The sequence below is a fragment of the Phyllostomus hastatus genome, unplaced genomic scaffold (assembly GCF_019186645.2).
Source record: "Phyllostomus hastatus isolate PE091 unplaced genomic scaffold, TTU_PhHast_1.1 phas_contig_38, whole genome shotgun sequence".
Taxonomy (NCBI): Eukaryota; Metazoa; Chordata; class Mammalia; order Chiroptera; family Phyllostomidae; genus Phyllostomus; species Phyllostomus hastatus.
Window position 1 is genome coordinate 8,070,036 of NW_025333869.1, and position 72,089 is coordinate 8,142,124.

General features: G+C 40.8%; 1 protein-coding gene across 2 annotated transcripts; it reads left to right on the forward strand.

Annotated features, from left to right (window-relative positions):
- The first annotated feature begins 23,109 nt into the window (after positions 1–23,109).
- TMEM273 (transmembrane protein 273) lies at positions 23,110–57,904 on the forward strand. 2 transcript variants are annotated; one of them, XM_045842305.1, is made up of 5 exons: positions 23,110–23,198; positions 44,353–44,406; positions 45,251–45,376; positions 46,561–46,591; positions 56,752–57,904. In XM_045842305.1, the coding sequence occupies exons 1-5, from the start codon at positions 23,129–23,131 to the stop codon at positions 56,774–56,776; spliced, it is 306 nt and encodes a 101-aa protein (XP_045698261.1). In that variant the 5' UTR covers positions 23,110–23,128; the 3' UTR covers positions 56,777–57,904. The 2 variants fall into 2 exon arrangements, with proteins under 2 accessions (XP_045698261.1, XP_045698262.1); XM_045842306.1 differs by lacking the exon at positions 44,353–44,406.
- Positions 57,905–72,089: the final 14,185 nt, after the last annotated feature.

Here is a 72,089-nt window from a genome sequence, read left to right on the forward strand (position 1 = left end):
CAGAAAGCCTGAACAAACCAATAACAGCAAAATAAATTGAAGCAGTAATAAAAAAACTCCCAACACACAAAAGCCCTGGACCAGATGGTTTCACAGGAGAATTCTACAAAGCATTTAAGGAAGAGCTAACCCCTATCCTTCACAGACTATTCCAAAAAATCCAAAAAGATGGAAGACTCTCAATCTCTTTTTATGAGGCCAACATCATCCTAATTCTGAAACGAGATAAAGACACAACAAAGAAAGAAAACTTCAGGCCAACATCACTGATGAACATTAACGCTAAAATCCTCAACAAAATATTGGCAAACTACATCCAACAATATATTAAAAAGATGACACAACATGACCAAATGGAATTCATTCCAGGGATGCAAGGATGGTACAATATTCGCAAATCAGTACATGTAATACATCACATAAAGAAAAGCAAAGACAAAAATCACATGATCACATCAATACATGCAGAAAAAGCATTTGATAAGGTACAGCACCCATTTATGATAAAAATACTCAGCAAAGTTTGAATAGAGGGAGAATTCCTCAACATACTAAAGGCCATATATGAGAGCCCTACAGCCAACATCATACTCAATGGGGAAAAATTAAAATCTTTTCCACTAAGATCAGGAACAAGACAAGGCTGTCCACTTTCACCACTTCTATTCAATATAGTATTGGAAGTTTTAGCCACAGCGATCAGACAAGAAAAAGGAATAAAAGGCATCCAAGTCAGAAAGGAGGAAACAAAACTGTCACTGTTTGCAGATGACATGATAGTGCACACAGAAAATCCTATAGACTCCACCAAAAAACTGCTTGATCTAATAAATGAATTTGGCTAAACAGTGGGATACAAAGTCAATATCCAGAAATTAAAGGCATTTCTGTACACCACCAATGAAACAGCAGAAGCAGAAATCAAGGAAAAAATCCCATTTGAAATAGCAAAAAGAAAAATAAAATATCTAGGAATAAATCTAACCAAAGAGGTAAAAGACCTGTATCTAGAAAACTACATAACACTCAGGAAATAAATCAAGGAAGACACAAGCAAATGGAATCATATACTGTGTTTACGGATTGGAAGAATTAATATAATCAAAATGGCCATACTACCCAAAACAATTTACACATTCAATGCAATTCCTATTAAAGTACCAATGGCTTATTTCACAGACATAGAAAAAACACTTCAAAAATTTATATGGAATCATAAATGTCCCTGAATATCTGCTGTAATTTTGAGAAGAAAGAGTAATGTAGGAGGGATCACAATACCTGCCACTAAACTGTACTACAAGGCCACTGTATTCAAAGCAGCCTGGTACTGGCATCAAAACAGGCACATGGACCAATGGAACATAACAGAGAGCCCAGAAATAAACCCAAGTCTCTATGGTCAATTAATATTTGACAAAGAAGGAAGCAACATAAAATGGAGTAAAAATAGCCTCTTCAACAAATGGTGTTGGGAGAACTGGATAGCCACGTGCAAAAAAATGAAACTCGAGCACCAACTTACACCTTACACAAAAATAAATTCAAGGTGGATAAAAGACTTAAATAAAAACTGTGACACCATTAAAGTCCTAGAGGAGAATGTAGGTAGGAAAATCTCAGATATTTCATGCAGAAACTTTTTCACTGACATGTCTCCTAGAGCAAGGGACATAAAGGAATGAATAAACAAATGGGACTTCATCAAAATTAAAAGCTTCTGCACAGCTAAAGAACAGTATCAAAATTTAAAGAGAACCAACTGTATGGGAAAACATATTTGCCAATGATACCTCAGACAAGGGTTTAATCTCCAAAATATATAAAGAACTTACACGACTACACTCTAAGAAGACAAGGAATCCAATTAAAAAATGGGCAAAGGACTTGAACAGACACTTCTCCAAGGAGGACATACAGAAAATCCAAAGACACATGAAACGATGTTCAATATCGCTAGCTATCAGAGAGATGCAAATTAAAACCACAATGAGATACTACTTCACACCAGTCAGAATGGCCATCATAAACAAAGCAACAAACAACAAGTGCTGGAGAGGTTGTGGAGAAAAGGGGACTCTAGTGCACTGTTGGTGGTACTGCAGACTGGTACAACCACTATGGAAAGCAGTATGGAACTTCCTCAGAAAACTAGAAATGGATCTGCCTTTTGACCCAGCAATTCCACTGCTAGGACTTTATCCTAAGAACACTAAAACACCAATTCAAAAGAACCTATGCATCCTAATGTTCATAGCAGCACAATTTACAATAGCTAGATGCTGGAAGCAACCAAGATGCCCATCAGTAAATGAATGGATCAAAAGACTATGGTACATTTACACAATGGAATTCTATGCAGCAGAAAGAAAGAAGGAGCTTCTACCTTTTGCAACAGCTTGGATTGAGCTGGAAGGCATTATGCTAAGCGAAACAAGCCAGGCAGTGAAAGACAAACACCATAAGATCTCACCTTTAACAGGAACCTAAACAACAAAACAAATAAACAAGCAAAATATAACTGAAGACACTGAAATAGAGGACAGGCTGACGGTGACCGGAGTGGAGAGAAGAGGGAATTTCAGGGGACAATGGGAAGGGTTTACAGGAACAAATTTAAAGGATACAGGGACAAAAACTAGGGGGAGGGTGGTAATTGGAGGGAAGAGGGGAGGGTTGGGTGGGTGGGCTGGACTGGGAGTAAAAGGTAGAAAACTGTACTTGAACAATTATTAAAATAAAAGAAAAGCAAATAGATTAAAGTCTGTAAAAATAGAATGGGAATAGTGAGTCAAATTAAATTGAGTGGTAGAAAGTAAGTTTTATTTTTGCACACCTGTTCTATATATCTTTCTTTATTCCCCACCCCCAGTTACACTGTCCATCCCCTTCACTCCACTTCTTCCCAGGGAGGCTGATCTTTAAGGACCTGATTGATTATTTTCAGTTGTACTTGGCCAATGGGGAACTCTGGAAGATCAGAGGAATTAGAGGGAAGATAGAGAGGTTGGAGTGTTTATTTTTAGTTGCCCTCATCTTTGTGTGTTGATGAGGGTCACAGCTCCTCTCTGAAAGTGACCCTCTCTACATGGCTATTTCCTTCTAAATTCTTGTCACTACTTCTTTCTCCCCTCCCTTCAAAGTTAGGGTTGGTAACAGCTTTGAAATACTGGGAGCCATATTTTATATTAGCCAACTGGTCACTGTGAGATGTTTTTAAATCTCCCACTATGACTGTTGGTTTGCCTATTTCTATTTTAGTTCTGTCAATTATTATTGCATATATTTTGAGGCTATATTGTTAGATGTAAAATTTTAGGATTACCATATTTTCCTGGTGAAACTTTTTTTTATTATGAAATGTTTCTCTGCTTCTAATAATACTTCTTGTCCCCAAATCTGATATTAATACAGCTACCTCAGCTTTCTTTTGGTTTATGTTTGCATGACATATTTTCCATCCTTTTACTTTTAACTGTTTTGTGCCATACAAAGTATGTGTTTTGTAAGCAATGTAGTCTTTTTTCCAGTCTGATAATCTGTCATTTAATTGAAATAATTTTATATTTCCACTTATTGCATTAGCCAATATTTAGGCTTATAACTAGCCTTTTCCACTCTTTTCTACTTGTTCTGCTTGTGCATGCTTCTTGTTCCTCACCTTTATGTCTTCTTTTTTATTAACTATTTTTAATTTTTTTCTTTCTTTCCTCTTTACTAGAAAGTCTCTTAAATACTATTTTATTTATTTTGATGGTTACTCTGGAGACTCTAATATGCATCACTGACACCTTTATCACTTCCTGTACAATGTGAGGATGTTACTCTTTAATTTATATTTACTCCTCCTGCCTTATGTATTTTACTGCATGCATTTCAATTTTACACCTATTTAAATCCCACAAAGCATTATTATTATTGTTTTACACAGTCGAGTCATCTATATTTACTTATATTTTCTTTTTCTCTTCTCCTCCTCCCCCTCCTCCTCCTCCTCCCCCTCCTTCCCCTCTCCCTCCTTCTCCTCCTCCTCCTCCTTCTTCTTCTTCCTCCTCCCCTTCTTCCACTTCTTCTTCTTCTTCCCATCTTTCTGCTTCTATCTGGAATCATTTTCCTGTGAAAAGAAGACATTTCAGTATTTCTTTAAGTGTTCACTCTGCTGATGATCAATTCTCTGTTTTTGTTTGGCTGAAAATATCATTATTTTGCTTTTGTTTTTGAAAGATAGTTTTATTGGCTATGGAATTGTATGTCTGTATTTTATTTTCCTTAAGACTTTGAGGTTAGAATTCCATTGTCATCTGGCTTCCATCATTTCAATTGAGAAGTCAGTATTAGTCTTATTGTTGTTGTAGTTCTTAATGTAATGAGTCTTTATTTGCCCCTCTGGCTTCTTTATATGTTTTCTGTTTCTATTTCATTTACTATTGTTTTACTTTGATGTTGTTGGTGTAGGCTTATTGATATTTATCTTGTTCATATTAACCACTTCCTTTTGAGTCCATCTTTATTGTTCCACTTTAGAGATCAGAAAATAGAGCCAGAGTAAGGAAAAAGGATGGTTGATGACAACTTAGGCTTCTGGATCATTTGATTAGTACTCATCAACTGGCAACATTAAACCTTTCTCCACACCATCTACTGAGCTTTAATCTCACTATCTTTCCTATTACTCCAGAAGTTTTTAATACATAATGTAAGCAGTTTATCAGGAATACAATAGTTTGGGTTGAAAAATATTTTTCTAGACCATTGTGCTCAGGATGGTGTGATGATATTAGATATGGTATACCTAGCCTTTTTTAGAGATTGTCTAGAATAGTGGTTAAGATCTGGCTTCTAGATCAGATCACCTGGGTTTACATCCCAGTTCTGCTGCCTTTTCCCCCACTAACTGTGTGACCCTGGGGAGGTAAAAATCTCTATCCCCAAGATACTTTCCTGTAAATAGAGAGTTATAACAGTACCAGCTCACAGTGGCAGTACTTTATAGTGTTTTTTTCCCTTGAAGTAGAAAATCAGTTAATACCAAAATAATCATTTATATGTGCAACACCCTGTCCCTACCTTCAGGGTACACACTGTCACTGGAGCTGATGAATAAGTATAAGGATAGACAATGCAAGGAGTCTAAAGTGGTAAAGGCCAAAACTGGACTATTCCTAGGTCCTCTGTGACCTGAGTCCACAGGCATGGTCTACATCCTCCTGAACAAATATGCATGCAGTATATGTGGAAAACCAGGCCCCTGCAAGATCTTCATGTAGGTTGGTGACACACTTCCAAACAAAGAGAATTCTGTTGTTCAAAGGACATCATGGAACCAGAGGTGTGAGCTACTCACAGTTTCAGCAGTAATAGAGTCTCATTTCTACATTCACCAGACACTACAACTCTCATTTTTCCATCTAGCAATTACTAAAGAACATATCTAGAGCTATTTCCAGGAACATGCAGAGCCACTCAACGTGACCAAATTGTTCCAAGTTGCATTTGGAAATATAACTAGAAATAATGCTTTGTTCCAAGAGCTGCCTTTTATGAAACACCCAGGAAACAGATGTTATCCTCAATCTAACCCTTTTACTGATTTTTTTAAACAATGTTTTTTTTCTTTGAAGCATGATGCTATTGTGAAAGGCACACGTTTTGAAGACAGACATGCCCAGACATGGTTTTTGTTTCCTTTTTTTTGTTGTTGTTGATATGGACAAATCCCCCAGCCCTCTCTAGCCCACTCTTGAGATCTTCCATCTGTGCCTCCCAGAACTATTGGAAAGAATTAATCAAGGCTGTGTAGAGAAGAGGTGCTCACTGTCTCTCAGACTCTTGGCAGAGTGGCTCTTCCCCAATCCCACCTAATGGGAAAGCTTCACAAGGGTTCAGATTCCAATTTCTCAGGGCTTTGCATCTTCTTAACCACTGTGCCTGGAGTCCTGACCTCCTTGGGGTTGGCCTCTCCATAAATAACTCTGAAAGAAAGTTGACCTAGCTCTTGAGAACTCAGTCACACATATGCTGTTAAAATGGGGCTGGGAGGACTCTCAGAGAACACTGTACAAAGCAGTAAAATCTGACCCAAGCTGCAAGACCTTTAAATAGAGAAATGTGCATATGTATTTTTTATTCTGTATAATTTTATAAATTCTGAAAAATATGATTGAATACAATTATTTAAGCAGAAGCTTGTAGTAAGTCCATCCTGGAACTGTTACCAATTTCCTTCCCAATGGAGAACGTTGATTCTCAGGAAGGGTGAGTGGGGCTGAGCCCAACATCTGCTCTTGGTATTGAGAATTTAGCTCAGGTCTCTAGGTTTCTTGCTCAGACACCTTCCTGCCTAGTCTGAGATGACTGACTACAAACCTACCAGCCATTTCCTGCCTTTGAAATGGAAGCAGTTTCTGTATACCTGACTCCAAGTCCATTGCGTAAAATGATAGCTGAGACAATTGTACGGCAAATTCAGTTAGTATCCACCATCTTTCCTATTAGAAAATAGGTTCACAGCACTTGCTTCTTCACCACACCCTCTCTGTGGAGGAAGGCAAAGCAAGTGCACCCTGAAAACTACTGTCACAGACCCCATGCTACAGGTAAATGGCTTCCGGCCCTGTAGAGTGTACAAGGCATCAGAGGAATTGCTGTGGGAGTTATGTTGCCAAGCATTGCTGCTTCCAGTATCCTGCATTATTGATGACCTGGACTGTGTTCGGGCCTAGTTGATTGGAGTAGACCTCCCTCCACGAGAACTGTGTGGAGGATGGAGAAGGTACCCTGTGGGGGAGCTCCATCCCACAGAGCCCTCCTGGCTGCTGAGGATGAGAATAAATTTACCAAGACAAGATCTTCTTGGAGAGAAAGGCTGACCATCCTCTCAGAGGAGAAGGAACTCAAGTCTCTTTCTCATTGGGCTTTTATTGGGTTTAGTTTGCATAGGAATACAGGGTGTATATGGAAAGCTCATCAGTCATTGTCAGGCAGTAATGATCAAACAATAGCTAACATTCAAAGAACTATTCTGAGGGCTTATTCTGAGTCAGGGTAAGATAGCCAAAGGGCCATAAAACTTTGGGAAACAAACTCATTTTATGCTTGGACCCTTAACATTTAAATTGAAGGAATTCTTAACAAAGCAGGTTTCACAGGATTTTATGCATTCTTTCTTAGGTCTGATTGCCCCCAGGAACTGCCCATTCCAGCATAAGGCCACACCTGCTTCCGGCATTGTTTTAGGTTTAAATCAGGCAGGAGAAGTAAGGCAGCCAAGAGATTAGCAGACTTCTTATAGACAGAATGAGGATGCAGGCTATAACAAAGCTGAGGGGTGAAGGTCCATCACCCCTTTTCTATAATCCCCTAAGTCCTTCCCTGATGGTCCCTTCACAACTATGCCTGTCTTAGGTTGTTCCTCCCTGGAGGAATCTTACCCATCATTGTCTAACCAGTCATCTACTTGGGCCAAGCAGGTGATTATAAGAGAGGGGATAAGTCTTTGTCTCCTTAACAGCTTATGGTCCAAAGGTCTTTTTACTCAGCCTTAGCCATGGGGGGTTACAGCTTCTGAAACAAGGCAGGGTGGTTCCCAACAGTGCCCCCATCTGGCTCAGGACTTGCTTGTGCAGAACTGGGTGGGGTGCCTGAGTGTATACTGGGGTCCTGTGCTTTGCCTTGTGCTGACACCAGGAGCAAAGATGGATGAGATGGAGCCCTGACTTTGGCTCTCCTGAGGGAGAAGAGGAAAGGCCACTGAGGAACTTGGTTCCCATGAAGCCTGGGAGTGGGTTAAAGGTTGGGCATGGAGAGCCAGCTGCAAGCCTCCTGTGCTTCTGTGACTGCAGGTCTTGTGGGGGTCATGGTAAGAAAAGGTGTCAGGGAGGATATGGAGTAGCTGGGCTCAGGGTCTTTGTCACCAATATTTAGTTGTCTGTGTCTGGAGAGAAGGCTATTGGTCTCAAGGCTGAGCCAGCCCTGGTGCAGGGTGTCTGTGAATTCCCTTTTTTCTGGTCAATGACAGCCAGGCCAGATGGCTGCAGGTGGACCACCAGGAGCTAGCTTCCCAGCTTTAAAAGGTGAAAGCACAAGAATAGTCACACCAGGCACAGCTGGATTTGGGCCAGGAGGAACCAGGAGGACAGAAACATAGGTGTGCTCTTCTGAGGTAGCTGGGAAGTCAATGAGGACTGAGGTCAGGAAGTATCAGTGTGAGGCATTCCTGCCATGTGCCAGACACTGTACCAGGTCAAAGAATGAGCATCAGTGTGTGGCAAGTATAGTTCCAATCACCTTAGTGTGTCCGTTCACTCAATGCCAGGCGGATCTTACTGGGATCATCATCTTGCTCTCATAAATTAAAAAAACTGAGGCCTGGGTGGGTGATGTCACCTGCCTTAGGTGACACTGTATGAGTGAAGATGTGCAGACTGGGACCCAGGCAGCTGAGCTCCAAGGTAGAGCTTCTGAATATATACAATGCAGCTTCCCTTCTTGGGCTGACAGCCCTGTAGGACAACCTTTGTTCCTGCTATGTCACTGTGCACCCTACTCTCAGATACAGCCTGTAAGAACAGAGCTAGAACTCAGAGCCAGTACTTTCTGGATGAAAAGTCCTAGAACCCTCTTTGGGCCTCAAGAATGGCCTGGACCCTCCAGGTCTCAGCCCCAGAAACTTAGGACAGTGTTCAGCTTTCTCTATTTTTCCAGGGAGATGTTTCTCCAGTCCAACACCACTCACTTCTTTCTGCCTGTCTAGACTTTCTGACTGTGGGCTCTGCTTCCTTCCTTGGGTGCCCCAACCCCCAACTTTAATTAGAACTCATGACTGACTCACCATCTCATTCCCTCAGCAGGCTCCTCTGGCACTGACTGCTCTTGCCTTTTGGTTCCTCCCAGATAAAATGGCCTGAGGCAAGACTCATGGCTGACAACTCAGTGATTGGTCAGATGACCTCCATGGACAGCAAAGGGTAAGTTCATCCAGGAGCCATAGGAGGCACCTAGAAGCTGATGTTTGATGCTAGAGAAAACTCTTCCCAACTGCTCAGAAGCAGCCAAAGCTCAGAGTAGGATGTGATGAGAATGTTACATTCCACTGGAAAAGACAGAAGGATTCAGATAAGTGGTAAATAATTGTCCCAACTGGGACCTAAGGAAGAAGTCTGATGCAAATGAAGCCTCAGTGGTGTGCATGAAATAAAATGGGACAAAATCTTAAAAGAAAGGGGAAAATATATAAAGCTTCCTTCAGCTCCATGACTTAGAGTTGCTGTACATTCTTAAGAAGGGTTAGATTTAGGTTTTTGTGAGCAGAAGTTACCCATGGGTTGAACACAGGAAATGGTTCACCTATGAAAAACTCAGTAAAAGATTTCCTGGGAAATTTTTTCTTACAAAGCCTGCTTGCTAGGAGGTTGATTGGCAGGCATTTGGTAGCAACTGAGATAGGTTGGGCTGTGGGAAATTTTAGAAGTGGAACCACCGCTGTGGCATTAATAAAAGTTTGAACAACACAGAAATGTTGGGAGGAGTAGACATTGATTCTCCTATAGGCTTATAGCCCAAATACAGCTATTCTTGTCATTTTGGTATGTGTTTCATTACAGTCTTTTCTTCTATATTTTTTATGATCATTCTGTGTATGTTGTTTTCTCCTCAAATGAGCTCTCCATGTTATAACTTTGTAAAATTTATTGTTATTATGTAGCACTGTATCCCAGTAAGTGTGTGTGTCCTGATTTGGTATGTTCCTTGTTGAACATTTGTCTAATTTTTCACTATTATAATTATATTTGTGCATAGGACCATTTTCCATCTTTAAGGTTATTTTCTTAGAAAAAATCCTCAGCAGTACAGTTTGCATGTCAAAAAGCACACCCATTTTAGAAAATTTTGTTAAAAATTACCCACTGACTTTCTCAAGTAGGTCCAACTACAGGTCCCACTTTATAGCAGTGGCTTTGGCTTCTTTTACTTTGTTACATTCTGATCCTGTTTGTTCATTTGTTCATTCATTCATTTGTTCGTTCATTCATTCATTCATTCATTCATTCAACAGTCATTGAACCCTTGCTGTGTACCAGGAATTACTGTGTGCATAGTGGAAACAAAATGAATCTGATATATCCTGACTGCTGAGAGAGCTCACAATCCAAAAGAAGGTGGGTAATGAACCAGTATAGTTTGTGTGGTTGAAGGTGGAGCCAGGTATCATGTCCTTCTGTCTGCTACTGCCCAGAGTTTGTCACAGGTGAGCAGCCCTTGTGGAAACATCTGCAGCTCTGCTCTTAGCAGGCCCAGATTCCCACTCCCTGGTTCCACTGTCCACAGGAGCTCCTCCCATGCCTCTCCTTTCCCTAGAATCCCCCTCTTCCCCAGTGCCCCCTTGGACCCTCATATTCATACCATAGAACTCTCAGTTCTTCTGAGTCCATGAGTGTGCCTTCAGCATCCTACTCAAGCCATTCCACTTTATTCATACTGATTGAGGAATTGAGTTTTTAACCCACTCCATATTACAGTGTTTCTGACTTTCTTTGCAGCACAGGGACTTCCAGAGCCTTTGGGCTGTTTTCTCTATACACTTCAGTTCATTGAGTTTTTGAGCACCCAGACTGGGGTGCAAAGAGTATATTTGGGTAAAGGCACCAGCAGTGTGGCAGAGATATATGTACACCCTTTAGAGCATTTCTGCCATCACTGTGCCACATGGACAGTAGACTTGGGGAAAAGATGTAGGCAATGGCCTTTTAGAGAATTAAATACATGCAGATATTTCAGGGACCAGAAGATTGTTTCCTTGTAACCTTGTCAGGTGGAAGCTGCTGGCCTGAAGTTTTTAATTTTTAAATATTTTTTTCTGTCTTATACCCTGTTTTGAGTTAAAAATTGTTCATTCAGTTTGATTCCATTTTTTCCCAACTCTTGCACAGAGGCAAAGTTGATAAGAAGGAAGTAGTTTCTCCCCAGTCCCAGAAGACTGTAACAGTAACATTTTAGCTTGCCTCTAATTACAGCCACCATGACAGTTCATATGTGGTAGCAATAAAAATAACCATAAACCTTACATAATCATTAAAGTTAAGCAAACAGCTCCTCACTGCATCATAATATACAGGTAGTTGCTAATAATCCAGGAACAGCATTGGGGCATTCAAGGAACATCTTTCCTATCTTCATAGTTTCTTAAACAACTTTAGAGACATATTTTTATTAAGTATATGCAAGGCAGATGATCTTAAACCTCAAGAAGAGTGTGCATAATAATTGTGTACTCTTCTAATACTCTCGAAAGACCTATTCAGAGTCCATTCTGAAAGACAATAATATATCAAGAAGTTCTGCAAACTTCCTCCTAATGAAGACATGCCAATTTGAGACCAAGAATGTGGCCTCAAAGGACAAAATAACCACCGTTCTCAGTCTCTCGGTGTTTTGCTACTTTATTTCAGAGTGATTCAAAATCTAATTAAATTTCTAAACTCTAATGAAATTACAGAAGAAAAATCATTTAGGGTTATATTATGTACAATTACTCACAGCTGAAAATTACAGTTACCCTCTTTCACCATGATGGAGTCTCTTGGGAAAACCCTTGTTATTTACCCACCATATAAATCTGACATTTCTCCACTATTTACAGGTTGGAGGTAAAGCTGAACTAATTGAATGTATATATTCTGAATTGCAACAGATAGGTGGGGAGGGAGAAAACATGTGGGCTGATATCACCTGTGTGAGAAATTCTGGGATGGGGTGAGTCAAGACTGACACTGGATTTATTCTCATTGTAAGACACTCTCAGAGTATGGGATCTCTTGGGAGCAGAAGCATTGCACATGGGACAGGGAGGGCAAAACCTTAGATGATATGAGCTCAGGGTGTGGAATGTTCCTTCCAAATTCAATTTGGCTTTGAGAATCTAAATTTATTTTTCTGTAGGTAAGGTAAGACCTTGCCACCACAAGTTTGCTTAAGGATAGTGGTCTGAACTTCTATTTTTAAAGGATTCATTAACCTGATCAAGCAATGCTAATATAAATACTCAGAATCTTTTGAGTCTTTAGCATCTGTTTAACAGTTTCATGAAATCCATCTGCTTGAAACCTTTAATTGCTATAATTAGAGAGATTTGAGGGTGTCTCCATATTGGCAAGTATAGTCTTTCACTGCACCTACTTTGGCTATGAAAACTTGAACTTCCAGGAATATAGACTAAGTAATTTGGATCTTTCTCCTCAATAAAAATAAACAGGAAAGCTAGACAAAATATATTTTAAGATATCTGTTTAAAGTTATCAGAGAGCTAATAGGGCAATGAAGAAACAAGAGCAAGATCTGGGAGAAGAAATTCCAAACAAGCCTGGAATTTCAAAAGTTTATTTCATAGAGTTATCTTTCAGTCCTAGAAAAGGTGACTGGGAGGCTGAGAAATGAAGAAAGCCGTCAATACATTTGGGTAGATAGAACTCAGACCTCCTAATTCCTAGGAGAAATGCTGAACCAAAATTAAACCAGCCCTCAGAAGGACTGAAGTCAAGCTTTAATTCATCCTTATCTCTGACACTGTACTTAGGTGTTGCAGTTTTTGCTAGTGAGATGTAGAAGACTATGAAAAGCAATATAAATCGACCTGAAGAAATATAACATTATCCTAGGCATTGCATTATTTTGTTTCTCTAATTCTTTTCTTTATTTTAATCGTTCTTCAAGTGCAGTTTTCCGCCTTTTAGCCCCATCCCAGCCCACCTCGCTCCCAGCCTTCCACACCTCCCTCCTGTTTCCAACCCTCTGCTCTTGATTTTGTCCATGTGTCCATTATACTTGTTCCTGCAAACCCTTCACTCTTCTCCCCTGAAATTTCCTCCCCTCTGGTCACTGTCAGCCTAGTCTCTATTTCAGTGTCTTTAGTTATATTTTGCTTGTTTCTTTGTTTTGTTCTTTAGGTTCCTATTAAAGGTGAGATCATATGGTATTTGTCTTTCACTGCCTGGCTTATTTCACTTAGCATAATGTTTTCCAGTTCCATCCATGCTGTCACAAAGGGTAGGAGCTCCTTCTTTCTTTCCTTCTGCTGCATAGAATTCCATTGTGTAAAGGGACCATAGTTTTTGATCCATTCATTTACTGATGGGTACCTAGGCTGTTTCCAATACCTGGCTATTGTAAATTGTGCTGCTATGAACATTGGGGTGCATAGGTGCTTTTGGATTGGTGTTCCAGGGTTCTTAGGATGTAATCCCAGCAATGGAATTGCTGGGTCAAAAGGCAGATCCATTTTTAGTTTTCTGAGGAAATTCCATACTGTTTTCCATAGTGGATGCACCAGTCTGCATTCCCATCAACACTGCACTAGGGTTCCCTTTTCTCCACAACCCCTCCAATACTTGTTTGTTGCTTTGTTTATGATGGCCATTCTGACTGATGTGAAGTGGTATCTCATTGTGGTTTTAATTTGCATCTCTCTGATGGCTAGTGATGCTGAGCATCTTTTCATATGTTCTGAGACCTGTGTATGTCCTCCTTGAGGTGTCTGTTCAGGTCTTTTGCCCATTTTCTAATTGGGTTGCTTGTTTTCTTAGAGTGCAGTTATGTGAGTTCTTGATGTATTTTGGAGATTAAACCCTTGTCCGAGGTATCATTGGCAAACATGTTTTCCCATACAGTTGGTTCTCTTTTCATTTTAAAGCTGTTTTCTTTAGCCATGCATAAGCTTTTTCTTTTGATGAAGCCCCATTTGTTTATTCTCTACTTTATGTTCCTTCCTCTAGGGGACATATGGGTGGAAATATTGCTGCATGGAATATCTGAGATTTTCCTGCCTATGTTCTCCTTTAGGACTTTTATTGTGACTTATATTTAAACCTTTTATCCATGTTGAGTTTATTTTTGTGTGTTGTGTAAGTTGGTAGTCTAGTTTCATTTTTTTTGCATGTAGAGTTACACTCAATACATGAGCATAAATAAAAGAATTAAAAACATTTACGCAGATACAAAATTAGCACTACCCATGTATAATACACATCCTTATTTTTCCGTCAAGAATTTGGGCAAAAATTGCGCATTATACACAGCAAACTATGGTATATTTTCTCTCTTGAAGCTCTAACAATATTTCCCTTTTCCATGATATTATTAAATTTTAATAAAATGTACTTAAATAAAATATACTGCTCTCACCTGAACATATGCTTCTTAACAATCCAGAGCCATTCCAGTCTGAAATCATTAATCTTTATTTCTGAGAAATTTAATTTATTATTTTTTTAAATACTCCTTAATTTCTTCTTCCTCTAATACTCCAATTATATTGATGTTGACTCTTTAACTTCTAGCCTCCAAGCTTCTAAATGTTTATTTATTATTCTTTTACTCATTTATAATGTTTTCAGAGGGAGTTCCTACACTTTTCAAAGTGCACTAATTAATTTTTCTGATGTCTCTTTCTTTTATTCATTTTCTCTATAGTGTTTCATATTTACATACTTTTATACCCAGTGACTCTATTTTTATTCTTTTTCATTGCTGCTTGTTCCTGTTTTCCACTATCCTCTCTTAGTTCTCTGGATATATTTTTTATGCTTATGTTAAATTATTGTGTTATTTCCTCTTTCATCAACTCTAATTCCTCTGTCGTCATGTGTTTGGCTTTTCTATTTTTCATACTCAGCATTTGTGCCTTTCAGATATCTCTTATTTCCCCCATGAACTCATCTTATTTTAGGACAATCACCTGCCTTGGTCAGTAATGTGGGGTGGAGGAGTGGCAAAATCCTAGCTCCTTTTTGCCTTCCTAAGAGAGTTGGGAACTTCCTCTGGCTTTATGATCTGGATTCAAGCACTGCTTATTTGCATGCTTCCTCTACTCCTAAGCCATAAAGCATTGCCATCATGGGACTGCTCAGTAATTTGGCCCTCTTCTCAGTTCTAGGCATCAACTGGTTTCCATGCTGTAGGTATATATGTATGCAGAGTGGGGAAAGGGTAGAGGTAATGTTAGAATGTGCTCAGGGGCAGGACAATCAACTGTATTTTTGCTTCACCCAGGCAATTTACATGAGGGAAGATCAAGCAGAGACCTCCAGTGAGCCTAAACCTAGTGTGTGATGCCTGGGGTTTTTAGCTGTAGGCTGCCATTTCCACCTGAACATCTTGAGACTCAGCTACCTTCTGTTCCCACAAAGATTTCTCACAATTTTTAATGTAGAAGTTAGCGATTAACCAGTTTTCTCCTCACTTTTCTGTGAGAAGCCCTGTGCTGGTCTACAAGGGACCTTATGCCAGTCTATGAGGGAACATGTAGTTAGTCACCCACTGTAGTTCTCAGTACAGATTTGTAGTATTCATTTTATAGGTCACTCACAATTGAGTTCATTTATAAGTCAACATCACAAAAAATTACATCAACCACTTACATTTACAATGACCCCATCATTGTTTTAGGAGGAAGATATGTGTTAATTCACATACTCCTCATAAACACCTTAGGAGCACATTTTTATTTCTCTTTTACAAATAAAGAAACTAAGAAGCAGAGAGGTTAAGTTTAGAGTCAAGAGCATATGGTCCTCAAGTCTATGCTCTTTATCACTGCATTATAACTGACTAAATTTCTTTTTAAAAAGCTTGACTCAATCCCAACACTATTTTTCTTTCCAAGATTTTTGCCTTATTTTTGTCCTGTTTTAGTAAGCAATATCCTTATGGGAGTATTACCTAAGCAATTAAATTTTGGGGTTTGTTTAGGTAAGAAGATATTTTTCACATAAGTCCATTTTTAGAATCTTTATTTCAATGATAACATTTGTTAATACAAAGGAAATTAGTATTTGTACTAAATTCTTGTGATTCCTGAGCAGAATCCCATTTGCAAATTAAGAATTTGTAAATGACTCAAGCCTCACATCCTATGCAGAGAAACCAGGAAAAATTTTAATTCCTTCTGATAAAATGAAGTAGAAGTGAGTTCCCACAGCATTGCAACCTTCTCTAAGAAGCTTCCTGTATTAGCTAAGATGCCCATGTAACAGACAATCCATTACTTAAGGTTGAAGTCAAGAAATGGAGCATCTGGATAGTTTGTATTTGTGCTGGTCTTTAAACTTGAAAAATGCTAACTTTTGCAACCTTCTAAGAGATATGGGCAGAGAATGAAGTTCCTCTTTTTAATAGTAAGGGAAATGTTGCATACAACATAGTTTCCTAATTCTCACACACCCTGCAGGTGGCCAAGTGTGGATAAAATTGAAAGCCCAGCCTGAGAAAGATGCTCTGCCCCATGAGCTCCCTTTGAACTGGGCTCCTAGAAAGCATGCGTAGGTTTTCTTGGTGAGGAGCCCTTGAACCAAAGGAACTTTGAGATGTTGAACACTGCTTTAGTCCATGGCTTTCCCAAGTCACATCAGCGACTACCCAGTTCCTTAGCTCCCATGAGGCACTGGCAAAAAATTGAAAATGAAAGTTGCTTTTGGGTTTTGGTGGTTTCATTATTTCAAGATTAATTACTTTAATAATGAAATTTGCATTAGTACCTTAGTGGATTTTATACTTTTTATCATGACCTGGCCATATTTGAGAAAATTTAGAATTACAATATTATTCTTGGGTCAGCAGTAGAACTGTGTACAGTCATGCAGAGATAAGGAAAGGAATTAAGCCATATGTAAAGGCATAAGTATAATATTTATAATGAAGAAATAATATTAAAACAACACATATATATTTATTTATGGTGAGATTGGGTTACATTTATCTATATAATTCCCTGTGGCACACTCCTAAATGCACACATATTCTTACTTTACTTTATTACTTCTGCTAACCATAGCTCAAAGTGGCATTGTGCTTTAATTGCAAAAGGTTTTAGACAAGTGGGCTGCACCACTGACCATATTTGCCTACAACTTGAACTTTCTTCTTTCCCTGGAAACAGGTATTTACACCAACTTGCTTAGTGAAACTCAAGCAAGGTGATATAGATAAAATTATACATTTACTTGTGTGTGTTCTCCTTTCTGCTTACTAGTTCAATTCAGGCTGGCTCATGACTTTTACATGTCATTTTGATTTTTAATTTTTGATGATTGTGTGATGAACATCCTTGTATATATGTTGTTATAAATCTGTTCAATCATTTTCTTAAAGTATATTTCTTAAAGTATAATTAATAGGTCAAAGCTTGTGTAAATCTTTGAAGCTGTTGATAGTTATGACTAGACTGATTGAAACAACTTAAATTTCTATTAACACAACTTTGCTGGTATTACTATTTGTATTATTTACATTTTAATTATACAATCTTTAATAAATGTCAAATTCTTCATATTATATGTAGGTTATAAATTAGGAGCCAATATAATTTATTATTGAAACCTTTTGGCCTTTGTCAAACCTTTGAGAGTAAAAGGGGATGCTATTGTAATTGCACTAAGTTAATGAGCATAAACCAGGACTTATCTGGAAAAAAAGTCAGCATACACTCTTCCTACTAATGAAGCATGGTAATAACACAAGTACCTGTGTACTCACCTCACAAAAAAGAACTGCAACATTACCTCTGCATTCTATCTGCCTGTTCCTATCCTCTCCCTTCACTCTCCTGAATGTTGTATTTATTATTCTAATGATTTTTAAAAATATTATTCAGTGAAAAATATATATGTACTCTCTAGAGTCTTTATTGTTTAGTTTTGCTTGTTCCTGTGACTCACAAAAATGATATAATTCTGTTTGTTATCTTTTACAATTTGATTTTTAACACAATATTATTTTTCTAAGATTTATCCAACTTATCTATATTGCTGTAGTTTATTCATTTTTATAGCTAAGTAATATATAGCATCAATTATTTATCCTTTCTCCTATTAATAGGTTTCATGGTTCTTTCAAGGTCTTTTAGCTTTATAGATCATGTCCTGTAAATATTCTTTTCTGTGTCTCTGAATGTATATGTCTAAGAGTGTCCCTGGTTATTTCTCCAGGAACAGAACTCTTGAATTACATCATACAGACATCTTTAGCTCTACCAGGGAACAGAAAGTTGCTTTCAAAGATGCAGTGCCTTATGTTTTCACATTCACAAATTAACATTATCATTAACTAAGATTTTTTTTTACTGAGATATAACTGAAGAAAATATACAGGGTGGAGAAAAAGCAAGTTTACAGTTATTCATGCAGAAAATAGTATAATATTAATAATGACACAAGAATAAACTCTGTGTTTCACACACTCATAACCATAAACCTACTTTTTCCCCACCCTGGGCATTTAAGTTATACAAAGTGATGTTTTCATATACATAATACATAACAAAATAATCACCACAATCATATTAATTAGCATATCTATCACCTCATATAATTACCATTTTCTTCTTTGTATGTGCTACAAGAACACATCATCTCCTCCCCTTTTAGCAAATTTTAAGCATACAATATGGTATTATTAACTATAGTCATCATGCTGTACATTAGATATCCAGAACTTATTCATCTTGCATCTATTGACCATCATCTCCCCATTTTCCTCTCCCCTCAGTCCCTGGCAGTCACCAATCTACTCTCTGCTTCAGTAAGTTTCAGTAATTTAGATTCCATATGCAAGTGAGATCATATAGTGTTTTCTTTGTTTGGCTTATTTTACTTGGCATAATGTCCTCCAGGTTATGAATGAAGTCCTTCATGTGTTGCAAATGTATTAACCAAAAATTTTATTGTTACCAATCTAAAAAGTGGAATATGATTCTCACTTTGGCCCTCATTATTGATGTAATGAGTACAAAGCTGCACTGACACTATAGATCAATTTGAGAAGACTTGGCATCTTCAAGATATTTGACTTTTTCTATATACAATGACACACTTTTTGTTTGTATAGGTCTTCTTTTTTAATATTTTATTTTATTTTTTATTTTTTTAAGATTTCATTTGTTTATTTTTAGAGAGGGGAAGGGAGGGAGAAAGAGACGAAGAGAAACATCTGTGTGTGGTTGCCTGTTACCAGCTCCCTACTAGGGATCTGGACTGTGACTTAGGCATGTGCCCTAGACTGAGAATTGAACCAGTTACCCTTTGGTTTGCAGGTTGGCACTCAATCTACTGGGCCACACCAGGCAGGACTATTTAGGTCTTCTTAATGCTGTTAACTAAAGTTTTCTCTATATGAGTCTTGAGTAAGTTTTGTTAGGTCTATTCTATTATACCCTACTCTATTTATTCTATTCTCTATTATATTCCATACATATGTGTGTATACACACACATACATATTGTTGTTGGTGGTAATTTTTTAAAAATATGTTTTGTGTTTGTTACTAGTATATAAAAATCCAATTAATTTTTTAAAAATTTTGAGCTAGTATACAGCCATATTATTATTATTTTTAACAAACAGTCTTTGAGTCTTAGAGGCTTTCTAGATAGATAAACAAATCATCTGAGAACCTAGTTTCTTCTTTTTTTTAAATTATTTTATTGTTGTTCAATTACAGTTCTCTGCATTTCCCGCCCCCCCCCACTGACCCTTGCCCCAGCCAAACCCTCTAGTTTTGTCTTTTTTTCCAATTTTAATTCTTTGCATTCCCCCTTTGAAAAATCTGTACTGACTAGACCTCCAGACAATACTGAATAGATACAGTGATGAGAACAGTATCACCTGTCCTTGATTTTAAAGGGATTGCATCTATGTGGCACACCATAATAATGATGTTTGTTGGGTTTTGTGTTAAGTACCTTTTATTAAGTAAAGAAAGTACCTACCAATTCCTAGTTTATTGGATGTTTTATATCATGAAAGTGTAATGGATTTTATCAAGTACTTTTCTGTGTCTATTGAGATAAGTGTATGTTTTTCTATTTTAACTAATAAAAATCATGTTATATCTCCTTTTATTAATATTATTTTTGTCTTCTTTCTTTTTTCTTATTTATTCTGTGAGAAGTTTGTTATCTGATTAGCTTTTTACAAACAAAATTTAAGATGTTGAGTCTTCCTATTGCATCTTTTGTTTCTGGTAATTCTTTTCTGCCCTCACATTTATTATTTCTTTTCATCTGCCTATTTTTTTTTTTTTGGTTTAGTCTTTTCCAGAATTCTGAGATTGTTTTTTTAGCTCATTTCTTTTTCTGTTCTTCTTTTCTAGGTATTTACCTGTATGCATTTCTTTCTAATTATTACTTCACTTAGATTACCCAATATCTGATATAAAACATATTTGTTATCATTCAGTCTAGTTATTTTAATTTTTATTATAATTTTATTGATCTTTGAATTACTTAGAAGTGTTTTTAAAAATTTCCAAACAGATGGAAACAATATATTTTTGTTATTGTCATCTGATTCAGTTGCACTGTAGTAAGAAATGTGTATGTCATCCATTTTTGAAATTGAGAGTTACTTCACAAGCCATATGCAGTAATTTTTTAATCAATATTGCATATAAGCTTCAAAAGAATGGCTATTTTCTAATTTTGGGGGGGGGCAGAGTTCTATTTAAGTTTAATCAATCAATGTGTATTTCAAATCTTCTCTATCTTTATTTTTTTTAAATCCCCTGTAAAGATGGCGGATTTGACATTATTTCCCAACTTGTACCTCAGGCATGTCAGATGTGAATTCATGTGCTCTGTGGCAGGTGCTAAGGAGCTGGGGGATGACACGTTTCCTTGGTGTGACCACGACATTACTGGAGGAGGGACAGCACCCTGCAGAATAGCAGAGCTGTTGGCTAGTTCTTTTCTGATTGGCAGAACAGGTTACCTCTGACCACAGTTAAGCTGAAGTCCATGACCCTCCCACTAGTAGGCTGGAGACTGGGCTGGCTTAGATTGGGTATAAGCTAAGTAAGTAAATTGATTCCTTTGTTCAACAAACACTATTGAGACCATGTATTGTACCACAATGGGCTGGAGCTCTGGCACTGCCCTCCCTGGCTCCCAGTCAGTGGGAGTCATCCATCCCTATGACTGGAGAAACCTCAGGTTTAGAAATAGGAGTTCATTACTGGAGCATGGGGCTGGGTTCCCACTCTGGCTGAGGGGCATCATACCACAATGAGAGGACAAATGAACCATCACACCAGGTGCACTGGCTAGATGTTAGGTCTCATTTCAGATTCTAGCTAATGGGACATGTGGCCCTCTGTATTTCTGCCTTCTCCATTCAGGAAGGCAGCAGATGCTGTAGTTGTCTGGTGTCAGGAGGTTGTGGCAGGGGGAAAGTAGAAGTTTCTGCAGAAACTTTCCATCCTGGTTTATGTGTGAAAGGTTGAGCCCTAAAAGAGGTCTTGAGGGGTATTCTATAACAAGTTAATCACTGGTGTTTGGTTTGACCCGCCACATGGAAAACACTTAGAATTAGTTGCCAACACTTGAAAATCAGTAATTTCACATAAACATGAGACTTCTTTGCACACCTGGAAGCCCTGGGCTGCTTGCAGCTCTCCTCATGCACTTCCTATGGTCCCCAGGCACTACCTGCAGATTAGTGCGTCTGCACTGGCACTTTCTTAAGGTCACCCGGCAGAAAGCAATGTTCTCCTGATTGTCTCCACTGAATAGGATTAAAATGTTAAAAGGGCATATGTTTCAGGAGAATCAAGAGAGAGTATTTTTCCTGGTGCATGTGAAGACTGATCCAAAGTGTTTATTAGGGCACCAAAATAAAGTAACATGAACAGCCTGCTCCACTCATGTCGTCATTCACATGAGACTCAGAAGGACTATAGGCTGTGCTAAAAGGACCCACTGGGTGTCAGTGGCCACCAGGGTAATCTGACTGCCTCTGGCTGGCTGTCCCTGGGTGGTGGTGGTGGTGCCCCTGCGAGGAGGGCACAGCAGAGTATGGGGAGCACAAGCTGCCAGTGGACAGCCTGGGTTCAAAGCCCATCTCTCACACTCCCTGCTGAATAGCCTTGGGGGTGTCTCACCCTTAACTCATAGTGTTATAATGGAGGTCAAAAATGTCATATTTATAATATTTCTAAACATGCCTGGCACACTGGGGAGTGCTCAGGGAGCTGGCTGTGTTAGGAATTTGGCTGAGGGAGCCCAAGAATGAAAAGACTTTAATTTCTACCAGCTCACTTGGATGGGGCTCAACAATTGTCATTAAGTTGATTTACATTTTAAAAAGTGACATTCCTTGCACACTTGAGTTGGTGACTTGACAGTCAAGTAGGTGTCAAAAAAGTACAGAAACATGTAGCCCCAAATATGTGGGTTGAGCCTGTGTTGACAAAGTTACCCCAGGGCTGGATGCTTGGCCTTGGATGGAAAAAGTCATGTCTCTGTCCTCTAACCTCTAATAGAAAGTGAGCATTTTCTTCTGATGTTAGTGCAGCCTAACCACAATGACATTACCACCTGAGTAACTTTATTATTACCAGTAGTAGGTATTGTGAATATTTTCATACACATTATAGCTGTAACACATCTCTTTAAATATGTTTCACATTCATCACGATGTCAGAGTTGTGGTAGTTATTTTGCCTGCCACTAGATTCTTGTTATTTACTGTGTGGATAAAGAAGCACATATATTTCTATATCATTAGTCTGTTTTCTAAATTTTTGATAAGTGCATTTCAAAATAACTGTTTTTTTTATAATCCTTACATACTTTAATTTGGGTATTTAAAAATGTTGCTCTGAGAAAAGAGTCATAGGTGTCCCCAGACACTGAGCGATTCATGGCACAAACATAGTGACTGGGCTGTGCTTTGGACCAGAGAGGGGTGCTTTCTGACTCTGCCCTAGGTTGTGGGGACCACAGCAGGAGCTTGAGATCCAAGCAAGCAGCGTTGCCCCCATCCTCCCTGAACTTACTGGCCTGGGTCTTCAGGCAAGGATCTCCAGCTGTGCTTCTTTTCGGTGCTAAGTGAGAGGATTGCAGGAGACAGTGATGGGTAAAAACTAGCACCCAGTATGTCACAGTGAGTCCTACTTGTAGACCACAACGTTCTGCCACCTGGCAGAGGCTAGGATGAAAAGGCCTTCCTTCAGCCCTGCTGTAAGACAGAGTTGAGAGGAACTAAGAAACATGGGGTTGTGGCAGTGGCTTCCTGCCTTCCCATCACGTGGGGCTTGTATCTGTCCTCAGGAGCCTCAGGTCACACAGCCTGCCAATGCCTGTTCTATGAGGAGCCAGGAGCAAGTCAGCATGGGCTCATCAGCCAGCATGCTGACAGCCCTCCTCTTTCTCCTGGGTAAGTGAGGCATGCGGAATGGGGGTGGACTTTACTCTTTTGTGGCAGGGGTGCCACGATGAGTGGAAAACTAAGTGAGCAGTTGTCCTTTGGAATTCAGTCCCTAAAGCATGATTGTGTCTCTGGGGACAGATGGTTCCTCTCACTTTGACTGGACAGTGAATAATGCTTTTGTCTGTTTCATTCCCACCGTAACTTACACATGGTCTGGGCCAGGAAGAACAGGAAAGGGTCATGTAACAGAGAGAGCTTTGGGCTTGGGACCTAGACACATGTGGCTTTAAACCTGGCTCTTTTGCTGGCAAACTACAGCAAGCTTCTTAGATTCTTTGAGTGGCAGTTTCTGAAGCAATAAAATGAGTGATAATAATATTTATATTTTAGGATAGAGTGAAAATTAAGTTAAATTTAACTAAGTTAAATCAAAATCATTACATAAAATGAGAAAATGTTGGTATGTAGATGTTTCTCTGCAGTTAATGGTGAATCAGTCATAAAGTAAGCCCTACTTAATACAGAGGTGTCTTTGTTTTTTAAGTCCTCTTTAATTCTGTGCATAAAAAGAAGGAACAAGAGAGAAAGAAAGGATTAATGAAAAAGCACAGTCGGATATAGTGGGAGAAATATAAGGTCAGAGAAACAGAGAGGAAGACACCAAGAGAGATAGAGATGGAGGAGACACAGAGTGATGGTTAGAAACATTCTTCAAAAAAAAAAAAAAGAAAACAGAAAAAAATGTATCGATAGAGACAGACAGAGGAGGAAAGAACCATGCAACTTCGCAAAATTATCTCTTACATCAACTGTTATTTCTTGATAAGACAACGGACATCCCTCAGACACACAAAGATGCTCTTTTCCAGAACTTGCACTGGGGCAAGATTCAAAGGCAAGCAGTTGGTCTCTAAATTTAATCTTCTGTCTCTGGAGAAATAGCCTTTATCCTGGACATAGCAAAGTTACTCCCATGGACAGGACTCTGAATCCCGTAACAAGCCCAGCTGAAAACAAAGACAGGCAGACAGACATGGTATGTATATGTTTACATGTGGATATGATCTCTGACAGTGGCAACGAGGGGATGGTGAGAACCAGAGAGCAGGGCAGCTCATGCAAAGTGTGCTCAGTAAAGTGGCAGAAAGTTGCAGAAGTTCTAACCCTTGTTTCTGCTTTTGACCTATTTAGATAATCTGTTCTGGGTGGGGTGGGCAGGAAAGGGAAGTTATATCTAAGAAGCTCAATGGAAAATGTACAGATTATATGAACAAGTACTTTATTGGAGAATTACTAACCAACAGTAGGCCTTTAAAATGCTCAGGATCACAAATAATAGAAGAAATGAAAACACTTAAAATTTGCGAGTGCTTCTGTAGTCTGCTAAACTGCATTCTCTGTCAAATACTTTCCATGGGCTCATTCAGTCCCCACAACACCTCTGTGGAAGAGGTCCCATTCTTACCTGCATTGTATGGATGAGATTTTAAGACTTGGCTAAGGTATTCCAGCTAGTTAGTGCTTTTGGAAACTATTAGTAGAGACAGTATTGGTTAGGATTGAACCTCTGCCCTAAATTCCCTAAATGATAACCCTTGCCCCACTATTATCAGCTCAAAGAATGGGGCTGGTTATTCATCTGCTTTATGTGCAGTTTCCTCCTCTGTAACTTGGGGATAATAATAGTACTCACCTCACAGGGCTGTAAGAGAATTCAATCTCTTCCCATGTTTAAAGCAGACAGCCAGTATCTAACATGAGGTGAGCACACACTACGAGATATGGGGGAAACTATTGATCCAATCTTCCAAGAAAGCAATTTGGCAATATGTATCAAAATATGAACTGTTCACAAGCTTGTACCCAGAAATTCCAACTTTAGGGTTTATCATAATGAAACAATAGGGTAAAAGCTCTTCAAAATATTTAATAGGATGCTATTTAGCACTGCTGACCACAGTGAAAATCAGAAACCAGTGATTATCAGTAGGACTCTAGCTAAATCAACTGTGTTCTAAGGTTTCAAACAATATCCAATATGTTAAATGAAAAACACAACTTTCTCAGAACAAACATGGACAGAAGAGGAGTAACAAAGTGACACTTATTAAGTTATAATTCTGTGGTTATATTTTGCATATGTTTGCTTACCTATCCCAAAATTGACTGGACAAAACTCTACCAAATGGTTAATAGTATCCTTTAGTATTTTTAGAAAATAGGGTTATGAGGTATTTTTTTTAGTTTCTCTGTATTGAAATTTTTCATAGTGATCATATATATTCTCAATTATAATAAATAAATTTCAATGAACAAAATAATAACATGACAGCCTATTGAAAGCACTAAGCAAAAGGGTTTACCCTTTAGGGACTGGTGAAAGGGACCTAGAGGATTGGATTATCTAGTACAACTTATTAATGAACAGCCTGTGAAGGCGGTTGACCAGGCCAGGCCATTCCCTCCAGGGTATATGTGAGAGCTGTGTGTAAGAGGGCTTTTGGGGACATAGCAGGGAGAGGAGCACATCTATCTGTCTGTCACCCCTGTGATGTCCAGGCTCTCATGGGACCCCATACACTGAGTAATTGGAGAGTTTTGAAAAACCAATTTTTGAATATTCTAAAAATATTTTTAAAACTGACATCAGTGTAACATTCACAGAACCAACACCATAATTAACACATTTAAAAATTTGGATGTTTTCAAGATATATGTATTTTAAAGTATGTAGGTGATAAATTGACATATTCATAAAAGAAATGACAGAGAAGGAGCTGAAGCTCTTTGGGCTTCCCTCCTCTGTCTTGTTTTCCTCCCCCCTTTTCCAGAGGAAAGAACACTAGCTTTGGCTGCACTTCCTTCCTGTGTCACTTTCTCAGTGTTAAAGACTTGGCCTGAGCCCTGGCTGGCGTAGCTCAGTGGATTGAGCGTGGGCTGGGAACCAAAGTATCCCAGGTTCGATTCCCAGCCAGGGTACATTCCTGGGTTGCAGGCCAGAACCCCCAGCAGCCGCACATTGATGTTTCTCTCCCTCTCTCTCTTCCTCTTTCTCTCCCTCTCTCTCTCCCTCTCTCTCCCTCTATCTCTCTCTCTCTCTCTCCCCCTCCCTTCCCTCTCTAAAAATAAATAAAAATAAAAATCTTAAAAAAAAAGACTTGGCCTGAATGCCACCATCACACACTCAACATACTGCATTACCCACCTACTCATTCTGATGCTATGAATGAGACATATTCATTTGCAACTGCCTCTAGAGATTCTGTGGAAACACTATCTATAATTTAGTTACCCTTTCTAGTACTATTGGAATTTTTGTTGTTTCTAGCTTTTCACATGACTGCCAGTGAGTGCTGCTGCGATGAACTTTCTAGCTTTTGGCATGATTGCCAGTGCTGCTCCTGGAACTAAGGTGCAGCTGTGTTTCTAGGAGACACACCTGGAAGAGAAGTTGCTGTGTTATGGGAGTGCATGATCTCCTTTTATTGGACATTGCCAAATTGCTTTCCATCAGTGAGGTCTGACATATCTGTCCCCCTGCAGATTCAGTGACACTTGATATTATCAAACATCTCATGTTTTGCCAATTGGAGAATTATAAAATATTATTGCCAAGTTTTTAGGTTATGGGTTCCTGATTACTAATGAGAATAACCATTTTTCCTATATTTATCAGACAGACAGATTTTTTACCTGTAAATTTCATGTTAGTTACATTTGGTTTTGGTCATTTGAACATTTTTTCTGTATATTAATTATTTGTGTCAATGTGTCGCAAATATTTGCAAATATTTTTCTCTCAGTATGTTATCTTTTATCTTTCTGGCATCATTTGCTCTGCAGAAGTCTCTAAATGTGATGCGATCAAATTTATCAGAGAGAGATAGCTTTTTTTTCTGAGCTATTTGAAAGTAAGTTGTATACTACAAGTTTTTTTTAACCCCTAAATACATTAGTGTGCATTTCTCTAGAAATAACCTCTCATATAACCACAGTACTGTTATCAGCTTCAGGAAATCTAACATTGATAAGCTACATTTACATAGTCTATCATTGTCCAATATTTTCAGAGTTGACCTAACAATGCCTTTTGCCCCTTTGACTATACCTTAGTTAACAAAAAAGCCAGAGGAGAATGAGGTACTGCATATGGTAACCATGTCTAATCTGGAACATCTCCACAGCCCTTTTCTTTTATGACATTGATCTTTTAGAAGCTTCCATCCCTTTTCTTTCACAGAATATTTTTCATAAAACATTTGGTGGTTTGCATGATATATTAATGACTGGATTCTAGTTATCCATTCCCCACCAGAAAACTGCATATCTGACCTTGTGTCCTTCTCAGGGTTTCACATTTGGAGCTATAGGATATCTAAGGCTGATGACTTTTGAAATAATACTAATATTAATACTACTACTATTACTACTACTAATAATAATAATAATTCAGCTAGGTTTGGGATTATGGTTGTTATATTTCTAAGTAAATATTTTGCCACTTAATTATTGACCAATCAATAATTTTAAATTTTGCTGAAATATTGCTCTAAAATAATTACTGAAAATATCTGGTAAAGTTTCTAGACATCTTATTAGAGGTTTACACCTTTTTTAAAAAAGAAGCTGACATGTAAAATATTCCTATTTATTTTAATTCCAACCAAAATGTCAGCCATCTGTCTCTGTTTTAATTCCATTGGAAGGCACCCGCTGAAATCTATGTATTACTATAATTATGTTAATAAAAGAAATATGGTATCACTTTAATTACATTCTAGTTGCCTAAAACATTATTTTTTTAAAAGATTTTATTTATTTATTTTTAGAGAGGGAAGGGAGGGAGAAAGAGAGAGAGAGAGAGAGAGAGAGAGAAACATCAATATGCGGTTGCTGGGGGTCATGGCCTGCAACCCAGGAATGTACCCTGACTGGGAATTGAACCTGCGACACTTTAGTTCACAGTCCACGCTCAATCCACTGAGCTATGCCAGCCAGGGCCTGCCTAAAACATTCTTCATTAAAGGAGCCAGAGTTGTTGAAGGGAACAGAGTCTTATCCCTCCTCTTAACTTATAATGAAAAAACGACAGAGGCCCAGGCAAAGAGAACTAAATTCATTTTTATCTTACAGGTCAAAGTTAGCACTTTATTCCTTGACTCTTAGTCCCTGAGATCTTTGTAAAAATCTTCCCTGACGGCTTTTCCTGTTTCTGATTCCGGCCAAGACAATGGTTCAGAATCCTGTGGGTTGGGGGTTCCAGTGAGAAAGTATTCTTTTTTTTTTAAGATTTTATTTATTTATTTTTAGGGAGGGAAGGGAGGGAGAGAGAGAGAGGGGGAGAGAGAGAGAGAGAGAGAGAAACATCAATGTGCGGTTGCTGGGGGTTATGGCCTGCAACCCAGGAATGTACCCTGGCTGGGAATCGAACCTGGGACACTTTGGTTCCCAGCCCGCGCTCAATCCACTGAGCTACGCCAGCCAGGGCTGAGCAAGTATTCTTGATGTATAATTATTTTTTTCCCTGTGTGACAAATTGCCACATAACCAAAGAAAACTAGTATGCCAGGGTTTTTCAGAAACTCAGTAAAAGGTAAAAAACAAACAAACAAACAAAACACTGGAACCCAGGAAGACAAGGAGAAGTTTCCTAATAAAGCAAGAATTCTCCTCATGGCTTTTGCTCATTTTCTAATTAGATTGCTTGTATTTTTCTCTTGCTGTTGAATTTTAAGAGTTCTTAATATCTTCTGCATGAGTCCTTAGTCAAATATGTAACCTGAAAATATTTTCTCCCAGTCTCTTGGCTTGACTTTTCTTTCTCTTTATAGGGTCTTTCACAGAACAAAAGTATTTAACTTTAATTTTCTAAATTAATGATATTTTTATGGATCATGCTTTTGATATCATATCTCAGAAATTTTCACCAAGCCCAACTGTCCAACATTTTATTTTATTTTTCCTAAAAGTTATATAGTTTTATATTTTGCATTTAAATCTATTATCCACTTTAAGTTCCTTTGTAAATTCAAGTCAAGGTACTTTTTTTTGCTATATAAATATCTAATTGCTCCAGCTTGATTGGTTGAAAATTGTCTTTCCTCTTTTGAATTGATTTTGGCCCCTGGTCAAAAATCAGTTGGTCATACTTGTGTGGACTACTTCTGGGTTATCTTTGCTTTTCATTGATGTATGTGTCTGTTCATTTGCTAATTCCACAGAATCTTGATTTCTGTAGGTGTATAAGTTCCAAGATGACAGAGTAATTCCTATTTGATTTATCTTTTATTATTGTTTATGTTGGTGCACTTGTTCCAATTTTCCCCTATTTCCCCTCTTTATCCAGCCTGCCCCCTACTTCCATAGTCAATCTCCAGGTTGTTGTCCATGATCATGGGTCCTTTATATATGTTCTTCAGCTAATCCCTTCCCCCTCTTTCATACAGTTCCAATTTCCCTCCTCCCCTCTTGCTGCTGTCAGTCTGTTCCATGATTCTATGACTCTGGTTCTCTCTTGCTCATTAGTTTATTTTGTTGATTGGATTCCTATTATAAATGAGATCACATGGTATTTGCCTTTCACCACCAAGGCTTATTTCACTTAGCATAATGATCTGGTTCTATCCATGTTATTGCAAAATGTAGGAGTTCCCTCTTTTTATTCTGCTGAGCAGTATTCCATTGTGTAAGTGAACCACAGTTTTTTAATCCATTCATCTATTGATAGGCACTTAGGATGTTTCCAGCTGTTGGCTATTGTGAATTGTACTGCTATTAAGCTTCTTTTAAATTTTTATTATCAGCCTTGTAGAGTTTTTAGTTTAAAGTTATTTTTTTAGATGCCTTGGAGTTTTCTACGTGGATTATGATGTCACCTGCAACTAGGGACAGTTGTATTTCTTCCTTTATAAATGGCACGCCTTTTATTTCCTTTTCTTAACTTTTGGGTTGGCAGGAGCTTCCAGCACTATGTTGAAGAGGCATGGTGATGGCAGATATCTTTGCCTTGTTCTTGATGTTAGTGAGAAAGCATCTTGTTTCTCACGATTAAGTCTGATGCTAGCTGTAGGATTTTTTTGTAGAAGTTGAAGAAGTTTCCCTCTATTCCCAGTTTTCTGAGAGTTTTTTGTCATGAATGGATAAGAGTTTTGTCAATGCCTTTTCTACCTGACAATATAATCATGTGATTTTTTCCTTTCTTAGCTCGTTAATATAGTAGATTACACTGATGGATTTTTGAACATTGAACCAGTCTTGCATCCTTGAATAGATTCCATTTGATCATGATATATAATTCTTTTATCTTGCTGAATTCTATTTGATACCATTTTGGTAGATTACCATTTTGGTACGGATTTTGAATCTATATTCATGGAAGATATGGTCTGCAGTTTCTTTTTCTTTGCATTGTTTTTGTTTGGTTTAAAGATCATGGTAATGCTGGCTTCATAAAATGAATGAGAGGGTATTCCCTCCTCCTCTATTTTCTGGATGGGATAGTGTAGTGTTGGTGTTAACTTTAGAATTCTCCCATGAAACTATCTGGGACTTCAGATTTCTTTTGGAAGAGTTTATAGATTATAAATTCAATTTTCTTAATTCAAACTATTTCATATTGGGTGAGTTGTGATAGTTTGTAATTTTTGAGGAATTAGTTCATTTTATCTAAGCCATAATGTTTTTATACTTAGAATTGTTCATAGTATTTTTATTATCATTTTGGATGTGTGCATGCTCTGTGGTGATATCCCTATTTTACGTCTGATATTGATAATTGGGTTTTTTATCTCTTTTCCTTTTGTCAGTCTTACTAGAGGTCTGTCAATTCCATCAGTATTTTTAAAGAACCAATTTTTTGTTTCACTGATTTTTCTCTTCAATCTCATTGATTTCTGCTCTTGTTTTACTATTTACTTTCTTCTGCTTACTCTGGCTTTATTTTGATATTCTTCTGGTTTCTTCAAGTGGGATATTAGATTATTAATTTAAGATTTTCCTAATTTCTAATGTAAAAAAGGGGATATTTAGTGCTATAAATTGCCCTCTCAGCACTGCTTTAGTTATGTCTCACAAATTTTCATATGTGTGTTTTAATTTTTATTCAGTTTTAATCTCCCTTAGGACTTCTTTTTGACCTGTGGATTATTCAGTAGTATTGTTAGTTTCCCAGTGTTTGGAAATTTTTCCATTATCTTTCTATTATTTATTTCCAGTTGAGTCAATTATGATCAGAGAACATACTTTGTATGATTTAAATTCTTCCCAATTTGTTCAGGTTTGACCCAGAGTATAGTCTATTTTAATATAACTAATATGAGTGTTTAAAGAGAATATGTATTCTGTTAGTGTTGGGTCCTGTTACTTGATGGTATGGTTGAATTTTTAAATATCATTACTGATTTTCTATCTAGTGTTCCATTAATTATTAATAAGGTTGTTGAAGCCTTCAACTATAATCATAAATTTGCCTATTTTTTATTTCAGTTTTACCAGTTTTTATTTTACATATTTTGCAGGTATTGTTTGATATATAGACATTTAAGATTACTATGTCTATTTGGTGAATTGACTTATCATAATATCATATCACTGGCTCTGATAACTTTATTTGCTCTGAAATTTTACTGATATTAGTATAGCCACTCTTTCTTTAAATTAGTGATTGCATAGCATTTTTTTCTATAATTTTTCTTTTAATCCACCTGTGTTATATTTGGAATGAGTTTCTTATAAACAGCATATAGTTTAGCTGTTTTTTAAACTGATTTTGAAAATTTGTTTTTTATTTGGCAAGTTTATGTAACTTACATTTAATGTAGTTATTGATATAATAGAGCTTTCAGTCTGCCAATTTCTGTTTTGATTTCTGTTTGTTCTTTGTCATTTCCTTTTTTCCTACCTTCCTGTGCATTGCAAGAACCATTTTTAGAATTTCATTTTGATTTTTCTGTAGTGTTTCTGAGTGTATTGCTTTTCATAGCTTTTATAGTGGTTTCTATATCACATTGTATACACACAATGTATCACAGTCTACTGGTGTCAACATTTTAACAGTTCAAGGGAAATGTAGAAATTGTGCCTCTATGTCCCTTTACTCTGTTAAAATATTTCTTCTATGTATATTGGGAACTAGATCATACATATTATCATTTTTAACTTTAACTGTCACACACAATTTAGAAATCTTAGAGGAGAATGGAAGTCTATTCATTGATTCATATTTTTATGAGGTGTGACAGACACCAACTCCTAAGCCACACCCTAACATCAGGATCATTGTCTCCACCAGGGCTCCCAATATCCTCAATCAGTTTGCTTTGTCTCTCCATCTTTCAGGAGCTTCTTATGTTGGTTTTTAATTTTATAATAGAAGTTTAGCTATACTTGGTGAAAGAGTTAGTGAAAAGTAAGCTTATTTCCATTTCTCCCTGAAATGAATTGTTAAAAGCCTGGGGACACAGGTGATTTGGGGGAGTGTTCTTTGGGGAGGGGTTTGGGCTATGTAACATCTGGTGAACACACATACCTGATCCGAGAGGCTCCTGAAGGGGAGAAAATGCCCCATGAGGTGAAGGCAGGAGGAGCAACCCTCGGAGAGTACCTGTCAGGAAATACCTGTGGTACTTACACCCTGGATGGAGCCACAGGTGAGAGGCTGAGAAGCCAGAGCTGACCTGGTTGTCACAAATCCAAAGACTTCTCACTCATTTCCAAATTAGACCACATGTGCTTCTTATTTAAAGTCACTGTACACATCTCTGTCACACCCAGACCCTCATTAATCCACTAGAATTGCCAGAACTGCTTATTTTATTAAATTTTATCTCACAAAATAACAAGCTAATGGCTCTCAGTAAGATGAACAGGGCTCACTCTCCCCTGTGTGTCTGAATGAAACAGATGAGCAGCTAGCGGATTTCTGTCTGGAATTTGCCTGTTCCCAGCTCAGAGACCTATATGAGCCTATATAGACCCTCAGGCCATATTGTCAAGGAGTTGGTATCCAGGGGTAATGGTGAAGGGTCTGGAGCTGGGGACTATTCCAGAGGACTGGGACATGTGGACACAGGGGTTTTCTCTTTTGTTAAGCAAATATTGATTTTCATCAGGTGTTTCTGGGACACAAAAATAAATGAGTCAGGCCCCAAGCTGAAAGAGTTGACAGTCTGTTAGGAGGACAGTTGCAATGTGGTATGTTAAGTGCTGAGATGAATGAAACATGGAGAAAAACAGAGGAGGAGTACTTAATCCAAACTACGGTATCTGGAAGGGCTTCCTGGAAAAGAAATTTTGTTGAGATCAAACTGATTATGCCTCTGCCTACTTTCAGTCTTTCAGCAGCTTCCCACTGCTACCAGGACAGACCAAAGTGTTTACTTTGTCTATGGGTTCCCCAGGCCTGTCATGTGGCCCACCCAATGTTCCAGCTCCCCAGTCCTACCAATGTCCAAGTTCCTGTCCAGTCTCAAGGCCTCCTCATGTCATGACCCCTGTGTGGAATGTGTGCTGCCCCTTTGCCAGGCCTCCAGAGATGCTATCTTACAATGCTCCTTACAATCCTAATAGCAGATTTGTTCTCATGCATGTCTGTTTGGTGTCTTGTTCCCCTGGTATTGTTGCCTCTATTGGCAGGAATCTGGTTTTGCTAAGCCACCATTTCAGCTATACTCAGTAATTGGCACTTGTTTGTGAGTTGATTAGTGCATGAAAGGGAACCTCAGCTTCCAGAAGCCAGTCTTTAGGAGCAAATCTGGTTGGGACAAGAGGGATGGGGGTGAGGCCAGCATGGAGTGGAGGGGAATGGGACATGGGGCTGAAAGGTAGCAGGGATTAGTGGAGGAGGGCCTAATGAGCAACGTGGAGGAGAGCAGGTCTTCCCCTGAAGGGCATTAAGCAGCCTCGGAGGGAGGACCCCTAACTGCAAGTAGCAGGTGGTTGGCAGCAGGGAGATTTTGTAGGCAGAAGAAGACAAGCTGGATTTGATGAGGGCCATGCCAACAAGGGCTATGCTGGCTTCTGAGGCTGCAGGGCACAGCTCCCTCCAGCTTCTCCACTGGAAGCAGCTTGTGCCCTGAGGTCCAGGGATGTGGCTGAGATGTGATGTCTGTCATAATGTTTGGCCAGCCCATGTTTAGCTCCACAGAAGACGATGTTGAACAGGGCAGCTAAACTGACTCAGGGAAAGCTCTGGAGACTCAGAGAGGGTCTCTGAGGTAACCTTGGAGAACAAAGAACAGAGACCCTCCTAAGCTTCAAGTGAGCCACACATGACACATTATGAAACTGCAGTCAGCTTGGAGCCACTGTCTGCCTTGTGTTCTTGTGTGAGACACTTCCGTGGAGCCAGGCTGACCCAGGTTCAAATCCCAGAGCCCTCCAATTCAGGTGTGTGACCCTGAGAGGGCACATTATCTGCTGGGGCTTCCTGGTGAATTGTGGATTTTGGTCCCGAGGGAGAGAGCCCTGCCCCTGCCCTGATCTTAGGGGCCCCCATATCACACACATACATCCAAACACAAAGACATTTTTTTCTTGTGAGCCTTGCCAGAAAATCTTTAGGAAGTTCAGGAACTGGATCAGCACTATGTATGTAAGAGAAAGGGACTTGTGTGTATACTGGGCAGCTCAAGGTGAGTGTGGTGCCACAGTCTGCTCAGGGCCATGGAAATTAAAGAGTGAGGGAGGGAGAGCTGTCATTTCAATGACCAATAAGAATTCCTAGGTAGACCCAGCTTCTGGGTAACTAGTTGCTGGGTAGGAGGACCTGCTAGTAGTCTGACTGGGCCAGATCCCATTCCCAGTCCTGGAAGGCCTAGTCATTCCAAGAGGCCCAGCATCCTCCTCCTCTGTCCAAAAGACCCTGCCAGTACTTGAGGCTTTGGCAGAGCTGAGCTTCTCCCTGAGAAAAATGACCCTTAGGGTGTGGATTGTAGGACCCTGGGAGGGAAGTGAGTGGGGCCCTGTGTATGGTTTGATTTAGAACTTTTAAATATTTAGATATGTGGCATGCCCTGGGCTCTGCAAATGTTAAAAACTGCCTTAAAGTAGATAACTATGATGGGAACACTGGGCACATCCTGGCCCACAGCAGGGCTCAGGGAACCTCTCCTGGTAGATAAAGGCAGATGGCTCTGTGTTGCCAAGGTCCAGGGCTCTTGTATTGGCTGGTGTCTCTGCTCCCTCTGCAGTGTCATAGCCCCTTTTTTGTGGGCCATACCAGCTGTCTTCCCACAGCCCAGCCCCTGTGCACATGCTTCCTGCCAGGTCCTGAGGGACCCCTGAATGAAGCTTCTCAGAGGCTGAAGAGCACAGTATGAATATTACATGAATAATAATAACCCCACCACTTAGTGGTTATCCAGTGCTTTCCCTATTCACAATGCTTCACCAGCATTAATTAGCTATTCTGCACTGTCTCCAGCATCCCTCTGCCTGCTCTCTGCAAAGACTCACTCTGGAAAACAGGCCTTCTTCAGTCTGAAGCCCTGATGTTAAGTGGGTAGGCCGCCCCCTCCTGGAGTCATGCAGCCTTACAGAGGCCTCTGCTCTGTAGCTTGTCCCAACATCAGATACCTGGACCCTTGATGGGGAGGTCTATTTCCTTTCTGATATTACCACATCCTCAGAACTGCCTCTGGTATGCTCTGCTCTCCACATCTCCCATGGCCCCAGGAAATCTCAGGACCCCATTTCAAGCAGGTGTGTGAGTGCTTGTGGAAGACACCTGAGTTTGTGCCCACACACCTTTAGGGGGCTCACAGCCACACTATGTGTGTGGCTGGGCAGCTTCTTGTGGTCAGCCCATTGCAGAAGGACCACAGAGCTGGGAGCCTTGTCATGTCTGGCTGAATAATGTCAGATGAGGACTCAGATGCTTTGATAACAAGATTCAGTCCTTCCCATCCACAGTGGGCTCATGGGAAGGTTTCATGCCTCCACAGATGGAATCAAGATGGAGCAGGGTTAGCTGGGTATTCTGCTGTGGGCCTGCTGGTCTAGTGATCCCTGCATTACCTCCCATCCCACCAGGGTAATCTCAAGGTTCCAGTACCTCTGGCTCCCTCAAGTGTTTAGCAGCTCCCCAGCCAGGTTTAGCATGTAAGCTCTTCTGCCAGGTATGACAACATTTTCATGTCATTACCTCCTGGTACTAGCCAACATGGACCTGGAACACTACACACATCCCTTTGGGAGCAATTCTTGGGCCTGGAGTGCCCTGGCTCTACATGGGGCTGAAGCCAGCTCTCTGCCTCCAGCCCTTCCATTAACCTGGAAAAGCATTAATTAGTTTGGCTTCTGTGGCTGACTATTTTAATTCCGTCATGTGAATATTTAAGAATTAATTAGCAATGATTGTTCAGGAACAACAAAGTAGGCACACATTTTTATACCACCTGATCACCCACCATTACTATTTTCCTACTAATTATGATGCTCTTTCTGGAAGCTGGAGGCATTTCCCCTTGTGTTTCATAGCCTCAGTTCAGCCCCTGTGTCTTCCTGGTGGCCCTCAATAGCTTCCTGTGTCCAGTTCCTCACCAGGGTGGCCATGTCCTGGCTGACAAGTCCTCTCTCTTCTCTGAAAAGCCCCAAGAGCCTCAATTTATCCGTGTCCCCTAGCTCCTCTGACCCACTGAGCTGCCTTATTTATGCTGAAGCCCATGTACTCCCTCAGGCCTCTTGGCCTTTGTTGGTGCCTCTTCCTCTGCCTGGGCACCTTCACTGCCTGTCCCCATTCTCTCCTCTGCTTCTGTGTCTTCACCAGAGTCTTCCTCCAGCGTCTTCACCAGATACATTTGTCCTTTTATTTTTAAGTTAAACAACAATCCAGGTGACCTTCTCTGACTCCCTTGGGCTGGGTTAGGTCCCTCTTGGTCCTCCTGGTAATACAGCCATGTACTTCCATGTGTTAACAGGGGTCCCATGTGTGGCATTCCTTACTTGCCACCCATTTTCTGGGCATTCTGGTTGCTGCTGGCCACGGCTAAGTAGTACTGAGCTAGGTGGGGATGGCGTGCTCTGGCTGATTCATTGTGCCCCTTTGGCCATTGATGGGGATCCTGGCAACCAAGGACACGTCCCAAGACCCCACCACCCATTCCCTTTGGAGCATCTGTGCTATGCTCTCCTCTCTCCTTTGTTTTCTTTTGTTTTCCATCTCTCAAAACTGTATAGCTCTGGCAGCTGTGAGTTCTGCCTCAAGTCTAGGTGCTTTCAGAGGAAGAAAGGAATACCAATGGTGGCGTGGGATTCCTTGGTTGTTTGAAGTTTGGCAGCTGCAGTCTCTTTAATAAGACTTGAAGAGGATATTGAGAAAGAACAATTTCAGGTGGTTTCTATGCTTGCAAAGAGGGAGCCTGTGGTTTCTGCAAGTCCTAGCCACATAAAAGGAAGGCCCTAGACCCCATAAACTGCTGGGAGCAGGAGCACTGCATGACCCAGCCCTACTTAGCATTCTGCCCTAGAGTGAACTATAACCTCCTTTCCACATTTGGACTTAACGTGCTTAATTTCCCACACCAAAGAGCCCAATGGAGCATAGGAATGGCCAGGGCCACCGACATTGCTTTTCTGAGAAGTGGACCCATCTAAGAGCTCTGAGGAAGAAACATGACTGTTGGCACTCACAGCACCCACACCAGAACAAATGAGAGAAACAGTCCTTGTGCACTTCTGGGATCCCTGCCTGCCCCCTCCACCACAAGGTCAGCTTAGGTTATAGAGAAGCTAGGAACAAATGGGCAGAAAGAAAGGAATTATCTTGGTGAGTCATTTCCGTATGTCAGAGTCTTACATTCCCATTTTCAGATGAAAAAAGTGAGGTCCAGGATTCAACTGTGGCATGAAGCATAATTGGACTGTCCCTTTTCACATTGCACTCCAATTATCTTTCCAGTTCTCACTGCCACTGGGGTCCTGACTGTGATGTTTAATCTGTGGCCTCAAGTGGAGAAGATAGAGGCATCCATAGCAGTATCAGTCATGAGTGTTCCATGTGTGTCCCATGCAGTTGCCTGGGTTTTACATGTGTGTTCCATACAGTTGCATGGGTGTGTTACATGTGTTCCACACAGTTGTGTGAGGGTTTCATGCATGTTCTACATGATTGAATGAGTATTTTATGAGTACTCCCACTCTCAGAGTTTCAGGAACAATGTTGTCACTCAATTCATTTCTCTGTGGCTAAACTTTACTTTCTTCCTGACTTCCCTTATCACTCAGTGCTATCACCTCAAGCCACTTCTAGTTTAACGCTCAATTGTTTGGGGGTAACTTCTCAATCATTTCAGGGTTTTTCCCTTCCACCTTCTCTTTGCAACTCTTAGGAGGGGAAGCTAAGTTCCAAGGAGTTTCCTGTGTCATCCAGGCCCTAGGTGAAACAACTCACCCTGAGATCTCTGAAGTGTGTTCTTCATGCTACAATGGTCAGCGACAAAGGTGTGATGAGGTGGTAGGAGGTGATCCTGGATCAACAGAGAACAAGACAACTTTTAGAGGAAGCTGCTTTGTGATAAGTCTTCAAGGATAGTAAGAACTTTCCACAGGGACAAGGAAGGCTTTGCATCAAAGAGAGCAACATACACAAAGGCACGGAGGAGCATGAGCTGCTTAGCTTACAGATCCTAGTCAGGTTATTGGAGGCTTTGCCATGAGCTTCTCGTTTATGACCAGCATTATCTCTCCTATTTCTACCTTGTCTACCTGATTTCCAAAGATGCCCTATGAAGGACATGCCATCTAAGTCATCAGGACTCTTTAGATTTCAGATGACTGTTACTGGGCTCAGATAAGATTAAGATAAAGGTGTTTTCTTACTGAGGTGACTGAAAAGTTAAGAAGATGTTGTTAGTGTGGTAGGTGACATGGGCTGTGAAAAAATTCACAAAGAAGAGAAAATGCAGAGAACAAACTTTTATTTTTACTTTCCCAAGAAAGGGCTAGGTGTGGAGAAATGCACCAGCCCTAAGGGGTAGGGGCTATGAGTTTTATTTTATCAAAAAAGGGGAAGGGAGTTGTAGCTGGGTAGTCATGGCAATTAGTTGTAAATCAGAAAGGTTCAGGGTGATAGTGCAGGCTTCAGTTTGTTTTGCCATTACCTTTGGGTCCAGGTGCTCCCTCCGGTCTGGTATGTCTTGTTTGTATAAGTTTTAAAACACCTGCATGGGGGATGCTTTTAGTAATCTTCCCAGTCCTGAGAATAGAGCCTCAGAGAAACAACAGTTAATTATGCCTGACAGACTTAAGGAAAGAGAGAGAGCTAGCACTGGTAAGAGGGCCTGAAAGGGGCTTTTTCTGATCCTTTCAAAGGTGTTTTAGGCACAGCTGCATTCAGGGGCTCAAAAACTATCTTTAGGACTTAGTCTCAGCCTGATGCTCTTCTGGGGGGTCTTCAGTCTCAGCAGGTTCCCTCCACCCAGTGGGCCACCCTCAGTTCTACTATTATCAATTTTGGAAAACACTTTTGTTTCTCAATATTTTCCCTGAAGTCCCAGAGTTGAGACTTACTGACCTGAATTGGATCACTTGCCTTGCCCCTTGACCAACTACTGCTGACAGGAAGAAGGGATATGCTAATTACTCAGGTGTGGGGCACAGGAATATCCTGGAGCCAGCCCTGAGGGACTCACATGCAGGTTACTCCCCAAAGGAAAACCCAGGTGCTGCCAGCAGCTGAGGGGTCAGGGGAGGTGGGCAAGCCACACACACAAGTGTCCACTCCACATATCCATTCAGATTTTCTTTAGCTTGTAGAGATCGAGGTTTGCAGGAAGGTGTTAGACATCACCAATGACATGCTGATTTTTTCTTTAGTGTAAATCTGGTCTTCCCTGTCATTCTCTGGACTCCTTCATGGGAGACAGGAGTCTTGAGTTGCTCTTGGGCACCATGGCCATTCAGAGCACACTTCAAATACTTCATTTCTATGTGTGGACTCAATTAGAAGATGATGGATGCCTCTCCTAGATATGTGAAACTCTTTCCTCTAGCTGAGAATGTTGGAATTCATGAAATCTAAAGTTAGAAGCCATTCTGCAATATTTAAGTTCCAAGATGAAAATGGCCATGCATCAGTTGAAAAATACTCAGGGCAGCCTTTCCCTATTTTTAGTTCAGATACATATAGAATGACATCTGAGTGTCATGTACTCCTACTGCCCTACACCGGAAGCACACAGCTTGATCATGCCCAAATAAGGGTACTGAAGAGTGCCAACCCCCATTGAGGGTGGGCCCAGCAGATGTGTACAGCATGGGAGGTCTCAATGTCAGGGATGGGCTCTCAGAGGGTCATATTTCAATTGAGACAGGCCAAGGTTACACTGTGTCTTCGGTTCACTGTCCCAAAGAGTCCTGCTTGCTGCCCTCCTCTGCTGGCTACCCTCTCCATCCTAGCAGCACCAGATCCAGGGAGCTGTCTGGCCACAGGGCCATTTACTCTTGCAGGACACTTCTTCCTGTTAGGAGTTTGCAGAGAGCAGGTTGCATTCTGCAGGACTAAAGTGGGAGGGGGTGCAGAGAGGGGCTGGCAAGGAGGGTAGAGTATCATGTCATCTGACAACAGAATTTCCACATGGGCACGAGGAGGAAGCAGAGACCCTAGACTCAGAGCCATAAGTGTCTTTGTGCACTTTATAAAAAGAAACTAGCATCTGGGCAGGTATAGCCTCAGGAGTGTGCTTGGTGGGAGCTCCTTGGTTCAGGGAGAAACCTGGGTACATGCAGACACTATGTGGGTGAAGCCACACTAGAACCTTGGCGAGCCCATCTAGAGGCAACCCCCAACTCTCTGTTCTAGGCAGCAGCAAGGGCAGCATGCAGGGACCTCTGCTCCTGCCCTCTATACCTGGATCAGTGTGGCCAGTCCAAGGAGTGCCAACAGTCAAGTCAGATTTGGCCAGCATTGTGCCTACTACTGTCCTGTGCATCTACTGGATAGCAGGGTCCCTGCATGCCTTGGGAGTCCAGCCTTGGGACAACCAGCCCTTGCTCAGCCCCCTTGGACTCTCCCCTGGGTTTGAGAGCCTGTCCTCTAAATTCTATGCTCTGTCCTCCTGTTTGCAAGAGAACCCAGAGAATTCCAAGTGCAGTGGCTTCTGGCTTTTTCCTGGGTCTCTCATAGATCCAAACATGGGAGAACTTAGAGTCCCCTGGCTATACTCACAGGACAGCCCTGCCAGGGCCATCAATCCTCCAGCCACTGTGCAGAGCCAGGGGAAAAGGGCGCCTGGGAGCTTTTAGCGGGTCCATAGCCCAGGAGGGAATCTACAGCTCATGACCTTGGCAGGAGGCAGGGGTGGGGGCATCAGACTGGTGTACTCAGGATGGATCTTCATCCAGGAGCTCATTAGAGCTCAGGGCAGAGGGGCAGAGTATAGGGAGAGGGCTGGGCTGTATGGAGGTACTTTCCTCTCCCAGGAGGGGAACTGCTGCCATTGTCACCAAGTGGCCTGAACTGACTAGCAGGGATTCCTGGGAGAGAATATGGCCTGTATGAGTGCACTGCATGGTTTTGTGCCAGGTTTTTTTTGCTTGCAGCTGTCGGAACAGTGGTCCCATGAGTGCACTCACTTAGCTCCTGACCCTGGACCTGAGGCAGGCAGGTCTCGAGAGCCAATTTGGGGCCGGGAATAAGGGTTGGCCCAAGGCTTCTGGTGGACACAGATGGAGCATGGATGGTGGTGACTTAAGGCATCAACCCTGTGTTGGGGGAGGAGTCAGGCTGAATTGAACCCCCAGTCATGGACTCCCTGCCAGAGAGGGTCAGGAGCTGAGAGTTTAGGACTATTATTTGGCAGGTGGGACTAGGGAAGATGCCGGGCAACCAGGCCCTATTTGACTGGATATTTTTCCTCATTGTCCCTTCTTGACCTTCCTGCCAGCAGGCTGAGCTGCTTCAGCACAGCCCCTGGATGTACCTGTGTGGACATGCTTCCTGGAGTGTCTTTATGTGTATCTCTCTCAGGGTCTCTGGCTCTTTTTCTTATTTACTCTGTTTTGTGTCCTTTCTTCTTTCTCTGTCCAGGTTTCATCTTGAGCTTCTATGAAGTTTTATACTACATGTTCCATATGAAGAGCAATGGTGGGAGCCAGGAAAGTGTTGTGTGTTTGTGTGTGTGTGTGATGGGGGGGGGGGGGGAGAAAAGGCTGTCTCTTAGTGAGTCGGTACCACTCACCATTGCCCTGCCTTCTGTCCAGTGGGGGAAGAGCATGGCCAGACTGGTGCTGGGAAAGGAGATAGGGTGAGTGTGCAGCATGTATAGCTCTCACTCTCAGGCATTGGTCTGCAAGTCAGCTCCCAGCCACAGCCCCTTAGTTTAGTGAACTCATTTCAGGTACATGGAAAACATAAGGCTTTGTTCATTGGTTTTCAACCTTGCTGGAACAGCAGGATTAATATAAAGAATTATGTAAAGAAACAAGAAAGCTCAGTGAGGGTTTTAGAGAAATGGCAAAACTAGGATCACGTTCTGCACAGGAATGTCTATGGTGTGTGTAAGTGGACCAGTCCCACAGGTTGGGGGCAGGCAGGAATTCTCGAGCACAGAAAAGAGTCACTAAATTTCCAAGCAGACTTCTGAGTAGAATAGGCTGTGTACTTTTACATCAGAATCCCCCAGCTTTATTCACTCACCAAGTGAGGCCACCAGACAAATCCTAAGCTTCATCATGATGATCCCTTCCTCACTCATGTCACCTAAAGAGAAGATGTCTTCTGTGGCATGTCAATACAACATAGCACCCCAGGCAGCACTGCACATGGTCAACACAGGTGGTCAATGCTTGTTTAGGGAGCAAGTGCCTCAGCCGTTGTTCACCCTCCAGAAGGTCAGGGCTGGGGAGGCGGTCTTCTCTTGAAACTAAGTTTGGGATGACCCTCCCAACAAGGTCACCTGCCCCCTTTAAAGAAAAACAAGGTTTATGGTACTTCCTGCTTCTGACTTTGCCTGAAAGCTTGAATCTGAGTTTCAGGATTGGGCCGCATCATCCACTCACCTCCTATCTAAGCTCCTCCAGCCCTTGACCTTAATGTTTTGGCATCATTATCTTATCTCCCTAAAACTTGTGTTTGAAGGGTCTCCCTGGAGTTCAGACCCAGCCCCTGAGACTTTCCACTTCTAGCCCTTGAGTACATCATCATGTTTTCAGTGTCTCTTGTTCCTCATCCATCAAGTGGCAATGATAATAGTGTCCATCTTACAGAATTGTTGCCATAAGTATTAAATGTATTAATGTAAGTGCTGTACCAATATCTGCCTCAAAGCAAGTTGCCAATTAATGTGTGTCTTCCTCTCCAGGCTGGCAGATCTGCCTTAAGTCTCCTAGGGTCTGTCTGCAGGGACCTCAGCCCTACGTGCAAGACATATCTCCTGTCTTAGGTGTTCAAGCCTTGACTAGAAGAGTGAGATACCCCTTCAACATGCTCTGTTTAATTCATTCATCCATTCAGCAAATGTGTATCATACCTCCAATGTGCCAGGCACTGTGTCAAATGCTGCAGGTGGAATATCCCCCAGGGCAATGTACAGCCCAGTGGGAGATGAGCTAGAAGATGCAGTCAGTGGGTTAATAGATGAGGAGATCTTAGGAGGGCATGTGGCACAAAGCTGTGCTCCATGAGTTGTTCAACAAATGATGTGATCAGCTGTGATGGGTGAATACTGTTGCTGTGGAGCATTCAGGGTAGCTTAGCCAGGTGTGGGAGAAAGTGACGTGGAACCAAGATGAGACACAGCAGAAGGGAGAAGATGGGTTTGGGAAGAGGGCCCAAGGGCAGCAGATGCCTGGCCTGTGCAAGAAATTGGAAGCAGTTCACTCTGACCAGAATGAGGGTTTGTGGGAGTGATGGAGGAGGAGGAGGCTGGAGAAGCAGGCAAGGTCAGAGTGTGGGTTTGAGAAACTATGTCAAAGAGCTGGCTTTACTGAACTCAACGGAGCCTTCTCTCCTGGTCTGGGTTTTGAAGAGAGCTCCAAAATTCCAGCAAGGCTCCACAACACTCTGTGACAACCAGGGGCCCACCTCTGTGCTCCTAAGGGTGATGGCCAAGCAGGAGGGGCATGTGTGGCAGAGCTTTCCCAGAAGTATGTGAGGGGCTGTTGGGGACAGGGCCTTGGCCAGCAGTTCTGTTTTAACCAGACTCTGGGTCTTCTTTCTTTGCAGATGTTGGAGGAGCTCAAGTGTTAGCAACAGGCAAGTCAGCTGAGGCTGAAACTGGTAGGTCAGTGCCCAGCTGATTCTGCGTGGGAGGTGAGGGGCAAGAAGGAGGCACTCTAAAAGGCTAGTCATCACAGAATAAGGAAGGGCAGCACTCACCTTCAGGCCTGCCCTTTATCACAGGGATACTGTCCTGCTCAGGAGACTGTCCTCAAAGAGAATGTGAATCATCAGGGCCACGTTTGTTTACACTCTGTGAGATGAGCAGCTGCAGCACCTAGAGTGCCCTGTACTATGGCCTTGATCCCCAGACAGCAGCTTCTGCCATGTTCTGTGCCCTTACCCACTCTCTTTGCCTGCATAGTCCCGGCTCCTCTCTACCTCAGAGTTCTCCTACACTGGCAAGGTGAAGTCTGCATTGTTACCTCCTCCCAGAAAGCTGCCAAACCCATGTCAGCCAGCCCAGCCCTGGCATTGGATTGAGACTTGTATTCCCCACCTGACTGCAGGTTGGCCAAGATGGAGCAGGTCTCATTCCTTTGCCATCAGCGCTCATCACACAGCAGACAATTAACACATACTTGATAAAAGAATTAATGAAAGTGTAAGTGAAAAAGGAGTATAGGAGGCAAGATAAATGAATGATTAGTTACTTGGAAGTGAGTTCCACAGCTGAAGGGTAGAGTTCCAAGAAGAGGGGATGGGATGTGGGTAAAGGAGTGGGGGGGTAAGAATGTGCCCTCAAGAGAGCAGAAAATTATGTTGGCCTCAAAGGTCGAAGGGTAGAATTTTAAAGTCTATATGCATGACTTTGGACTTCATCCAGTATGTAAAGGGAACCTAGAAGACCTTTTCAGTGTAGCAATCCACTGAAACCATTGTTCAATTCCTCTTTGCACTTCAGATATCAAATACGCCATCATCGGGACAGCTCTGGGTGTTGCCATATTAGCTGGCTTCCTGGCCCTGAAGATCTGCATGATCAAAAAGCACTTGTTTGATATTGATTCCTCAGACCTGAGATTCAATGGTAAGCAAACAGTGACACTCAACTGAGGCTCTCTCTCTCTGACAAGGGTGTGTTCCCTACAGCCACCCAGCACAAGGCACTGAGAGCAACTCCAGAACACTTGGTAGGAAAGAATAGAAAATCATGGACCAAATAGTAATACAGTAACCACCCCCACCCCACACCCTATGTCTCTGTCTTTCCATCTCTGTGCTTTTCTATTTAGTTGTTTCTGATCTTCGTAAGAATCACGTTTCCTGGAGAAGGGTGGGAAAGATAAAATTGATCCCTGGAGGTAATGAGGCTGGCTCTAGCATGGGTGGGGGTGGAAGGTGCTGCCAGTGCAGATCATGTGGGCCAAATGACATTTTTTAATAAATTGGGGAAGTTTTATTAATCCAAGGAGAGTTGGGCTTTCATGAACCCCACAGGGTTCTGTGTCCCATGATACCCGTAGGGTGGCATATCTCAGGCAGGTGCTGAGCTGTTAGTTTGAGTTTTGATAGCAAAAAGAAACCATGATTCACACCCCCTTTTCTCAAGGTGGGACCTGAAAAAACGACCCCCATATAAGGCATTTTGGAATGATGATGCAGTTTTCTATGAGATTTTCCTGAAGATGAGAAGGACACCTTACCGCATCTCAGGAAGATTTGATGATTATCTGTGAAGAGATACAGAAGGCATGGGAGGTGGTATCTGAGCCTGGAAGAGGGGGAGCAGTAGCACTCGGGGGGCTTTCTGAGATGCTCACATGTCCAAGTGCATGAGGGACTTAATTAGTCATAAGAGTTTGTTTACCATTGATTTTATATCCCTATGAACAAGGAAGGAGAAATAGCAAACAGCCACTTCATCACATAGTGAGGCGCATGTCAGATCTGAGGACAGAAGTTAGTAGGAGCTGCACATGGAGAAGAGGCAAGGAATGAAGCAGGAAGGGATGTTCCAGTGAAGGCTCTGTCTCACCTGCATACTGAACTAATAGTTCTCATTGACAGGATCTGAATAGAGAAATACAGACAGTGCCAAAGGTGGGGTCAGGGTACTCAGCTCAAGACCAATACCTCCAGTGGCCCTAACCCAGGGAACCTCTCAGCCCTGCCTAAGTCCAGTCGGCTCTGACACCCTCCCCCTTGCCTGACACAGAGTGAACTGCACATTGATTACTGCCTCCTTCCTAATGCCCTGCTTTCTATGTTTAGATACCATCGCACTAAAGAAGACAGCCCCAAGGTAAGGCCACTGCTGCAATACCTTTTCCCTCCTGTTTTATATATTCTGATCCTCTCCTGTCATCCTAGCCTTTTATCCACTCTGAAATGCTTCCTAGGGGACTAGAGTACACCCCATGGCTCCCTCTGCCCACTCTCTGCTCCTTTGGGCCAGTGGGCAGGTGTCATGAGAGGAGGAAGTGCAGCACAGGGTATAGTAGCCAAAAGGGCTTGGGCTTGCCTCTGTGTATCCTGGCCATGTGGCTACAAACTATGTGGCATTTCTGGCCCTGTGTCAGGATGATAGAGTGCTCAGATGGAGATTCTAGCGTAGTGCTCTTACGCTCACCCATGGGTGAGCAATATTCCCCTCACCCATGCCAGCCAAACTACCCACACACACTGAAGATACTCTCTGAGTTAAGGTACTTGGTTTTGGAAATTCTGGTGCCCTGGAAGTCTCCCGAGCTTGTTGCAGACTCTATTTCAAGGATATCTTAGTACTGGAATTCTCAAAAATGTAACATTTCACAAAAACCAATTCTTAATTCTGGTGTGTGTGTCTGAGCATGCAGCATACTAGCAGGATGAGGGACTGGAAGAAACTGTGATGATGTATAATGAATGACTGGCACACGTATGTTTGTGTTTGTGAAGATGCTGCTATGCATAGTATAACACAAATGAGTAGCTGCTATGGTTTTATGTTGCTGTGTATGATCATATCAGAAGCTTTTCAGTTTTGTGTGTGTCTAAATTCTGGATTATTCTAACATACCAGAGACATAGGAGGCCATTTCCATAATTCAGGTGAGGTGGCTACTGTTGTCACTCAAACAATAAACACTGTGAAAGTGAAGTACAGGAAAAGGGATGTGAAGGGAGCAGGAGGAAGGCAAGTAAGTGAAGGAAGGGAAGGAAGAAATGAAGGATGGGGAGAGGTGGATAACTCTTGGTTTTGGAAATTGGGTCTTATTGGCTGGCTGGAACTTCCCCCAGGATACATTCCATCACCAGGCATAGGGAACTGCTCTTGGCATGGGTCCTATCAGAACTCCTCTAAAAAGCAAGGAGTTTTGAAGACAAGGGAGGCACAATTCAAGTTTCCGAAACTAACACTAGATGGAGTCAGGCTGAGTCAGGAAGAAATTAGACCCAAAAGAAAAGGCAAAGGACAAGCACGTTGTTCTCTTGCAGCAAAACTTTGTGTGTGCTTTCTGTCATCTAGAAACAATTTCATAAAGCATTTATCATAAATAGAATAAATTATGTTTGCAGGTTAATCCTCAACCTCTCTGAAAGGTGAGTTGGTTGTGAGAGACATCACTTACTGAAAGGAGGAGAGACAGTCTGGAGGTTCTCTTGTGTGCCCCCACATGGGACTGGAGGCAACTGCCAACAATGGGCCAGAAGTCCATGTGTAGAATGGATGTGAGACCAGGAATCAACATCTTTTTTGGACATTTGTAGATGTCCAAATCCTGCTAGGATTTGTCCTAGCAGGTGGTCCTTTGACAAGATATAAAATGAAACTGTGGGGCATTTGCCCAATTAGAGCTGAGAAAACTGGGTTTTAACAGCAAGATAGTTAATTTTTTTTTCATTTCCCAAGACATTCTCTTGACAGAGGTCAATTAAGCAGTTAGCCAGTTTACTCCATTTGATGAAAAAATTTCAAAACTTTTCTTTGTGTTATCAAGCTCTCAGTTTGGCTAGATGTCTGTTTTTTTCCACTATGGCAGCAATTTTCAACCTGGTTCATCTCATGGCACACATAAACAAATTACTAAAATTCTGCTGCACACCAAAAAAATGTATCATATTTTTTGTCGATCTGACAAAAAATAGGTATAATTTTTATTTGTTCACACTGGACAGCTACTGTTGTGTTAGCTGTTGTCAATTTTTTATTTGGCAATCATAAGAAAAAGAGGTCAGTACCCCTGACTAGTCAGGTATTACATGTCTCTTTTTTTCCTTTTTTTAAAATATATTTTATTGATTATGATGTTACAGTTGTTCCATTCCCCCACCTTTATTCCCCTCTGCCCCACACACCCTCTCCCACCCACATTCCCCCTGCCCCTTAGTTCATTTCCATGGGTTATACATATAAGTTCTTTCACTTCTACATTTCCTATACTGTATTTAACCTTCCTCTATTTTCTATCTACCATTTATGCTACTTATTCCCTGTACCTTTTACCCCATTTCCCCCCTCCTCTTCCCCACTGATAACCCTCCATATGATCTCCATTTCTGTGATTCTGTTCCTGTTCTAGTTGTTTGCTTAGTTTGCTTAGTTTGGTTTTGTTTTCATTTTATTTTTTAGGTTCAGTTGTTGATAGTTGTGAGTTTGTTGTCATTTTATTGTTCATGATTTTGATCATCTTCTTTTCCTTAGATAAGCTCCTCTAACATTTCATATAATAAGGGCTTGGTGATGATGAACTATTTTAACTTGACCTTATCTGGGAAGCACTTTATCTGCCCTTCCATTCTAAATGATAGCTTTGCTGGATAGAGTCATCTTAGATGTAGGTCCTTGCCTTTCATGACATTAAATGCTTCTTTCCAGCCCCTTCTTGTCTGTAAGGTCTCTTTTGAGAAATCAGCTGACAGTCTTATGGGAACTCCTTTGTAGGTAACTGTGTCTTTTTCTCTTCCTGATTTTAAGATTCTCTCCTTATCTTTAATCTTGGGCAATGTAATTATGATGTGTCTTGGTGTGTGCTTCCTTGGGTCCAACTTCTTTGGGACTCTCTGAGCTTCCTTCGGGAAATCTATTTCCTTTGCCAGATTGGGGAAGTTCTCCTTCATTATGTTTTCAAATAAGTTTTCAATTTCTAGTTCTTCTCTTCCCTTCTTGGCAACCATATGATTCAGATGTTGGAACATTTAAAGTTGTCCTGGAGGTTCCTAAGTCTTTCCTCAAGTTTTTGAATACTTGTTTCTTCATTCTGTTCTGGTTGAATGTTTCTTTCTTCCTTCTGGCCCAAACTGTTGATGAGTCCTGGTTTCCTTCCCATCACTGTTAATTCCCTGTATGTTTTCTTTATTTCATTTTTCATAACCTTCACTTTTTCCTCTATTTAGCAACCATACTCAAGCAATTCTGTGAGCATCCCAGTTACCAGCATTCTGATCTGTGCATCTGACAAGTTGGCTATCTCTTTGTTGCTGAGTTGTATTTTTTCTGGAGCTTTGATCTGTTCTTTCATTTGGGCCTTTTTTTTTTGGTCTCAGTGCTCCTGTTACATAGTAAGGGGCTGAGCTTTAGGTATTTTCCAGGCCAGGGCTACCCATGTTGTTGCATTGTGGTGCTGTATGTGGGGAAGGGGTCAGAAAGGGAACAGTGCCACTTGCTCAGCTCTCATCTGACTTTCAGTCACTTCCTCCACTACCCACAAGCAAATTGTGCCCTTCTGGTGCTGATTCCCAGATGGGTGGTTTTGTGCACATTCTAGGACTCTGTGGGTCTCTCCAATGAACTCTCCTGTGAGGCTGGGAGTTTCTCCTGCCACCTCAACCCCCAGAGGTTTTTTCAATCAGAGGTTTTGAGGCTTTATTTCTTCATGCTGGAACCCTGCTTTGCATGGTCTGTCTTGCTCCCCAGTTGTTCTTCCCAGTTTATCTGCATGCAAATGTGGGACCTCATGTTCTCCCAGTTTTCGCTTTGCCAACCCTGGACCTCCAGCTGCCTTCTTGCCGTGAGTTCTCCCTGCCCTGCTGCTGTCTCTCCCTTCCTACCAGTCTGGATGAATGTTTCTTCCTTAACAGCTTGGTTGTCTTTCATACAGTTTGATTTTCTGTCCATTCTGGTTGTTTTTTGTTTTTAAATTTGTTGTTGCCCTTCTTTTCACTGTGCGAGGAGGCACAGTGTATCTACCTATGCCTCCATCTTGGCCAGAAGTTCAGGTATTGCATATCTTAAAAATTCCCATGGTACACCGGTTGAAAATTGTTGCCCTATGACATTGTCACTTCTGAAGTAACTAAGTCTGTTGTCTTGTATTATGTCCCATTTTTTTTATTTGTCTGATTTTGTCCTCCTGAGTAAATTCAGATGGGGAATTTTGTCAAGGTGTTTCTTTTTTCCTTGCATTGCATCAGGAGGCATGTGGTGTCAGGCTTTCTCACTCTTGGGGACTCTGTGTTTAATCGCTTGGTCAAGAAAGCGACTGCTACATCTCTGCATTGTTGAGATAAAATGTCCTCTTTGTAACCAGTAATTAATCTGAGGAGTAGTACTCTGAGACCATGTGAACATTCTGGACCCCAGAAATTCTTCACCCAATGATTTAATATCCCTTTATGATTTATGTTTGAATCAGTTATTGCATTGGGAATTACAAAATACTGAGTTCCTAATTCCAGCATTCCTTCTACATTTACTAGCTGACATTCTTCTAGAGAAAAGACTTTCTTTCCCCCAGTTTTCTTTCTTTTACTTGTTAAATATTATTCCTATGAATTTCAACACATTTTAATTCATCACCATTATGATTTTTTTATGCCCTAATTATCTCAAGTTTTCCCAGTTCAAGTCACTCCTTGGTGGCTTTGACAGGACCTCATTACTCGTTGAGCATTTCCTAGACTTCAGCACAACACAATCCCCCAAGTTCACTTTGTACTGTTCCTGCTCAGACCTGGGATCACCCATTTTTCCTAGGGTCCTTGTTTTCTTTCTTCCCTCCCTCCCTCCCTCCATTCCTCCCTGCTTTCTTTTCTTGATGTGAAATACTTTTTAGAAACCAAGATGTGGGCATGGTGTGTGCAATAACTACTGAGGCCTTATTGCTTCTACACACCTCTAGAGACAGACAGGAAATGTACATTAAAATCACACACTTAATATCTTAGTGTTCTTAAGTTTTCTTATTCCATATTTTTATCTGGCCTACTCCAAGGTGAAAACCCTGTTTCTTAGTCACATGAAAATTTTTATTCATTTGTGGTATCTTATTATACATACACAATATTTCCAGAATTACAACCACAAACTTACTTAGTAACTTGAATATTTCTTTACAGCTCTTTTTGTTCTTAGAATTTAGCCTTCTTTGTGTGTATTGTTTTCAAATTGAATTATTTTCTGTGTGGTTATGCTATTAATTTGATATAATTAGAAACATTTGTTTCAGCCTGTCTCCTATTTTCATGTTTTCTTTCATATTATTTAGTTTAATTTTACTTTTTGATTATGTCAAACATGTATATAGTTCAAAGATAAAATATGTAAATATATAAATTCATAGAAGTCTTCTTTACTTCACCATGGTTTGAGCTAACTCATTTCAACAGTTTCTGCTTTATCTTTTCTGTGTTCATTTTACACATATATTTAATTAAAGATTTTACATATATATATTTTATAAAATTAAAGAAATGTTTTTATATGTATATATGTACATAAATATAAAATTTTCCTAGCTCTTCTGTTTTTTTTTTTTTTAATTTGACCATTTGTAATTTATGGTAGAGTGTGGTATAAGGTGGAGATTTAATTGTATCTTTTTTCCAAATGGTGATCCAGTTATTTCGATATCATCTTTAATGCTCTCTCTTTTCCCTAGTGTTTTATTTGCCACCCTTATCATGTTCTAAATTTCCATATGTCCTTGGACAGTTTCTAGACTTAAATTGCTTTCCAGTGGTACCTGAGATTATTCAGGTGTTAGTAGGTGCTCTGTGGAAGCTTTGTGGCACACTCAACTGTCTGCCTGGGCTATTCTCAAGCACTGTGTTTCCTCTTTAGGGGTACACTCTGGCTCTTCTGTCCTAGCTGTTCTTACATATTTGTTTTTCCAGATGAGCTTTAGAATTAATTTCAGAATCTATCTAGGAATACAGACATGTTGGTATTTGGGGGAATTGCTTTGTATCCATCTACTCAGTGGAAGACAATTGACTTCTTCACAATATTAAGTAGTCATTCACAGAAAAGAGATTTATTTTTTACAAGTCTGTTTTTGTGTGTCTCGGGAATTTTCAGATTTTACGCTCATGGGTTTTTCACATTTCTTGTTAAGTTTATTTCTAAATATTTTATGATTTTTGTTGCCTTATAAATGGAGTTTCCTAGTTTGTCTCCTACTTGGTCATTGATTGCTTATGGATTTTTTTTGTATGTTAACATTATAGCATCTGCCTTATTAAATGCTCTTATTGTTAGTGTTAGTTTTCTTCCTGATCTTTTATTTGCCACCTTTATAATGTTCTAAATTTTATGGTATCATGTCATCTGCCAAACTGTGGATCTTCTTTCCAATTTTTATGCAGGTATTTGTTTTTCCCTGATTGTATCAGCTAAGACCACCAATGCTAAACAATAGTGGAAACAGTGTGTAGACTTGTTTTGCACCTGATCTTGGTGGGAAATACACTAGTGCTTTGCATTAGGTAAGAAGATGGCTTTAGGACTGAAGTATGTGCATTTTATCACATTGAGAAATTATCCATCAATTCTTATTTTATTGAATTTTAAAAATCAGAAACATGTGCTGGAGTTGGTCAAAAGACTTTTCAACATTAGAATGCATGAACTTATCCTCAGCAGACATACTCTGGGACTCTCCTAAGCAAACCAAGAAGTATAGGTAGGCATCTTTATTATTAGTTCTGTTTTGTTTTGTTTTTCTTTCTTTCCTTGTTGGTCTATATAATTTTTTGTAGGATGTGGTAGATTTGGGTTTAGGTAGCTACCATAATCTTATGGTCTCTAAAAGACCCTTTCTTTCTTTTTTTTACCATTTAAATTTTTAAAATATATTTCATTGATTATGCTATTACAGTTGTCCCAACTCCCCCTTTCATTCCCCTCCACCCTGCACACCCTCTCCCATCCACATTCGCCCCCTTTAGTTCATGCCCCTGTGTCATAAGTTCTTTAGCTTCTACATTTCCGATACTATTACTATTCTTGCCCTCCCCCTGTCTAGTTTCTACCTATCATCTATGCTACTTATTCTCTGTACCTTTTCCTCCTCTCTCCCCCTCCCACTCCCCTGTTCTAACCCTCCATGTGATCTCCATTTCTGTGGTTCTGTTCCTGTTCTAGTTGTTTGCTTAGTTTGTTTTCATTTTTGTTTTAGGTGTGGTTGTTAATAATTGTGTGTTTGCTGTAATTTTACTATACATGTTCTTCATCTTCTTTTTCTTAGATAAGTCTCTTTAACATTTCATAAAATAAGGGCTTAGTGATGATGAACTCCTTTAACTTGACCTTATCTGAGAAGCACTTTATCTGCCCTTCCATTCTAAATGAAAGCTTTGTTAGATAGAGATATCTGGGATGTAGGTCCTTGCCTTTCATGACTTGGAATACTTCTTTCCAGCCCCTTCTTGCCTGCAAGGTCTCTTTTGAGAAATCAGCTGACAGTCTAATGGGCACTCCTTTGTAGGTTACTGTCTCTTTATCTCTTGCTGATTCTAGGATTCTCTCCTTCATTTTACTCTTGGGTAATGTAATTATGATGTGCCTTGGTGTGTTCCTCCTTGGGTCCAACTTCTTTGGGATTCTCTAAGCCTCCTGGACTTCCTGGAAGTCTATTTCCTTTGCCAAATTGGGGATGTTCTCCTTTATTATTTGTTCAAATAACTTTCCCTCTTGTTGCTCTTACTCTTCCCTTTCTGGTACCCCTATAATTCGGATGTTGGAATGTTTAAAGATGTCCTGGAGGTTCCTAAGCCTCTCCTCATTTTTTTTGAATTCTTGTTTCTTCATTCTTTTCTGTTTGATTGTTTCTTTCTTCCTTCTGGTCCACTCCATTGATTTGAGTTCCAGTTTTATTTCCATCACTGTTGGTTCCCTATGCATTTTCCTTCATTTCACTTAATATAGCCTTCATTTTTTTCATCTATTTTGTGACCAAATTCAACCAATTCTGTGAGCATCCTGATCACCAGTGCTTTGAACTGTGCATCTGATAGGTTGGTTATCTCTTGGTTGCTTAGTTGTATTTGCTGTGGAGCTTTGATCTGTTCTTCCATTTGAGCCAATTTTTTTGTCTTGTTTCACCTGTTATGTATGATGGACAGAGCCTTAGGTGTCCACCAGGGCGGGGCAACCCAGTCACTGGATTGTGACGCTGTATGTGGGGGTGGGGTCTAAGAGGGAACAATGGCACTTGCTCTGTTCTCTGTCAGATTTCAGTCCCTTCTGCTGCTTCCCCCAAGCAAACTGGGCCTTTCTGGTGCTAATTCCCATGTGGGTGGGCTTGTGCACATTCTAGGACCCTGTGGGTCTCTCCAATGAACTCTCCTGTGAGGCTGGGAGTCTCTCCCTGTGCCTCAACTCCCACAGGTGTTTTCCATCAGTGCCCCGAGGCTCTATTTCGCAGCACTGGGACCCTGGGGTTCACGGTCTTTCTTGCTCCCCAATTTTGCCTGGTTTATCTGCACATGAATGTGGGATCACCTGGTCAGCCAGCTGCTTTGTGCACAGTGCCTCACTTCACAATTGCCGCCTTGCTGGGTCTGCCCATTGCCAACCCTCGCGTCTGGTGCTACCAGTTTTTGTGCCTTGACGGCTCTCCACCCGACTGCCAGATTCCACCCTTCCTACCAGTCTGGATGAATGTGTCTATTTTAACTCCTTGGTTGTCTGACTTCCAAACAGTTCAATTTTCTATCAGTTCTGGTTGTTACTTTGTTTCTAAATTGTTGTTGTCCTTTTTGGTTGTGCGAGGAGGCACAGTGTGTCTACCTACTCCTCCATCTTGGCTGGAAGCCTAAGACCCTTTCTCTTGATACCCTGTTTAGGTCTGCAGCCTAATTCACCTTTGAAGGGGCTCTTTGAACTCAGGATTTGTTAAAGGCAATAGGAAGAGTAAACTTTCTATTGAGCCTGGACCTCTCCAGGAGTATCAAACTCATTTTCACTGGGGCCACATCAGCCTCGTGGTTGCCTTCAAAGGGCCAAATGTAATTTTAGGACTGTATAAATGTAAGTACTCCTTGACTAGGGACAAGATGTTTGTCACTGCTGCTGGATAGAAACAAGGTGCCAGGCTTGATAAAACAAGGTGGAGGGCTGGTTTCTGCCTGCAGGCCTTATGTTTGCCACCTGTGCTCTAGACCAGCTTAAATTTGAACTTCTGGCCCCATCACACTTTCAAAAAAAAAGCACAAACACCTGACAGCACTTAGGCCCTCTCTTGGAATCCCTTTCTTCACTTCTCTTTCTTACTGTTCTTGTGTATTTCCAACTTGCTTATTTTCCATGTTGGCTCTGCTGCCATTAAGCTCTGTAACCCCAACCTGGACCTGTGCCCTTGGTCTTCCACACATGGGTAGAAAAATATGTGCTGTCCCTTTTATGGCCATTGGCTTGGCTTGTCCATTGATGCTTCACTCTGCCCTATTTCTGCTAGTGCTGCATCTTCTCCCATGGAGAGATGTTATTAAACATCAAGATGTTAAGACTGAATACACACAATGAAATGGCATAAACAGGTATGCAATGTAGGCATACATATGTCATTCTGTTATAACTATACATAATGTTTATGTGAAACCGCAGTAAAGTGTTGGTGTGATTTCAGTCTCAACTCGCATGTGTTGGTGAAGCCTTTAGCCAAGAGGGCCCACAGCAGGGTTTCTGCCCTACTTTCAGCCCAGGCTCTTCTGTATGGAGATCTGGTTTGTTAACCTCATCTTTCTTCTCTGTTCCTGGTTTTTAATACATACCTATGCTTCCATCCTTCCTGTTAAAGCTGGCAAACTAAGTACAGCAAAGTCTCACTGTCTGTAACAGTGTGTAGTTCAAACTTGAAGGTATCAGTTTCCAGTTACATTCCCGTAGGTCTGTCTACTTAGTTCCCCTTAGCATCTGCCCAGGTCTGTGAAAACTCTTCAAGTATATGAAGTGGCACCTTTCTCTTAGGTGTGCCTGTTAATCTTGGGGAATGACTTCTTCTTTTTTTGTTATCTAGTGCATGAGGTGTTGTTGTGTTTCTTTGTCAGGCAGATAACAACCTTCAGCTTGAGCTCTACCTAAAAAACTCCTCTTTACTTAGAAGCCACTGGTCTTCAGGTCCTTTTCTATGTTGCATGAGGAAATGTCCCACTTTGCTAACATTTGCTGGTAAACTTTTTCACACCTGCTTAATTGTGTGCCATGATTAGAGCATAGTCACTCTGTCAATAAGTCTCCTAGATGGTTCTCTTCCTTTCCAGAGATGCGCAAGCGGTTGAACTCTAAGTGAGCAGCCACTCAGGAGAGGTTTGCAGTCTAGACAACTACCCACTGCAGTTTTGGAGATGTCTTGAATTTGAATGTCCAAAACTGGTGATGGATCTTCACATGGCATTTAATATCCAGGGCAAATATGTTATTTGAACGGAATCTATGGTGCCTCTGTCCTGAAGGAAAATATCACTTGTCTTCTGCAAGAAGCTTGCTACATAGAGGGAGGCATGAGCACTTTATCCAGTAGTTAGAAAGGATGGAAGCCACTGAATTCATACTGCCTATCCTGGTCCCCATGTCAGAGCTGTCATGCTTCTGTGATGGCATTGCTTCTACCACAGCAATGCTTATGGAATGAGAACCCAACTCAGGACACTGCCTCTTTAGCATCACCATCTTACAACAGGTAAGCAGCATTTTCCAGAACTCATGGCTTTACCTTCTTAGCTGCCAGAAGAATCCGCCCATGAACATTCAGGTGTCTTGATACATGAAGACCATGGGGCAGTCTCTATTCCTATATATGAAACACTGATCTTCCATAGAAGAAATGGCATGCTGGATTAAAGTGAGAGAAGGAGGTGGCCATGGACTGAGACTGGAGCTCTGCAGCTCCTAAAATGATGGGACCAACAAAAGACTAAATGGGAAAGCAGATGCTGTGCCTTGTAGAAAGCTATACAAATATAAATAGATATTGTTATACTTATAGAATTATTTTTTGGTTATTATTACAATGTACCTACCTTGTCATGGGGAGGCTTAAGAAATCCACATATTTTTGTTATTCTCATAAACATAAGACTCTGTGACACACCCCTGTTAACATTTCTCTGCCCTGTAATATCAACCTTGTGTTTCTGGGGCTGCATTAAAAGTACTGTTTGCCTCTCTGTTCAACAGAAATCCAGGTGGTTATATGGAGTAGTTCTCCTTGGATTTGATTACTCTCCTCATGTGTGATCAAAGATGAGCTATATTTCAAAACAAAGTGCTGTGTTACAATAATTTGCCTGGATTCCCAGGGCATCTTTCATCTGACTTGATAACAATGTAGTTCATTAGCAGCCTTTGTTAACTGATAACCTAAAGCAGTAATGCAATACTCATAAGTAATTTTCTGTGTGTAAGATAAAATAAACCATCGTGTAAGCTATCTGTTAATTGATTTGCTTCTGTTAGCAGCATTTTAATTAAGACATCTAGTTTGTGAGTGGCAGAGACTCTTGTGAACTGAAGGTAATGCTTCTGGATTTTCAGTAATCATTTTATTTTCTATAGACACAACAGAACCATAGGGTCCTCTCCCCCACACTACATCATGACATATTTTCCAAGCACCATTTCTGGGCTATGCTTTTGTTTGATCACCACACAAGTTCTCCTGTTTGAAGAACACAGAGAATTACACTGAAGACAAGTGCTGTCTCCTCAAGTTATAAGGGCTGATATGCCTAAGAGCCAAAAGGGGCTGGGGACCCTTTGCAATAGGTCTCCTTGGCTTATATACAAATTCAGGCTCAGTGGCTTTCTCTTGTGGTAGTCTTTCTGGGAGCTTTCTCATGCCCCCTTTGACAGCCCTTCTCTATGAGACCAGATCCTGTGGATGGAGGTTCTGGTGAGCAGATCTCCTTGGACATGTTTGGAAGCGGCCATAAGATATGATTGTGTCTGTGGGTGCAATGTCTTCAGTGAAGGTCATTTCAACTACTTCAAGCTTTGGTTTGGAAGCATGGCAGAGGGCAGGGGCTGGAATAACTCGGGGGGCGGGGCTGGGAACTCTAGAACACATGCAGGTCCCAGAGAATCTGTCTTGGTGGGTAGGGCCCCTTGTCCAAAGCAAAGGAGCAGATGACACTCAAACACCAGAGGAAGAACCATTGCTACATAGGTGAAGCAGGCTGCAGATGGCAGTAGCCAGCCAGAATCTGGAGCAGTGCTGCAGGTTTATTGATTCCAGGATTTAGTACCTGAAGGAGAAGAAGGTGAGCTGGGAAAGGGTTATCTGGCAAGATCAACAAATTAAGTATATATTAATTTCTATATCTACCAATAACATATAAATTAAAATTAATATGTGTATACTCTTCTATATGTGTTAAGAGTCTATATATCATAGAATTCTCATATGTTCTATGATATATTCTATTCTAGAAATATATGGGGTTAGAATAAGTAAGTAAACAACATCCCTTTTCATCATCCAACTTTACAAATGGTTGCGAGGTAGGCAAATAAGTTAAGCAGATAGAGATGAAAATATCAGAGTTGTGATTTTCAAATGAATCATGACATGTCAATATCACTCTACAGTCCTAGATTCCTACTTGATGTCCTGACCTCAATTCAAACAAGAGGTGAGAAAGGCTTGGGTTGGAGTGACAGCAGCAAAGATGGAGACGATGGATGGGTTGGGGATGCAGTTTGGAGGTAGAGATGCAGGACTTGTTGACAGATAGATTTGGGGTTGAGGCAAAGGCAAACTCAACATCACCACTCCTACAGTTTGGTGTCATTGCCCAGAGAGTGGAGGACCCAGGAGCTCTGGTCTTGGGAAAGTTCTACAGCTTGTCTTGGATCCGTTGTGGCAACTATTAAGGAGCCAAAGGATGGGCTGTGTTTGGAGACAGAGTGAACCCACATTACTACAAGTGTTCAAACTTGTGAACAAGGGTTAAAAACACACAAATTGGAGATTGCTCCTACAGGTGCTCAAGAACCCATGAGAGAAAGCAGGGAGAATCACCTGGAGGATTTGTAAGGCTCCTCTCCCATGAGACAGAATGTGCAGAGGGGTGGCTTAGACAGATAGAAGCAGAGCTGAGTGGAGACAAGGCTGCCAGCAGAGGGGCTGATGCCTGTGACAGGAACCTTAAAGGGTCAGGCCAGGCTCTGCTGTGGGCCCATCTTGCTAACTGACCCTTTTCCTCCAGGGTCATTTATTATAATCACAGATGTGTCCTATAAATTAATCATTCTTCAAAGCATATGATTTTGCAATGTACATACTCACTGAATGACAAATAAATGGCACTTCTCTCAGGTAGAGTGCAGGGACATCACTAAGGCGACCATTCCAGCTTCACTTCTTAGTGTATTTTAGATCTGTGTGTTCACAGTCCTGGAATTTCACCTGACTTAGGTTTTTTCTTCACTTGTGGTCCACTCTGAGCAGTACCAAATTATGGTAGGGCATGTAGGCTCTACAGCCACATACTTCTTTGTGAGCTGGACAAACTATTTTACCTTTCTGTGCCTCAGTTTCCTCATTTGTAAGATGGGCTAACAGTTCTCCTTACCCTGGTTCTTTGTCAACATTAAATGAGGTAATGACATAAATCTCTTAGATTCACTGGCATGTAATTGCCACTCAGCAAATATGATGTATTACTTACAATTTTTTTGGTCAATTTTTATCCCATTAAAAAATTCACACCCTAAGATTAAGGAAGTTTTCATTCTTAGTGAAATTTCAGGTGAAATATATAACTTCTTTATATTTTTTAAATATAGTTTTAGATTTCCTGAAAGTTGTGAGTGTAGTTTAAAGAGTTTTCACAATCCACACACTAAAGTAACATCTCACATTAGTACGGTTTCTATGTCACAATTAATGAGCCAATATCACGACATTATTTTCAACTGAAATCCATACCATATTTGGATTTCTTTAGTTTTTACCTAATATCTCTTTTTCTGTGCCAGGATCCCTCGACATTTTTAAGGAGCCCTTGTCAGGATTTTGTAGACAGTCCCTCAGTGCAGGATTTGCCTGATAATTTTCTAATGATGATAAATTTCTTTTGAGTAACATAAAACTGATTATAATCAAACAATAAACCAAATCTTTACTCATCTTTACTTTTATAAATAAAATCTTTGTAATAAAATCTAATCATAATAAAACCTAGTCTTTACCCATATAAATAAAATTAGTGAGATAGCTGACAAATCTTATCTAAGTTTGAACTCGGTAGTCTCAGTAAAAAGGAAAACATTTTTTAAAATAAAACAAAGCAGACATTTCTAACTACTGAGGGGCTGCTGAGATTAGCAACATATAACCACTGTGTGCGTTAGATTACAGAGACTAAGAAAGTGCTGGGACCCTGTTAAGGCAGGTGTAGACTTGACACCACTCTTCTCCCTACCCCAGATAAGACAATCCCACCTTTGCTCACTCTGTGGACTGGTAGGAGCCCTTGGTAGAGTAGCCTGAGTTCTCCAGAGAAGTGGCTCCGAGTTGCCCACTATTTTTCTTAGCAAAAATAATGACCCATTAGGAAGCCTTACAAGGCAGCTTTAATTTTTTTGTCCTTTCCTGAATTTAAATCAGAAGGTGGTTCTTATATACTGGCAACATATCGTTAATCAAACACAACTACTGACTGACCAAAAAGGACTTCAAATCATGTATAAAAATTACCCAAATGTGTTCGGGGGGGACATATGCAGCCAGCAGTAGGGCTGTGCTCCTTAACACCAGTAGACTCATTCCAAAGAAGGAGTTTGTGTGAACTCTGCCCACATCATCCAGAAAGACCCACCTGTTGCTCAGGTAGATGATGCTCCTTCCTCTTGGCTCCCTCAGCCTTCTGAAGTCAGGTTACATTAACAACTCCTACTCCCCCATCAGGCCTTGATATGGGTTTATTAGTGTTGGGAATAAGTGAGACTGGTGTCTATAAGGAAACAACTGGTCTAAGAAGGAAAATAAAGGATGACCGAACTAGAGAAAACTTGCTGAGGCACTTGCCACTTCCTTCTAGACCTTATGGATACTTTACTTATTTAATTGTCTGAACCTTCAAGCCAAGCTTTTTTAGAAGTAGTTGCACTCACTGTAACAAGCCATGTGCTCCTTTATTGACAGAATCATTCACTCAGCATGGTTAAAAGTATAGGCTCTAACCCAGATGAACAAACTCTAATTCAGCTGTCTGCCCCTTACTCTACACATGACTCTGACAATTCCCTTGACTTTGTGTTAGTTTCCATGTCTATCAACTGGAGATAGTACCCACAGAGGGGTACTGTGATTTTTCAATGAGTTATTGCATGAAGTACAGTTTGAACAGTGTCCAGAACTTGTAAATGCTCTATACATGTTACCCATTACAAAGTATGATAGTGGCCCCTATGGAAGACCAGGGAAGAGGTGTGATTCTTAAACAGAGGAAACTGCAGGCAAGCAGGGTAAGCACATGTTGTTTTAGAGGTGTGAACAGAGTACTATTGGAGCCCAGAAAAAAATCATAACCACTAGAAGAGAGGGATGTCTTAGTCTGGACATGAGGAGTTTCTAGTCAGGGAAGAGGGCAGGATATTCTGAGCCTTAGTGTCTGGATATGTAGGCAAACATTATTCTGGATGTTTCTGTGAGGGTGTGTTTTGGATGAGATTAGTGTTTAAATCAGTGGACTTTGAGTAAATCAGATTGTCCTCCATGATATAGGTGGGCCTCTCCAATCAGTTGAAGGCTTGAATAGCACAAGACAGATCTCCCATGAGCAAAAGGGAAATTTGCCGGCATACAGCTTTTATATGTGAACTGCAACAATGGCTCTTTCCTAGTCTTCAGGCTGCTGGCCTACCCGACAGATTTGGACTTATCAGACTCCATAATTGCATAACCCAATTTCATAAAATAAATCTATATATACACATATGCACAGCTTATTGGTTCTGTTCTCTGGAGAACCTCTAATAATACACTTGGTAAACACATCTGGTTTCCATTGAAACCATGACTGGGGGTTTTGCCCTAGGACCAGAGGAAAAACTGAAATAGACCCACTCAACAAATCCTAAAACCAGGATTCTATAGAACCAAGATCATTTGCGGTAATTTAACTTGACAGACTAATGATTTGTGCTCAGATTTTAGGTGACTCTGTACTGACACAGAAGTCCATGTCATTTAAGATGAATTTACTAGGTACATTTCCCCCAGAGAAGAAGAAATATAAACTTCTATGCCATGCAGAGCTGCAGGGGAATCACGAGTTTGATCAGGAGACAGGAGCAAGGCCAAAGCATTTATAGTGTTTTCCACAGGAGAGGCATGGCAGGGGAAGGGAAAACAGCTTAGAATTGACCAATTTGAATAAGGTTGGTAGGCTCTGGGCTACAGGGGTGATCTCTAGTTGTCTGATACCTGGGCCTGGGTGATTCGAAGCAGGGAAACTATTGGTTTGGTGTGTGACAATTACAAAACAGAAGTGGTTGGGGCTATGAACCCAGGATTGATTGGAGAATTTATAGTATGATTTCACTTGCCTTCAAAAGGTGGATTGCAGGGGAGGTACAAATGACTTTGGCTGTTAGTCTGGCTCTGTGATTAATGGATGCTAAATAAACAAATGCAAAATCTATGAAAACACAGAACAACAAAAATCAACACTTTTCAGAGTAAGATAACAGAATCCAGAGTCTCCATGATGTGCCATCAAAAATGTCCACTATTTAATGGAATAATACCACATATTCCAATAAGCAAAAACACATGACCCTTAAAATAAAACAATAGAAACAGAGCAACATAACATTTTATCAGTCTTATTATTTAACCCCCACAGGTATGCTGGCTTCTTGGGGACAAGGATTTTCTCTGTCTTGTTCACTGTTGTATCCCAGAGACTAAAACAGTAACAAGCAGAAAATAGGTGTTTAATAAACATTTATTGTTATTTATGTACAGTTATGAAGATGTTAAAGGAGCATAAGTACAACACAGAACAGTTTTATGGGAGAAAATTTGAACATCTAGATAAAGTGGATTATTTTCCGAGAAAATTTAAATGACTGTATGTGACTCAAAAAGAAGTTGACCAGGCTGGTGTAGCTCAGTGAATTGAGTGTGGGCCTGTGAACCAAAGGGTGAAGTTTGATTCTCAGTCGGGGCACATGTCTGGGTTGTAGGCCAGGTACCCAGTAGGGGGCACATGAGAAGCAACCACACATTGATATTTCTCTCCCTCTCTTTCTCTCTCCCTTCTCCTCTCTCTAAAAATAAATAAATAAAATATTTTAAAATTAAAAAAAAATAAACTGAAAACTGAATAGGCTAATTACCATGGGCAGATTAAAAATAAAAGTTGTAGTAGTTACTGCTTAAATGTTCTTTAATTAATCTCTCTCAATTCACTTTCCCACTAACAGTGCACAAGCAGTGTCCTTTCCCCACATGCTCAACAATGCTTTTTGCCTTTTAAACATTTTCCTATTTTTTATTGATTGAAATTATTTCCAATGGTATATTCAGTTTTTAGATGTGTGTCATTTCTAATTTTCTGATTTTTTGTTACTGTAAACCACACTTAATGAAAATTCTTTTGTATTTTCAGTTGGCACAAACATGAAAATTTCTCTAGGGCAGTTAGAATTGTTACTTCTAAAACTGCAGCATACATGTAACATGGCCAGTGTGAAAATGGTCTAAGTCATAGTATTATGCATAATGATATTATCCCCTAGTGTAATGTGTAGCCTGGCAAGTTTTCTGGCCCCTGATATTGTGATGAAGGTATGTTGCTCTCTGTCCCCTTTGTCCTATTTTGCAGCTCAGATTTGGTACCCATGTCAGGCTGCCCTTGTAGTGAGATAAATAAGAGCTGCTTCTGCTGGCCTGATGGGGTGCTCTTAAGTGACCTTGGCTGACGGAGTCCCCAGGGAGGGAAGTGGACAGAATGAACTATAAGATCACTGTGCAAAAAAAAAATGGCAGCAACATGGAAGAAAAAAAATCAGGGGACAAGGATAGCCCAGTGACTGATTGAGGTGGTGGGTGGGTGCAGTGAGATTAGATGCAGTCATGGGCTAAGTCAGGTGAGGAGACTTGTGGGTGTTAGATGAGGTAGGGTAAACAGGAGGAGGGGAGAAGGTGCACTCATTTCTCTGCTCTGCCTTGGAAGTAGCTGGCTTAGAGATGGCTGTTCTTTTCACTAGTTGGTTGAACTGATAGGGAAAGACCTTAAATCAGGGTGGACTCTCCAGGTGTGATGGCAGGTATGGAGTCTAGATGCTGTCAGCTCCCCATGGTGGCTCTGCATCTACTAGTGGCTCAACACTGATAGAACAATCCAAGTTGTAGAGGACTACATGAAGAGTTTATGATGCTGAACTGTGAGTTACATCCCCTCCCAATGAGGTCCAGGCTGAGGGCCTGACTCTACTTCCTCAAGGAGGGGGGCAGTAGGCACGGGAGCAGGAAGGCAGGAAGGAAACTTGCCCTCAAAGAGAGAGAAGTTTTTTCCATTAGAGCGATTTCTTATAGAGAAAATAACATTGAAAGAAGAGTTTTTGGAAGTTTAGCCATGTAAAACCCTTGATGTTGCTAAGGAAAGATGGGTGTTAGTCAATATGGGCATGAGTTGGCCTCAGGCAGGCCAAAATCATCTCCTCCCTTTGACTTCCAAAATGAAGATGATAATGATTCACCAGATCAGGAAAATGACTGTGAGAAGGGAGAGAAGGAACACATACAATTCCAGGGTGGTGCCAGGAAGTAATTGACACCTGTGACCTACAGGTGGAGTGGTCATGCTTTCAGACATCACCAGGGTCCTGACAGGAATCCCTCTACTGTCTCCCCTGTTCTGAGAGGGGAGCCTGTGTCTGTGCACTAAAAGTAATGAATGAAAGCAGCAAAAGGCTGTATTTAGGCCAAGGCCAACTGAGAAAACTCAAATATAGTGTAACTTCTAAGCTTCAGCTATTGTTGATGAAATCAGTGAGGTGGTTTTTCTCCTAGAAGGAAGCATTTCTTTACATTAATGATAGTTTACAATATGTGCTTAGCATTTTGGGGGGCATAATTTTATTTTATTTATTTATTTTTATTGAATTTATTGGGGTGACATTGGTTAATAAACCATGGAGATTTTGAGTGTACAACTCAATAAAACACAATCTGCATACCTCATTGTGTGCTCACCACCCAAATTCAAGTCTCTTTTGCTCAGTTATCCTCACTTATCTTCTTTGTCCACATCCATTTCTCCCCTTCCCTTTCTCCTTTCCCTTTGGCTATCACACTTGTTTGCATCTATGTGTCACACACACACACACACACACACACACACACACACACATAAGGTCTGTCTGAAAAAAGTCTAAACATTGTTAATATAAAGAGAATGGTTTTTGCAATATCAGTGTAGCCTGGCAGCCAAGGAGAGTGGACTGGAATGTGCACGTGTGAACAATGATGACTTCACTATACTAGTCAGTGGGGGCAGTAGAAACCCTTGAGTGGGCATGTGTACTGTGTAGCTATCACATTTGAAATAACTGAGCTAGTAGAGCAACAAATTTGCATCGAATTTTGCATTAAGCTTGAACATTCCTCCGTGGAAACTATTTGGATGATTTAGAAGGCTGCAGCTATAGGCAACTGGTGATTGGCAGCTTCATCACAACAAGGCACCTGCTCATGCATCATGTCTCGTGCAAATTTTTTGGCAAAACATCAAATCATGCAAGTGACTCAGCCCCCCTACTGCCCAGATTTGGTGCCTATGACTTCTGGCTTTTCTCAAAACTATAATCACCTTTGTGATTTCAGGGAAGAGATTTTAGACCATGGATGAGATTTGGGAAAATATAACAGGGCAGCTGCTGGTGACTGGGAGAACTGTGTGAGGTCCCAAGATGCCTATTTTGAAGGGGACAGAGGAGTCATTGTCCTATGTACAATGTTTCTTGTATCTTCTTCAATAAATGTCTCTATCTTTTGTATCACATGGCCAGATACCTCCTGGACAGACCTCATATATGTTTTTTTGTTTAACCCCTTCACCATTTTTTATCCAGTCTCCCAGACTTCCTCCCTTCTGACACCTGTCAGCCTATTCCATGTTTCTCTGCCTATGGTTTTATTTTGTTCATCAGTTTATTTTATTAATTAGATTCCACATATAAATGAGATCATATGGTATTTGTGTTTCTCTAACTGGCTTATTTCACTTAGCCTTATAGTCTCCAGGTCCATCAATGCTGTTGCACAAGGTAAGATTTCCTTCTTTTTTACAATTGAGTAGTATTCTGTTGTGCAAGTGTACCACAAACTTAAATAAGCATTGTAAAACTGCCTTTGCCTTTACAAGTTTGAAGTAATGTCGAAACTGGGGCTCACGCTGGCTCTTTTAGTAGTTCTGTTGCTCAGGACTGATAGATGGCAATGGGTGGAAAAGCTGTGAGTTGGAGCACATGTCAACGTGGGGTGGGCATTGGCAGGCACTGATAACAATCCAGCTTGCTGTCATGGGGAAAGCCTGTGTTTTGTAGATGGAGATGGATCCTAGTTTGAACACAGCAACTTTTGACTTTGAGCAAGTTAGACTGGAAAATTGGGGTCACAGCAGTGATCTTCTCTAGGACCATTACAGGAATTAACCAACATAATGAAACACTCTGCTCCATGTCTGGCACATGGTTAATGGTAGATAAATGCCGATTCTTTTCTGTTGTATAAACTTGAGGCTAAAAAGATAGAATCCAGGTGGGCCTTCCTCCCATCCTGGCAACTGCACCAGCTCATTCAGGTCTCAAAGTACTAGAAGCCCAGTCCATACCCAACTTCCCCAAACTATGTTTGTGTCCTAGGCTATGCTTCCTTGGGCAGCGCTCCCTAGGTAGAAAGACTGCTGGCCATGCTTCTGGGCCCACCCGGCCCACCCTGGGAATCTTCCCTCCATGTGCCTCTCTTCCCTGCAACCAGCCCTGCATACCCAGCTGGCTTTGATCAGCCTCTCACTGAGCCACATTTCTCCATCCTCATTTGTCCTTGTTCATGTTTCCTTGCAAAAAAAATGTCATGTCTTTCCCACAGGGCTTCTTTTTATCTAGTTTATTTTAACCCTGTGTGGTCAGGTCCAGGTTTCTGCTCTTCACCCCAGCCTTGTTTTCTGCACTCAGTGAGCCAGTGCTGCCCTCTGACCCAGAGTCCAATGCCCTGTGCTGAAGGAGTGCACATGGGACCTGGTGTGCAGCATCCTAAAGATGGATGGACAGGGGCCATTGGGCTTTGCAAAGTAAGCTTATATTTTATTACAAAAATTTATTAGTATTTAAATAAAACTAAAAGTAATTTATTGCTTACTTTTAAAACATTTTCTTATGTTTACTGTAAAACATTTAGAAAATAAATGTAAAGAAAAGGATGGGGGAACCCCTTTTCCAAAGATAAATGTTCACATTTTGGTGTGTATCATTTGTTGTGATCATGAATATATGCATATAGTAAGTTTACAAAGCTGGGTTTACATGATATATGTTTTTACTTATTATACTTTTTTCCATGTTTTTTATTGGCTACATTGTATTCTATTGTTTAGTTGTCCCATAATTTATTTAATCCAGGGTTTCTCAAACTCTAGCAGGTATTGAATCAATCCCAGGGAAGATTTATTTAAACATGGATTGCTGGTCCACACTGGGAGCCTAAGAATTTACATTTCTAAAAATTCCCAGGTGAGGCTGATACAATCCAGTCAATTTAGCTCAACTTCCTGCCTTGGGACAGGCTGCTTCTGGGTAGTGTTATTTACATAACACTACTAAAAACTGTCTAGCAAAATCTTTGGCACAGCCTTAATTTCCTTAGGAATGAAGCTGGATTACCAAGATAGACAGTATTTTAGTTTTAAGGTTATTCATATAGATTGCCAGAGAATTAGTTTCAACTTATTTTCCTACCAAAACATACCAGTTCTGGACCTTGTGTTTATTTTTTAAAATTTTTAAATAAAATATGCCTGCTTCATCTAACTAATATAGTCGAGAAAGCTAGGTTTCCATCCTATAGGGTGCGTGAACCCAGGAAATCTCTCTCACCTTTCTGAGGCTCAGTTTCTTCATCTATTAAAAGGGAACGAATGCCCCCTTGCCCACACTTCTTGGTTGCTGTGAAATTACCAAATGATGGATGGGAGTGTTTTCCTCAATTGTGACCCACATGTAAGTGGGAGGGTCCTAAGAACTTCAAAGGATTAAAATATGGCCTGTACTGGGCAAACTTCCAGAAAATAGAGTTATTAGGGTAAAATTGCCAAAAGGGAGTGTCTTACAGCCTGAACCGTGGGTTCAGTGATTGCATGTGGAGGTTCCAGGGGTGCAATGTGATGATGCTGAAATTTGTCACAATCTGTTCCCTGTCAGGGTGGGGGTAGGACAAAAAGGCCTTGATTTTAGCCTTTGCCTGTTACCATGGTATCAATTCTCCCTCTAACCCCTGCCAGTGTGTCTGCCAGTATGTCACAAAATGTAGTAAAAGTAATTAAGAATTGATGAGATTTAAGTATGTATTACTTTTGTTTTTAATATAATTTATTTAATTATAAGTTTATATGATTTTAATTTTGATAATGACTGTATTAAACAACTGGTTTGCAAAAAGTTATTGAAAGACTTAATAATTGGCTATCACTGGCCCATACTAGCTGGCCACAGCACACCATTGGAGGCCCCTCTTGGCCTTAAACTCATTAAAGTCAGTTTTCCATCCTCATAAAGGAATAATGCACAGTTACACTAATTTCATTTTTACATTCAGCTGAGGAGTGTACATTGGCAATCTGAATTATTTTGGGTCCAGATATTTGGCATTTGTATATTAAAATAGTCCAGTATTGGACTTTGGAAGAACTAAAATGTGGGGTCCTGCTAAGACATCTGGCTCTCATGCAGTACAGCCAAGTTCCCCTGCACATGACTCGTGCAGAGAGGAATCTGGCAATTTGGGGAAGCATGCTTTGTTTCCAGAACCTCATCAGTGAGGTCTTGAGAGATCAGTTTTCAATTGCTGCTATTCTTGCCTTTTAATTATCTTAGTTTGGTTTTATTATGATTAATTTAATTTGTTGTGGGTAGGGTGGTGAATCCTACAGTGTGACTGCTCCTTATTACATTACTAATGTTTGTGGGCTGCAATTTTCCAATAAGCTGACTTGAATTTGCATTTGTGCTGTGGTTCAATTAAGAGCCATTCACACCTTTTTCACTAATGCATGCAAATAATGTAAAAAAGTTTTTTGGCCTCTACAGTGATATTTCACTGGACTGTAACATTGCCTATGAACTTGTGCTATGTAAATAGCCTATTCTGTGTTTTATCCAAAAAAGCAATAATGAATTTGCTGGGTTATCTTCAAGTTTTGGAAATTGTTTTAAAACTCAAATAAAAATTTAAATAATATGCAGATGCTTGTAGTCTTCTATAAATAATAAATTATTCTTATGTGCTTGCCTCTGATTTTTATCACACAGTAGTCTCCCCTTATTTATGGGAGATATGTTCCAAGACCCTCAGTGGATTCCTGAGACTGCACATACCTATGAACCCTACATACACTATGTTTTTTCTATACATACATACATACACACACACTTTTTTACTTAAAGGAAATACTTTACAGATTCTCTGTGGCATATCTGAGTTATCAGCATTACTACTCATGTACTTGTGTGCCATTATTGAGTAAAATAAGTTAACTTAAACACAAGCACTGAAATATGAAAACAAGTGATCTGATAACCAAGAAGTGACTAACACGTAGTAACACATAAAACATTGATACGCTGGACAAAGGGATGATTCATGTCCTAGGCAGGGCAGATCAAGATAGCTCAAAATGTCACCTTGCTGCTCAAAATGGCATACAACTTAACACTTCTAAGTTGTTTGGTTCTGGAACTTTCCATTTAATATTTTCTAACTGTGGTTGACTGCTGGTAACTGAAACCATGGAAAGTGAAGCCATGGAGAGGGGGCGCTGCTGTATTTGGTGAATTTCTGACAGCCAGGTGCACTAGAGGAGAGCTTTCCTCTGAAATGGCTTCAGAGGAGAGCTACATTTCCCTTCAAAAGTGAATCATGTGAATCTGACCTCCTTCTCACCAGGACTGTCAGGACTTCTCTGTCCTCCCCAGGAGTAAATGTCCATGATGTTGGCTGTTTCAGGTGACAGATGGTGGGAGAGGCGTAATACTCCAGCCACTTTCTCCCTGTTCCCTGGGCACCGTGGGTATTGTAGAGCCCAGTTTTGCCCCACTGAAGTAGTTTCCCCTCACCATGAGCTCCTCCCATTTCCCTGACCTGATCACATGGAACAAGAGGGGTCTTTGGAACCAGACCTCCCTACTGGAGCAAAGCCAAGTGAGATTTATCCTGGGACTGCACGACTGGCTCAACATTTGAAAATCAAGCAACATAATGTACCACATGAATAGAATGAAGGGAAAAAGCCCCACATATCTAATTATCTCAACTGATGAAGAAAAAGCATTCAACAAAATCCAACATCCTTTTTATGATAAAAGCACTCAATATACTAGAATTAGAAGGGAATTTCCTCAACATAAAAAGAGGGCATATATAAAAATCCAAGGCTAGCAAAATACCCAATGACAAGGCTGAACACTTTCCTCAGAGATAGAAAGAGGAGGCCAGTTTTTGCCACTTTATTTCAATGAAATAAGAAATTAGGAAACAAAAGGCATCCAAACTGAAAAAGAAGTAAAACTATATTTGCAGGTGACAAAAAATTGTAAGAGTTAATTAGCAAATTCAGCATTAGCTGTATTTCTGAACAACAGTAATGAATAGTACAAAAAAGACATTTAAAAACAATCCCATTTGCATAGCATCAAAAAGAATAAAATGTTTAGGAATAAAACTAACCAAAGAAGGGCAAAATTTGTACATGAAAACTACACCCCTGAACCCAAGTGTGCAGGGGAGCTGGAGCCAGTCTCACTGCACTGCATGTCTGGGTGGATCACCTCACATTCTGGCCCCTCAGTGTTGGCCTCAGACTCCTTTCTTGAGAAATTTCCTGTGGGAGTTCACAAAACATTATCCAGCCTTCTCAGAAGTCTCCACTTCACCCCCACTTCATTCCAGGAGGGTCTGAAATCACTGCAAGGCTTTGAGTGATATGCTGGGGGAGGGACAGTGGCTAGCCTTTTCCTCCTTCTACCTTCTGTTAAGGGACTACATCATCCCACAAAAGAGACACTTTCTCTGAAGACTAAATGGGAAGAAGCCAGTCTGAAGGTGAGGGTCTGCAACAGCCATTCTAATTGTGGGGATAAAAATAAATCCTTCCAGTTCTGCCCTGGTTAAATGTGAGCACATATGGTGCTTTCCAGTGGGTGTTGCAAATGTTTTGGATATGAAAGGAAGGATGGGCAGGACTAAGCCCTGAACAGTTAGAAATCATGGTAACTCACTGTTGGCCTTGGAGTTTCTGGGATCTTACCTTCCAAGATGAAGCCAATGCATCCAGAAGTTCACTCAGGATGCGTTAACACTTTGTGGCCCAAG

Coding starts and splice junctions, on each gene's coding strand:
- TMEM273 (XM_045842305.1), top strand. CDS start 23,129: ATGAGGAGCCAGGAGCAAGTCAGCATGGGCTCATCAGCCAGCATGCTG. Junction 23,199..44,352: donor AGCCCTCCTCTTTCTCCTGG/GTAAGTGAGGCA, acceptor CTTTCTTTGCAG/ATGTTGGAGGAGCTCAAGTG. Junction 45,377..46,560: donor CTCAGACCTGAGATTCAATG/GTAAGCAAACAG, acceptor TTCTATGTTTAG/ATACCATCGCACTAAAGAAG.